This window comes from Mastigoproctus giganteus, chromosome 8 (assembly GCF_048544385.1).
Source record: "Mastigoproctus giganteus isolate SK-2022 chromosome 8, ASM4854438v1, whole genome shotgun sequence".
Lineage (NCBI taxonomy): Eukaryota > Metazoa > Arthropoda > Arachnida > Uropygi > Thelyphonidae > Mastigoproctus > Mastigoproctus giganteus.
In genome coordinates this window covers 156,395,301-156,456,248 of record NC_143582.1, presented here as the reverse complement: position 1 = coordinate 156,456,248, position 60,948 = coordinate 156,395,301, and the positions used below count along the sequence as shown (strand labels likewise).

The 60,948-nt window shown below is 36.2% G+C and overlaps 1 protein-coding gene across 1 annotated transcript; it reads right to left on the bottom strand.

The window, feature by feature from the left end:
- Positions 1-3,141: 3,141 nt before the first annotated feature.
- Positions 3,142-52,676, bottom strand: mRpS25 (mitochondrial ribosomal protein S25). Its single transcript, XM_090379840.1, has 4 exons — positions 52,375-52,676; positions 32,291-32,397; positions 7,535-7,622; positions 3,142-3,378 (listed from the first exon to the last, which is right to left on the bottom strand). The coding sequence occupies exons 1-4, from the start codon at positions 52,509-52,511 to the stop codon at positions 3,207-3,209; spliced, it is 504 nt and encodes a 167-aa protein (XP_090235966.1). The 5' UTR covers positions 52,512-52,676; the 3' UTR covers positions 3,142-3,206.
- Positions 52,677-60,948: the final 8,272 nt, after the last annotated feature.

Below are 60,948 nucleotides of genomic sequence, written 5' to 3'. Positions count from 1 at the left end.
CTCCTGTCTAGATCGTTCAGCAATTACTTCATTAACCAATTTTCTATTTTCCCTGAAATAGAAGTTAAGCTAACAGGTCTGTAATTACTCATGTCATCCTTTGATCACCCATTATGAAGTGGGAATACATTCACACATCACAAGTCCACAGGAACCTCACCTGAATCTAATGATACCTTCATAATTATGGCAAAGGGTTTGCTTACCCTGTTTCCTTCCTTGATTTCTTTTCTCTCAGTTACCACAAAATCTTTCAGCTCCCTATTAAAGTTTGATAAACCTCTGGCTTCTCCTCCCTAAAGAATTCCCTAAGTGTGAATGTAGATGCAAAATACCTATTCAGTCTGTCAGCAACCTGAGCAGGATCATCAACAGTTTAACAATCGACATCAAGTGGACTAATATGATTAAATCTCTTCCATCTACTGTTAATATAAGTATACCGGTCCTTCATGCTTTTCTTGGCATTCTCTGCCAAGAGACTTCTTATAATCTGCCTTGGCTTGCCTAACAACTTATGTGACTTGATTGTGGACTAGTTTACATGTACCATAGACTCTGTATCACCTGAAAAATTACATGCATCCCATGCATTTTTTTCTGTGCCATGTGCCTCAACACCTCATCTGACATCCATTTAGATAATCATAGTAGCTTCTATGATTATTTCTCTGAAGACTTCCAATTTAGAATTTGTTGTTGGTAACATCATTAGTTGGTCCAATGTATAGAATTTAAAAACAGTCTGAGACAACTACAGTCTCCTTTATGAAAGCAAAAACTCATCCCTTTACCCTTGATAATAGTTACCAACTTTAAGTAAATACCACATCAATCACTGTCACCTAGTAGTTCTTTTATCTGCAGATTCTTAATGTATGAAGAATCTGCTGATAATCAGATTAAGAGTATTGCTCTCTCTTTTCCCTTCTCTAACGTACTGCTGTATAAAACATCACCAATAAATTCACAAGTCTTGCTATTATGTGAGAGACCAACCCACAAGTTCCAGCCAATATCTAGAAAGATAAGTTGCCAATAAATCACAAATTCTGATTTATTGGCCAAGTCTATTTCTCTGTACATTTTTCTGTTGTACTCATCATAGTCATACAGTCATACACGCCTAGTCTCAATTTTGTTTTTCCAGTGCTTATGTCACACTAAACTGACTCAACATTGCACTGGCCACCAATGTCAACCAGATGCATTGCATTACATTTTATGTTTTTCTTAACTAGAGCATAACCCCTCCTCCTTCCTGTCTTGTCTGCCATTTCTGTATAAACTGCACTCCATATATTCAAATCCTGCATCCCTTATAACTGAGCAACACTATATCTCTGATATCCCCACAATGTCTGCATTAGATGACTTGACCAGCACTTCAAATTCATGAAATTTATTTACGATGCATGCTCCTAGCATCAATCTACATGCAAGTATTCACGCACCTATTTTTAATCTTATTTACCCTTACACAGCCTATGTACTTCTTTGATGACCCATACCAGGCCTTAAAACCCTAGTACTTTGCTTTCCAGGCTGCTGCATGTTGCAATAGAAGCAGTGAAAGAATCACTTTTCACTTCTTCCGGCAACTATTGTTAATCTATTAGTCTGTATATCACCCCAGGCTAGCAGTTTTCTGAACCCAACTGACACTGCCTCGATAGCATAATCTCTTGTTAACAAGCACTCTCACTGAGAAAAATTGTACTCCATGAGTTTTACACAATCTCGCCATTGACAAAACTCTCATCATTTACTCTCTCCTATCATGTCTGTGCAGAATTGCAGATACTTCAAAATTTAACTCTAACTATAAACTTTTTTCAATATCTCTTGTAGTTATTGAGTAAGTTCTCATATTTCCTGCTGTTAATATCATTAGTGCCAACATACAACAATATTACCTTTTTTGCATTTAAAGTCTACATTTTATCAACTTTTGTCCCTGACAGTCATACCCTAGTACTATTCCACCTATCTTTTTTTGTACAATATATTTCTCATTTCCCTGACAATAGAGTTTCCGACAATAGCTACCTCATGTGGACCAGCACAATTCTGCCTTCGGGGTTGCCTGATGCACAATTGCAATTATATATATTGCACTTAAATATATTATTTTCCAACAGATAGATCTGTTCCAGGAAATTGTCACTATCTTCCATAAGCTGAAAAATTTCTGGTTTTTGATTTGCATGGTTGCATTCTTATAAGGCAATGTAACACATCACACACTGTTGACACATGTAAGCACAAAACTGGAATGTTGTATGTATCCCCCCCCCGGGTTTTGTGTAAAACTTCACTGAACCAGTTCCGCTGTGCATTCACTGACTTTTCTTCAGCCACCATCTTAGCTGGGATGATTATACAAAACAGTTATCCTTTATGATCTGCCATACCATTACAGTAATGCAAGTCTTCTCAGTGGTGGTTTCTTTTAAAACCATGTCTGAAATTTATGCATAATAATGGTGATGGCAGACTGCAGCTTGTTGAACTATGCACTGCACTTTCTCAGGGTTAGTAAATTCTGCCATAATTACAGTTTTCTGATTATGCTACCATATACTGCAGTGTACACATTTTCTGGGTGGTGAATAAAAACTTGAAGATATCTTCTATTGCCTGGATGTGGTTTCAGGTTTTTATCATATGCCCTATTCACATAATAACATTTTAGTTTTGCAAAGGAGGTTTGCAGTCACCCTGTAAGATTTACAATTATATATTAATTTTCATATGGTTTAGTCATCTGACATATGAGGATATATAACACTTATATTGATCTTTCATTAAAAGCGTTTGTTACTTTTAAAATTTGCTACTTTTAAAACATTACTTTTAGCAGCATTTAGAAAATGCTGATTTTGTTTTTTGGTTAAATCAGTTCTGTTTCAATCAAGTTAACCTTCTTAACTTTCTTAACTTGATTGAAAAGATATGGCATGTAGACTTGGTTTACATTAATGATGAGACAATTTTTACCTGATTGATTTTTATTAATTGCATAAAATTTGTGTTATAAGAAAAATGCTGAAATATGTCCAAATAATTATCTTTTTAAATGAAAAGACAAGTATTATGATTAATCCTAGACAGACAGAAAATTAAAAAAGTCAAGCCTCCTTATGAACTTAATTTCTATTAACTATTTATTCAGTGAACACAAGACATGATGAAAAATAAAATATTTAATTAGAATCATTGGCATTTCTATACTTTCCTCTCATGTGCTTTGGCAGTGTAACAAGAGAAGAGCAAGGAACCTGACCAGGAATCTCACATATACAGTGCCTTTCACAACCTACACCAAAATTTGCTAAATTAACCATTTGCTGCTGCTTTTCTTCTGCAAGTCTTTTCCTTTAATGAAAAAAAGAGAGAGAGAGAGAGAAACGTTAACATTTTTCCTTTAATGAATATTTATGAATAGGGTACTATTAATCAATAAGCAAAGCTACACAGTGGAGTGAACTAAGAAAATTCCACACACACACACACACACACACTAGAACCTCATAAATCTAGTAACAATGACACTTAGTTCTTGCTGGGTTTTTGAAACCCAACTATGCGGACAGAAAGTGTAGAAATAGTAATGTAAATCACAACATTCATACAGAATTCAGCAAAGCAAGGGTGCCATTGCTGCAATTATAGCATATTGCTCATTCCAGGAAGTCTTCCCCAGCATCACCTACTAAACTGTATGTTTAAAAAAAAAAAAAAACTGCAGTAGTTCCAACAGTAAATTAAATATGGCCACAGGAAATTTTGCTATAGTTTCACAAAGTAGCACATTTCACGATATTAAATTCAAAATGTGATAAGACTAGGATGGCTGTGATAATTAAACTTTGATGTCTCCCAATGGCTGCTCCAAATCATGATTAAGGTATTTTTATTGAAGCTGTACATCCTCCTTTCTGGGTGCCAAGAATGCTCACAGCTCTTCAGAAACAGTACAGGACACAAATTTGTGAATGTACATGCATGATGCACATCCACAAGGACTCGTATAAGAATTGTAACTGGTGATGAAATGTGAATTCATCACTGGGATCCAGAAACAAAAAAGGAGTCTATACAATGGAAACACCAAGGGTCACTACTACCCAAAAAATTCAGCATTCAACCATCCGATGGAAAGATCGTGACCAACAGTTTTTGAAATGTGGAGGGAATAAACACATATATCGGGGGGGGGGGGATAAAGAAATGGAGAAGAGGGAAACTGACACAAAGTGTCATACTTCTTTCATAATAATGCTATGTTCCTGTACATATAAAACAATTGTACTCTGAGAGATTGCAGATTCCAAGAGTTAAACCACATGCTCTCCAGTCCGGACCTCACCCTTGGTAAGTATTTTCTCTTCAGAAATCTGAAGAAACACCTGTGTGGGCAGTGATTTTGAAGGGATGATGTTGATCTCAAGGAAGCTGTAAATAGCATCATTAGAAGTTATAATAATATACAGGTAGCCCTTGTATAACACGGTAATTTGGTTCCTACAAAATCTCATGTAATGCGAAACCATGTTATCCGGGACTAAGAAACCAGTACAAAAGGGGGGGGGGGGGGTTACATTCCAAAAGCTAACTAAAATATGCCATTTTTTTTTTTATAACTATCAGAAACTTAATATTTTAACTTTATTTTTATAATAGTAGTAACTTAAATAGTAGTAAATGAACAAATGCCTTACCTTCCAAACTGTGGTACTTATAAGTGAGATAATGTACATTCATTTAATTTTCTCTCTTTATCGCTGCTAAGCACAATCACTTCTGCAGCATCTAGATTTCGTGTAGCTTCTGCTCTCTTTAAAAGTCATGAACTGCACTCTTCAAAGTCAATTATTTTTTATGGTCTCGAACAAGCACAAGTTCAATAGTACAGAACTTAACCTAGGGATCTCCAAACTAAATACAGTGGACTACCCGCTTTAAATGATACGTGAAAATCGGTATAAAAGAAATGATATTGAAGAACAATTTATTCAAAATATTAATAATTTTGGGCGACTGTTTGCATTGCAAGTAGATAATTCTACAGATATTAGCGGGAAAGCCTCATTAATAGCATTGGTCAGGTTTATCGAAAACGATACAATTATTAATATATTTTTTTTGTTGTCGTTGTTGTAGAGAACTCATTGAAACAACAACTGGCTGAGATATTTTCGAATTAATGAATAATTATTTATAAAAGTCTGGTGTATTAAGGAATTCGTGCATTGGCATTTGTGCCGAGCCGCCCGGGCTAGCCAGGTGGGCAAAGTGCCTGCCTGGCAACCCAAAGGTTGCCGTTTCGAATCCCGCCTCAGGCTTGGATCAGAGTAAAGATGCAAAACCTTTGGGAGGTGCATTATGGCCACAGAAGCCGATGCGCCAACAAACAAAAAAAAAACAAAAAACAAATTTGTGCCGAAGGTGCTCCCGTGATGACAGGAGCACTAAAAGGATTTGTAAACTTAGTAAAATGACACATTTCAAATATTATTACAACACACTGTTTTAGACACAGAGAATTTCCAGTAGCGAAGGCAGTCTTACCTGATTTAAAACTTGTACTTGATCGATCGGTTAAAATAGTCAATTATATCAAAACTAGACCACAAAAAATACATATTTTCAGAAAATTATGCGAGGAACTGGAGTCTGATCATTTTTCTTTAATAATGCATACTGAGGTTCGGTGGAGATCGAAAGGAAATGTACTCGTGCATATGGACGAGTTGGGTGATGAAATATTTTTTTCACTGGAGAAATCAGAATTTTGTGATTATTTAAGGGTGAAATTTGGTACTGTAAATGAGCTTTTCTAGCAAATTTATTTGCGCAGCTTAATAAATTAAATATCAGTATGCAAGGACCACAGGAAAATTTACTCACTTCTATTGACAAGTTGTTCACCTTTAAAGAAAAGTTGAGTATATGGAAAAAATATGTAAATGAAAAAAAATTTAGAAATGTTTATACTAAAATAATTAATGTAATAAACGAAACATTAGAGCTGATAAAGACAAAAATTTAGCATTACTTCCCATCCTTTGATACAAAAAAAAAAAAAAAATACTTGTGGGTAAGATTTGCAAAAATAAACCTTCCGACGTTAGGACTTAATCTGCAAGAGGAAGAATTGGCTGAGATCCATAGCAACCAGTCACTGGAAATTCACTTTAATAATGCTAATATTAGCAAATTTGGATCAAAATTCAAAATGAATTTCCACGAATTTCAGAAAAGGCAATTAGAATTTTATTGCCATTTTGCACTTCCTACTTGTGCAAAACAGGGTTTTCTGCTTTAAACGAGATTAAACAAAAAAATAAGAGAGACAGACTAAAGTCGGTAGAAGAGAAGTGAGAGTAAGCCTATCCACAATAAATCCTCATATTTAAAAACTGTGTGCCTCCCATCAAACTCAACCACTGATTAAAATGTTATATTTGTATATTTGTTTGTTTTTATATAATTATGTTAATTTTCTTTTAAATTTAATGCAATTCATATATGTTTAAAAAAGAGACATTATAAACAAATAATAATAATAATAATATATATATAAATTATAATATATATTATATATAGGTATATATAATATAAATGAGTATAATAGTGATTGTAGTGTGCTGCAAAATTTTAGCATCTTTAAAAGTGTGCTGCAGAATTTTAGCGTCTTTAAAAGTGTGCCGCAACAACGAAAAGGTTGAGAAACACTGGTTTAACCCTTTCACGAGCGAGTGTGACAAACGTGAGCTTGTAGCAATCAGTTTTCCATGAGGAGCCAGACTTTCATTAGTATTTTAAAGATTTGTAAAAAATAAATTATTAAAAATGTTGATCAATTCCTAGATCTGATTTAAAAGTCCAAATAGACCAACTGAGGCTAACAGGTATGCAATTTCCTCTGATTTTTGAAGTTATTTTTGTGTTGTTATTGTTATTTGGTTTTTAGGAGCATTAGCAACTAAGGCCATATTGCTCCGGGATATGCGGTGGTCATTCCCTGACCTTTCCGCATCCTCTGTATTTGGTGGTGACGGACTCGAACCCCGGTCTAATCAAGAAGCGTATACTACGCACTGCTGCTCCTTCCCACCTGGCTACGGAGGCGCCATTTTTGTGTTACCATCTATTATAAATACAAATAAGGAAATGCAGATACATGATGCAGCATCAACTAAATTCAAGACATAAAAGTATGAATCCATTATTTCAAGCACACTTGAAACAACCTTGAAAAAGACAAACACATATACACATTCCTGAACACATGCTCCCACCTAATTTTGGTAACTGCGGCGTAACCAAATTCTTGCATAAATTTTGCTGACATACAAAAAAAATTCATTGCGTTAACATATCCAGTCCTCTTATAGAAGTCTTATTACTTTATCTTCACACCCTGTACTTTATTAAGCATAACTAAAAATGCCAATTTCAGTATTCCTAAATCTTCTCTACAGTTATGCATAATAAAAGAATATGACTATAAATACAGTTTACTCACTGAGATTTCCCTAAAATTCTTATCAAGTGATCAAGGATTTCATCTTTTGTCTTCCCAAAAACATCCATTAAAACATCATCTCCATTATCTGTAAATAAAAATACACATTAGGAGTTTTCTTTATGGCACAGAAACATGCACACATATGTGCATGTATGTGCCCACATGTGAGTGTGTGTGTGCATGCGTATATGTGTGTGTGTGTGTGTGTGTAGAAGACTTCACAAATCCCAACAAGACAGTCTTGCTGGCATTTGCACAGTTAAAAATCTATCATTTGCTCTCACTAGCTCTTTAATCCTATCCCTTACTGGCAAGTTATCACAAAACCAAATAACCAAATGCACTTCTGGGAGACCTTCAAAGCAACTTGTAAATACAAGATTTGAAAAGGGATATTAGGAAAATAATATTCAGTTGCTATGGTCAATACAGCCTGATAGAATTTCACACTGAGGAAGCAAATTAGAAACTACAGCTGTGAATATTTGTACATTCAACTTATTTCACCTTTCTATACCCAGAGGAATAATTTCAAATAAGTAAATAAAATGCTTTTCAATGAGAAAAACTGTTTATTAAAGTGTTACTATATAATATCGGTGTAGATACACCATAGTTTACCCATAAATTTGAACTACGTGTGTAGTGTAAAGGCATCATTTTAATTGTATCTCATATTGCAGGTGTCTTCACAACGAGATAGCTGGTATTGCACTACTTCGAATAAATAATGCTTCTCTAATAGAGAAGACTACTGTTATTTATTTTTAGTGGATACCACCACCACCACCACCCAGATGATCGTTTCGAAGCTAGTTGGCTTCATCATAGGTGGGTGGGCAGGTACCCTGGTAATGCAACATGCCATCACAGTTGCGAAGTTATTTCCACAATATGAGAGATGCCAAATGGTGAATAAATAATAATGTATTAGAAGACGAAATGCACAAGGCATAATTTCTAATGGGTTTAGATAATTAACTATATAATATCGGTGTAGATACACCATGTTTACCCATAAATTTGAACTACATGTGTAGTGTAAAGGCATCGTTTTAATTTTATCTCATATCAGGGTACCTGTCCACCCACCGATGATGAAGCCAACTAGCTTTGAAACGATCTTGAAGACGAAATGCCTTGTGCATTTCTTCTTCTAATACATTAAAGTGTTAGAGACAGAAATTACAAAATTCTGACCATAAACAGCCCCAACAACATCAAGTTGTTGGGGCTGTTTATGGTCAGGGTTCTGTCACTGGGCTAGGGTGGGGTACCTCAAAGTTGACGTACGCTCTAACTGCTGCAGTTAGAAATTACAAATAAGCCTGGGCCGAGGGATGACAGCTATTACATTGCCTAGAAGTCTGGTTAGCCACTGAAAATTTTCTATAGCAAATGGCTCTTCCCACTGATGGTGGGTCATATCTTCTTTGTAGACTTTCACAATATAAGCCCAGTTATCTGGCATTCATGGGAACTGGAGGCAGTTACATAAGCATTATTCTTAAGATTTGTTCATATGGTGTACCTTTTTGTACTGTGGAGTGGATTGTTTGTTATTTGGTTTTTAGGAGCATTAGCAACTAAGGCCATATTGCTCCGGGATATGCGGTGGTCATTCCTTGACCTTTCCGCATACTCCGTATTTGGTGGTGACGGGCTCGAACCCCGGTCTAATCAAGAAGCATGTGCTACGCACTGCTGCTCCTTCCCACCTGGCTACGGAGGCGCCTGTGGAGTGGAGTAAAAGTAAATTCAGTAAACATAGCACATGTCAATCTAATGTCCCCAACTTGCCAGGTATGTTCAATATGTTGGTGGATCCCTTTTTTTTACAGGAGCTTGTGTCTCATATTTATTTAGTACAACAGAGGCAGAAGAAAAAGAAGCACAGAAATTGTGGAATAAAAAATATTTTAAATGGAAGAAAAATACAATGTTGCTTGATTAGAAGATGGGGGGTGGGGGGTGGAACCACCATCTCATAATTGATATTTGGTGATATTCTAGTGAAATTCCTTATTTATGAATTTCACTAGAATGTCACCAAAAGATTGTTACTTAAAGACTTCTGATTTTCTTTAAGGTCGAATATTTTTGATTATATTTCTCTGTTTTGATATCAACTCTGTATTTTGACTGTTCTTACAGTGCATTTGACTGAAGTTGAGGGTTAAAAAACAAACAAAAAATATATCGGTTAATGCACACAGTACATTAAATTTCAGGTACAATGGCAAATGGTAATGATTCATGATTTATAAAAAAAAAAAAAAGAAAAGAAAAGCAACGACTTTTATGCACAAATTGAAAACATTTTGTTTCTGTGCATCCACTATACTGTCTAGTCATTCCTCAAATCAACACACATGGCAACAAACATCATATCTAGTACTTCAGCTACAATATACAGTCTGATATTGTAATATGAACAGCCTGTCTACAATATGGACAGGCTATATGATCTGTGAATAAAGAAATAGTAATTGCTGGATTTCTATCAGTCTGATTTTAAATTAAATTTGGGCTGCTCAACATCTCTCTAAAAGAACTAAATATAAAATTTCATCAAAATCCACTCACTGGGAGTTCAGTAATTACATATGGATGGACGGACAAAGAAGCAATAATTCTGGATTTCCACTGATTTTTGATTTTAATAAAATTTTGGGATGGCTCAACAAACCTTTATAAAAGAACCAAATATAAAATTTTATGAAAATCCATCAACTAGAAGTCAATAACTTGACTTACATGAGAATGGAATAAATGGATGGATGGACATGAAAACAATATGCACTTTATGCATATTGTTTTCATATGCATATTATGCATATATGCTAATGTGTCTGAGAGAGAGAGAGAGAGAAAGACAAACTTGTTAATGCACATGCAGTGTCTCAAATGAGGTTGACGTTGTGAATGGGTGGCAAGTTAATTTTACCAGATGTAGGGGTTCAGGTTAATAAGAGTATAAACTCCCAAATCTAACTGGTAAATCATTCAATTTAATTATATTTTCATTGTGGTAAAGAATTACCCAGTTTCACAATAAAGAAAAATCCATATTAAATGAAAAGAGCAAAAAGTGTTGCTTTTAAATACTTATAAATTTTCAAAAACTCACGTGTGAAAACGTGAGAAGATAACTAAAAAAATGTGAAAAAAATTTTATTTATATTGTGAATAAATTGGGAATACAATTTACATTGTTGTAAAATAATGAATACTGTATAAGGTTTCTCACTGAACTACTGTATTAGTTCTTCACACTAAAAAATTGTCACCCTTGTGGTTGAAGTGACCACCACTATGATTTGTGAATTACAATTTTCAACAAAATAGTGATGAGCATGATGCATTACCGCTGTGCATGTCCAGTTGCAGGGCCAGATTTAAGGATGAAATAAGCCCCCAGCCATATTTAAATTTGAGGCCCCTTTAATATTTACAGCAATACTTCGCTTAGCACGGCTTCAAACAGCATGGGTTTCACTATAACACAGTTTTCAATTAAGTTTAAGTCAAAATTTACTGTATATATTAAAAACTCATTCAAGCCTAGACACATACTGTACATATATGCTGCGTTGTCATAGCTTAGGTAAGCGTACATATATGCTGCAGTGCCAACTCTGTCTCACATGCACGTGCCAATAACTCCCCTCAGATAGTCAGTGGCAACAGTGTTCAGTATTCTTAATTCTATCCTGACAAGACAACATGATAGCTTTTCAAACTTTTCATTTCAGAATTTATTTATTTATTTTTTTTTTACCCCTTTAAATACAATCAAAAATATATTTGCATCTTGGCTAGAAATCTCTGCCAAACAATATGCATTCTGTTTGGCAGCATGTTCTGCCCCATTTGGCAAATGATTTCACTGGTTTTGAATCGCAAATTCAGACAACTGCCAAAGACACTGTGAAGATTGGAAAAGTCTTGGGATTCAAAACTTTGGACACTGCTAATGTACGTGACTACATTGACTCACATGCAAATGCTTAGATGATGCAACTCTCCTTGATTTGATGAGCAAACTGCATATGAAGGGGACGAAAAAACAATTTGTGGATAACACTGAAGTGGCACTAAAAGAATTTTCAACAGAAGAATTGGAGAAAGTTTTTTTTTTGGGGGGGGGGGGGTTGATATGGCCTGCAAGGTGATTGTGAATGGAGATCTGGATGTTGAATAGCATCCAGCAAATTTTACAAGATGGGATTCAATGTTACAAAGACTTGTATGCTGAGAAAAAGAAGACTACTCCACCAGATTATTATTGAAATACCTAAATAAACAATAAAGCTTTTTCTTATCTCTTATGATGTTTCCTTTTCATTAATAAAATTTTTGCAATATTTTTTATTTCAAATCCTTTTAATCAGCTATTAAGTGCAAATTATTTATAGATTTATTATAATTTTTTTATAGACTGTTTCTCTGGTATGCATTCAGTTAAACCCATTATAATTAATCCACAATTATCATGGTTTCACATAACACGGAACAGTTTCAGCACCAATTATCAGTGCTATGCGGGTATTGCTGTATTATACATATAAATAAAAATACTACATAGGTTTAATATTTATATATTGTGAATAATAATTCCATGATTAAAAATGTAAACTAAAAGGTCAAAAATTTTTTGCTTTTTTGACTTGAAAAATTAATTTTCAAAAATTAAAAAATCAAAAATTATTTTTGACTTTAAAAATAATTGTTTTCTGACTTGAAAAACAATTTTAATAGAAACTTTGAACTTTATTGTACAGTAAAAATGTATAAGAATAAAATTTAAACACTTAACAAGTAAGTTTAAGAATGCTTTTATATTACGTTGTATACTTGGTTCAAGGTTTCATATGTTTTTTGCTTATGCTGAAGTTACTTCATCTAGTTTAGTATTTTCCACAAGAAAAAAAATGCAAAATTTTTGAAGATTATGCTTGCCAAATTTTAATTCTTTAGTACAGGTAAAACAAAACACATCATCCTTTGTGTGTGGTTATTGATAAAATTTTGTGTAAAAAGTGTTATCCTATAAAGTTTTGCCCTAAAGGGTTTTAAAATGGAGCCACAGCCTGGGACATGCGGACTGAAAAGGAACAGGAAAGGTTATGTCAAAGCTGATGACACTGCGTCAGCTTATAATATGTTATCTGATATAGAACAGAATTCTGTTCAAGTGATGCAGATTCTGAATCTCATTCAGCTACATCTATTGATGTTAGAATGCTACAAACAGCAGATGCTGGCATTACCTGGAATGATTATTCTTCACAGATGAAATCCATTTACTAAAAAGCAGTGCCTATTTGTTCCAGTGCCCCAAGGCACAAATAAAGGACTCTCGCAAATATAAGTTGGCAGCAATGGTGTTAGTAGGAGTCGACACAAAGGTACGTGACCGCAGCATTCAAGCTACCCCAACCTTCTCTTTCTTGGTGATTTCTCTCTCTCTCTCTCTCTCTCTCTCTCTCTCTCTAAGGGTAACTCAGAAGTTTTTTTTTTGGCTGGTGCAGCAAAAGCCTCAGACTTCCTTGCACCATATGCTAATTGTAATAATAATAATAACTCTAATAATTAAAATGCATTTCAATAAACAGAGTTCTTTAGTATAGCACAATTTTATCTCTCCTATGATTAAGCTATAGACTTCTCTTAAACCAAAAATCCAGGCCTGAATACAAATTTCAACATAGGAATTTAGAACTTAACAAAATTTATTTAGTTATTGGGACTTTTGGGGTTTAATTGTATAATTTTGCTTTACATATCAAAAAATATTAAATATTCCACTTGATAAAGGGTATTTTATCATAATTTTTTTTCTGAAAACTCCCATATTGGCAATCATTGATCAGATGGAAGGTTTCTAGATAGGTTATGTGTTTTTGGTTAATGGATTTCTCCATTATTTTAGAAAGAGTAGAAGTAAATGCAATGGGACAATAATTGGATGGGAGGGTTGTGCCACCTTTTTTAAGCAACTAGTTGGATATGAGCAAATTTTCAAGCAGAAAGAAACACAACAGTGGAATAATAAAGTGTAAAAAGGTGACAGAGAACAGAAGTAAGCTCAGGAACATAGGATTTGAGACAAAGTGGAGAAATACCAACAGAACCTGGCACTTTCTTGGTATCAAGATTGTTCACAATTCTTCTGACATCCTTTTGACGTAAGGCTACAGGAGGAATTGAATGAGTTTACTGGGAATGGTAGGTGATGATTTACCAAGATTGTCAGTACAGGAGTAGAAGAAAAGTAGGAAGCTAGAAGGTTGCCTTTATCTTTAGCTGAGGTGGCAGCAGAATAATCGGGTTTTAACAAAAATGGAAGCAGAAATTGATAAAAGTTACAGAACAATGGTTGTTGTTGTTATTTGGTTTTTAGGAGCATTAGCAACTAAGGCCATATTGCTCCGGGGATATGCGGTGGTCATTCCCTAACCTTTCCGCATCCTCCGTATTTGGTGGTGACGGACTCGAACCGCGGTCTAATCAAGAAGTGTGTGTGCTACGCACTGCTGCTCCTTCCCACCTGGCTACGGAGGTGTCCAGAACAATGGCTTTGACAAAATATCACAATATTCTACTACCATTCGGACAAGAAGCAAGTTTTCCACTCCTAACCTGTTAAAAATCTAGACTTTGGCCTGATTAATAACTGTTTTACAATTGTTCTGAGCTTTGGTTTTGACAAAATGAACCTGGAGATTAGAAGCAAGTCATTTGTGATATGCAACATTATTATCTTGAACAACCTTAGCACATTTATTAGAAAACCATGGTTTAGATAAAGGATGAGATTTTATAGGAAAATGTGGAATAAAAGATTTCATCTCTTTAAGAATAATTTCACTGACACGATCTGAATAAACGCTGACATCAGAAGATTTAAAATGGTAATCTAACAAGGAAAAGAAGAATAGAAGTGTCACAGATAATCCCATTTTGCAGTCTTGTAATTCCAAATAACACAAGGTTGAGAACGGCCACGAGAGAAAGCCTCCATTCAGAAGAGATGAGATCATTTCTTCTCCATGATTTTTTTCACCCCTGTTGAGAACCCCTGATCTACTACATCACTCCACCTGTTCGTGTGCTCTCTCTCAGCTTTTAAATACAGTGGATTCTGGTTATTTGGGGCAGCCATTTATTTGGGACAAATCTTAAAGAACAGAACCTAATCAAGAAAATAGCCAGGGTTTTCTTCATTTAATTGTGACAACACACCATTTAATCAGGGCAGGAGACTACAGCATTTGAGATCAACCCCCGATTATCTCCGATCGGACCACATGGAGACAGTTTTGAATGCTTTTGTGATATTTTTCTAAACCACATTTCTGGAGGTCACAATCATAAAACAATTTGCAGTTTCTGGTTTATTGCTGTTTTCTGTTAGTGCAATCTATTATAATCATCATCTATCATCGTTCCCACGGATCGACGTATGAAGCCTCCTCACCATGCCCTGTCCGTGTACTTCTCTCCGTCGTTGATTTCACTCCAATTTCCTCCTCTCTTAATGACATCGGTCTTTATCATGTCCTGCCATCTCATTCTTAGTCTCCCCCTTGGTCTTTTGTCCCTTAATTGTAAATCAAACATTCTTCTTGGCAAATGCCTCTCGTTCATCTTCTTGACATGTCCAGACCATTTCAAACAGGACCTTTCTGGTCCTGTTCTGGAGTTTTTCAACCTGAATTCTTTCCCTAATCACATCATTCCTGATTTTGTCACATCTTGTCTTTCCGGCTATGCTCCTCACAAATCTTATCCCCCCCCCCGAATTCTGCTTCCTTTTTCCTCATAGTCCAAGTTTCAGATGCATATGTCAGAATTGGTACGTAATAGGCCTGATATATAGCCTTCTTACACTTCAGTGGTATGTTCCTGTTCCAGATCAGATCTCTTGTCTGCCTTCATCTATTACTCCAGTCTTTGTAATGGTGCTTTCTAGATACCTGAAGTTATTAACCATTTTTAGCTGTTTCCCTTCCATTGTAATATATTTGTCAAACTCGCCACTCCTCTTTAGAACCATTACTTCACTCTTCTCCTGACTGAAACAAGTCCAAATTCACTGGCCATACTAGCCCATATATCAACTTGCTGTTGCACTTGTTCCCTGCTCTCTCCCCATATGCAGAGGTCTTCTGTGAAGAGCATGACTTTCATCTGGTCCTGTTCAAGTTGTTCCACCACTCTACATTGCACGTCATTCATGACAGCTATGAACAGTAGTGGTGACAGGATGCTTCCTTGCCTCAAACCTAATGTAATTTTGAAGCTCTCCGTCAACCCCATCACTGTTCTTACTTTGCTCACTGTATTGGTGCACATTTCTCAATTCTCTCCACAAGATGTTCCTCTATCCCCAAGTTTCTCAAAACCTCCCACACTTTCTCTCTCTTTAGGGCATCAAACGCTTTCTTTATATCCAAAAATGGCATCCATAATTCTTTATAATGTTCGTAACACTTTTCCATCAGTTGCCTGATGCAGAAAATTAGATCCACTGTTGATCTGCCAGGCCTAAAGCCGTACTTTTCCTTGGCTATCCTATTTTCAATCGTTCCTCTTATCTTCCGATCTAACACTCTCTCATACAGCTTACTCACATGTGATGTCAGTGTGATGCCTCTATAATTGGAACACTTTTTTCCTGTTTCCATTCTTGAACAACGGGATGATCAAATCTTCTTTCCAGTCCTTCGGCACCTATCTCTCATCCTAGATCTTACAGAACAGTCTGTATATCCAAGCTGTCCCTGCCTCACCTGTAGCCTTCAGCATTTCTCCATTTATCTCATCCATACCAGCAGACTGTTATTATAATCTATTATAAATATTATATTAAAATCTATTATAATCTATTATAAATAGTTAATCTATTATAATCTATTATTTATAGTAGATTATCTATTATAATCTATTATTTATAATAGATTATCTATTATAAATAAAAGTAAACTTGATCTTATTGCATTTGCAATAAAACTGATAGCTGGAATTCTGTAGGTTTTAACGTTATTAGGGTGAAATGTGTTTCCCCATCACTGAAATCTTCAATCATATAAAAAACAAATACATTTTCAGAATCTTCTCTTCCTTCCTATTTTTAAGCTTCGTAAACTTGTTACTCTGTGTCTCACATGTGCATATCATGTTAGTTGCAATTTGTGTGTCGTGTTCTTTGTTATCAATTGTTTATCTTTGTTTTAAATTTTACAACCCAAAACAAATTCAGTGAACAGAAATATCAATTAGTTAGTATGTGCACATTACAGTATTAATTAAACTATGTATGTAAGCATAAATTTATTTTTATTTTGCTAACCTGTGGAAAATATTCTTCCAATTTTCACGTATCATTTAATTTTGTTAATTGGTAAGGTAATAAAAGTGTAAATTTGTGCTTAATATATCTTTACTTTTATATCCTTCTATTTTTGCTTATTAGAATAGAATTAAAATTCAATTCACAAACATGATCACAATGACTGGCACTCACTACATATCGTATAGAACAGTATTTTATTGTGAAAAGTCCATCATAATGTGATTTGATCATACAGTGAACCAATTATAGAGCAGGGATCCACTGTATTTTTAACTATTCACATGAAACTTTGCAAAATTGGGGCAGCTGCTTAATCAGGCCAAAGTGCACTAGTCCCAATGTGTCCCAAATAACCAGAATCCACTGAAAATAATACAATACTTTTCTTTCGGGCAATGTTAGCTGACAGTTATATGCTACCGAGTATAAATTTCTTGTTTTAGTTTGCAGCTGATTGAACATTCAATCTAGAAGTGTGAGAGTTTTCCTTTATTTCAGTATTTTTCAACCTTTCATGTTAACTATTTGTTAAATGTAACAAACATCATGTTTAACAAAGAGTTAAACATAATATAAGTTGCACTCCCACTCCTAATGACTCGATAGTCGAGTAGTCAAGAGCAGGAGTAAAATAGCACCTGCACTTTGAGTAGACAAAAGCACAAGCTCCTGACTGCTAAATACAGTCAATCTGCCAACCCACACTGGACCAGTGTGGCAGATTATGGTCCATTTCCCTCAATATGATGACTTGTTGAGGAGGCCTCCATCTTGTAGTGGACTGATAATGGCTGCAGATTCTTATATTATTTTTATTAAAACATAACAAATTTGTTCTTTTGTTTGTTTTATTTCATTAAAAACACACACACACACACACAAAAAAAAAATAAAAAAATACTGATTGCTTATCTCTTAAATATTGAGAATGCATTTCTTGGTATACAAAATTGACTATTTAAGTTACTGAACTGTTCCTTTGAACATGGCATAAAAAGGGAAACAATTTACCTTACACATGGTGTTTCCTTTTCTAGTGGCTCTGGGGGGTTTCTCCCAACTATGCAATGTAGCTGTGTGGCACAGTACAATCTCTATAAAGGTCATTATAGAGATAGTACTGATAGGGTGGTCCCAATTCAGTAGTCACAATGTATATATAGCAGGCTAAGGCAACAATTCAGACATACCATTACCTTAGACACCATGATCAACTTATGGTGATATCCAAAAGGTGTTCAAGTGAAAAAAAATATTCAGGAATTGAAATCTATTCCTGATAGATTTCAATTCCTGAAATAACACTGCATTGTGTTGAAACAGAAAATACACATTGCTTGCTGAGATGAACTTGCAGAATGTGCTTTTGATTTCTGAGCATTATGTAATATTCATGTAATATATTCAGTAATATGTAATGTAATATGAAATATATTCAGTAACTTATTGATTTTCTTTGCGGTTTATATTAGATATAATGTAACTCACCATGGCACAGATCTATTATTGACATAAAATTAATAAAACATCAAATAAATATTATAGGAATATATAATATTATTATAATAACATATTTTTACTTCCTTTTGTTTATCATTAGAGAATGTTTATAGCTAATATTTATAATTATATTGTAAATGCATACATTAATCAGAAAAATCAAATAACTTTCATAATTATATGAACAACTATCAGTATAAATTGTAGAAGGAAGGGGATGAATCAGGTTGATCCACTTGATATTGATGGTTCGACTGTTGATGATCCTGCTCAGATAGCTGACAAACTGAATGAGTATTTTGCATCTACATTCACACAAGGAATGTATGAAAGTGGAGGATAGAAGCTTATTATAACTCTAACAGGGAACTAAATGATTTTGTAATAACTGAGAGCAAAGTGGAGGAGAAATTGTTGAAGTTAAACATAAAAAAGGCACCTGGCGTGGAATTGGATCTATCCAGCTATATTAAAGGAGGCAACAAAGGAAGTACACAAACCCTTAGCCATAATTAGGAGAGCATCCTTGGAATCAGCAGAGGTCCCTGCAGACTGGAGATGTTCAAATGTATCTCCAATTCACAAAGGGAGATCAAGGGGTGACACGAGTAATTACAGGCCTGTTAGTTTAACCTCTGTTCAGGGGGAAAATAATGGAGTCACTGGTTAAAAAAGCATTGCAGGATCATCCAGACAAAAATACAGTAATAATTCAGACACAGCATGGGTTTGTTAAGGGGAAGTCATGTCTGACCAATTTGATTGAATACTATGACGTGGTCACAAAGGAACTGGATACAAAAAATAATTTTGATATCATATACTTGGATTTCAGGAAATCTTTTGATACTGTTGTACATGGAAGACAACTGAATGAATTGGAGCAGTATGGCATTACGGGCAAGTTACTACAATGGATAAAAGGATGGTTGAGTGGGAGAAGACAGAGAGTGGTAATCAATAGTGAAGTATCCCAGGGTTCAGCTTGGGCCTATTGTTGTTTTGTATAGAGGTAGTTCCCGACTTTATGAACTAATTCATTCCTAGCGGGTGCTCGTAAAGCAAAAACTCTTAAAGCAGGAATTTTTTTTCCCATAGACAATGTTAAAAACAGGGGTTATGTTCTCAAAATTAAATTAGTTAGCTAAATAGTTTATGTTTAAACAATGATTGATTTATCTAAAGAAATGAAAATGTAGCCTGTAAAATCAAGCAAATTATAATAATAAAGAAATTATTTATGACCTACAAATGTTAAAAAATGTTTATTCTTCATCATTGACTAAATGTACACTTGTTGATCACTCATTGCTGGGCCGGTACTTGTTGGTTTGTTGCACAAGGAGGAATATTCTTCAGAAACACTTCAAGAAGGCATTTGTTTCCAAGATAATCTCTTCTCTTCTCTTGATAAATTTTACAATAGCACGCATAAGCATTTTTCATGCACAAATTGCAACTAACTAACATGACACGTGCAAGTGAGATTGAAACTAACACAATTCGTACAAAGTAACAAGTTTATGAAGCTTAAAAAAAAAAAGGAATGAAGAGAAGATTCTGAAAATTTATTTATGTTTTTTATATGATTGAAGATTTCAGTGAAGGAGAACTCATTTCACCATAATACTGTAACGTAAAAACCCACACAATTTCAGCTATCGGTGTTTTTGCAAATGCAAGATCAAGTTTACTACCCGTTTATAAAAGATCACTTTTATAACGGAAATCGCACAAAAAAAAAAAAAAAAATTGATTGCGTTAACAGAAAAGCCCAATAAAGCAAATTGTTTTTGTTGTTTTATGGTAGTGACCTCCAGAAATGTGTTTTAGAAAAATATCAAAGGCATTCAAAATTGATTCTTATAATGGGAATATATGATAACGATGGAAGCGTAGTGCAATTTCCATTATAAAAATGATCTTTTAGAGAGATAAATAGCTTAGTAATATAGCGAAAATTTCAACTTCCGAGGACTTGGAACGAATTACCAAAAAAAAAAAAAAAAAAAAAAGTGTTATTGGGTTCACATTACGATATTTTCATGACACCATGGTGTCTCTGCAACAGAATATCATAAAGCGAGGTGCATGATATTGTACAGCTACATGCGTGGTTTGAAATGCGGTATTTATGAAAGTTTAAACATTCATTTTTTGCAATTAATGTTCATATTTTCGATTTTGTTGATACTTGATACTTGGGGGAAAAAAAAAAAAAAACTCGTAAACCCAGGAACCTATAAAACGGGAACTGCCTGCATTTATCAATGATATCGAGGAAGGTATATCAAGCTTAATGTCCAAGTTTGCAGATGATACAAAGGTTACAAGGGTTGTTAATGATAGTAATGAGTGTAGCTACTGCAACAGGATCTAGAAAATTTGGGAAGCTGGGCTGAGAAATGGCAACTGAAGTGCCACTTCTCAGCCTCTAACATTGAAAAATGCAAAGTACTGCATATAGGTAGCAGTAACCCAAGAGAAACGTACTAACTGTGCATTACTACACTCATGGTGACAGATAATGAAAAAGAGCTAAGGTTAATTGTACAGTCAGATATGAAGTTTTCTGAGCAGTGCAGACAGGCTGCCAGAGCAGACAATGAGGTCTTCTGATATAAAGGATATTTGCTAATAGGAAAAGGGGGTGGTTTCCCCTTTGTATAAACCAATGGTCAGGCTTCACCTTGAGAGGCAACCAGAGAGGGTAATACTCTTGATCTGGTTATCAGGTGATCATTCGTGTATTAAGAATTTGCAGATAAAGGAACCACTAGATGGCAGTGATCACAGTATACTGATGTGGGATTTACTTAAAGATATAATTACCATCAGGGGTAAAGGAAAGGGTTTTTGCTTCCGTAAAGGTGAGTACAGTGGTCTCAGACAGTTTTTAAATTCTGTACAGTGGGATCAACTGACAATGTTACCAACAGTAAATTCTAAGTTGGAAGCATTCAAGGAATTAATCGTGGATGCTACTAAAAGTTTAATACCTGTTAAGAAATATTATTAAGGTTTAGGACTAAATGGTTATCAAATGAACTAATGAGACTCGTGACAGAGAAGAAAAATGCATGGGATGCATATAAATTATCAAGCGACTCAGAAGCCTATGGCAGGTATAAGCTAGTCTGTAATCAGGTCACAAAGGAGGTTAGGCAGGCAAAGGCAGATTATGAGAAATCTTTGGAAAAAAATGCTAAGAAAAACAGCAAGGATTTCTTTACTTATATAAACTCTAAAAGGAAGGGGATGAATCTGATTGGTCCACTTGATATCGATGGTTCGACTGTTGATGATCCTGCTCAGATAGCAAACAAACTGAATGAATATTTTGCATCTACATTTATACATGAGGAGTTATTAAGGTTTGAAAATGGCAGAAGGTTATTAAATTGTAGCAGGGTGCTTAATGATTTTGTAATAAATGAGAGCTAAGTGGAGGAGAAATTGTTGAAGTTAAACATAAGAAAGGCACCTGGGGTGGATGGGATCTATCCAGTTATATTAGAGGAGGCAACAAAGCAACTAAGCAAACCCTTAGCCATAATTATGAGAACATCCTTGGACTCAGGGGAGGTCCCCACAGACTGGAGATGTGCAAATGTATCCCCAATTCACAAAAGGGGATCAAAGGGTGACACAAGTAATTACAGACCAGTTAGTTTAACTTCTGTTCCAGGTAAAATAATGGAGTCACTGGTTAAAGATGCATTGCAGGATCATCTAGAAAAGACTGTAGCAATAATTCAGACACAGCATGGGTTTGTTAAGGGAAAGTCTTGTCTGACAAATTTGATAGGATATTATGATGTGGTTACAAAGGATGCAAAAAATAATTTTGATATCATATATTTGGATATCAGGAAGGCTTTTGACACTGTTGTGCATGGAAGACTATTGTACAAATTGGAGCAGAATGGTATTAAGGGTAAGTTGCTACAATGGATAAAAGGATGGTTGAGTGGGAGAAGACAGAGGGTGGTAATTAATGGGTGCTGCTCTTTGTGGACTAATGTTATTAGTGGAGTCCCACAGGGTTTGGTGTTGGGTTCTCTGTTGTTTTGTATATTTATCAATGATACTGATGAAGGTATATCAGGCTTAGTGTCGAAGTTTTCAGATGATACAAAGGTTGGCAGGGTTGTTAATGACAGTAATGGCAGTGTGATACTGCAACAGGATCTAGATAATTTGGGCAGATGGGCTAAGAAGTGGCAACTGAAGTTTAACCTTGACAAATGCAAAGTACTGCATATGGGTAGAAATAACCCCAAAGAAATGTATCAACTGTGTGGTACTACACTTAAGGTGGTAGAAAATGAAAAAGACCTGGGAGTTTGTTTGTTCGTTTGTTTCGGGATTTATTGGGCACATCGGCAACTATAGCCATAGTGCGCCATACATATGGTAAGACCGGAGTAATTGTGCAGTCAGATATGAAGTTTTCTGAGCAATGCAGACAGGCTGCCAGGGCAGGTCATGGGGTTTTGTCAATGATATATAGGAATTTTGCTAGCAGGGAAAAGGAGGTGATTGTCCCTCTGTATAAGGCAATGGTCAGGCCACGCCTTGAGTACTGCGTACAGGTCTAGAGGCCTCATTTTAGGAAGGATGTAGATTTGCTTGAGCGTGTACAGAGAAGGGCAACAAGGTTGGTGAGGGGAATGAAGGATCCTCTTACCAAGAGATTTAAGTTCTGCAAATTGCAGCAGCTGGAGACTAGGCACCTGCACGGTGATCTCATTGAGGTGTATAAAGCCTTAAATGGATTGAGCATGCTGAATTCTGATGGGATCCTTCCACTTGTTCAGATTACGAACCTAAGGGGGCATAAATTCAAATTAAGAAAAGACAGATGTAGAATAGATGTGCGGAAATTTGCCTTTAGCCAGCGGGTGGTTAATTGCTGGAACAAACTTCCATCTGTCGTTGTGGAAGTTGATAGGTTAAATAAATTTCAGGAGGAACTGGACAGGCATTTAGAGGGAATGGTTGTGTGATTTTTTTTTTTTTTTTGCTGATGCTGCATAAGCTCATACATTTGCTTTCTTTCATCACATGCCACTACTACTGTGTACAGGTCTGGAGGCCTCATTTTAGGAAGGATGGAGAGTTGCTTGAATTAGAATTTGGTGAGGGGAACAAAGGGTTGCTCTTACAAAGAAAGGCTTAAGTTCTGCAAATTGCAACATCCGCAGACTAGGTGCCTGCAAGGTGATGTGATTGAGGTGTATAAGGCCTCAAATGGTTTCAGCAGGCTCAATGCTGATGGGATTCTTCCTCTTTCTCAAATTGGGCATAAATTCAAATTGAAGAAACACAGTTGTAGAATAGATGTGTGGAAATTTGCCTTTAGCCAGCAGGTAGTTGATTGTTGGAGCAAACTTTCATCTGTTGTTGTGGAAGTTGATAGCTTAAATAAATTCAAGAAAGAACTAGACAAACCTTTAAAGTGAATGGATGGGTGAAATGGGAAGATTTTTTTTTTTTTTTGGCTGATGCTGTATAAGCTTACTTTCTTGAATCATATGCCACTGCTAATGTTACTCCCACTGGGATGAATGCTGTTTGGTTTCGGAATCATACCTATAACCCCACGTTTCATCTCCAGTTATGATACATTAACCATTAGTCATATTCTCAAACAAATCAGAAGTAAATTTCTCAAAATGTGTTCAAAATGCTTAAGGGTTCTCAAGCCAGAAGACACTTTTGGTTTTCATGAAGGATGAGGGTTAAAAGGGTGTTTATTTTTTTCGCCAAACAGCTAAGCCTTGATTTGATTTTGGATTTTATTGTGGATTTTATGGTGCAAGGGCAACTAAGGCAATAATGTGCCAAGTCCAACCAAACTGCTAAGGCCATGAAGCATGTGTATATAATGGATGTATATATTATCCACAATACAATATATGCAATATATTGCATATATTATACTGTCAATTTGCCTGTTTTATAAGAAATGAGTTACCCAATCAAAGGGGGACCATGCACCTACCCTTAATAATTCCTGCTGACATGATGGGATTCAATGCAACAAATGTAGGCCCAACGGAAAAGGAGCCCACAAAGTATTTCTTAAATGGTATAACAGCTATGACAAAAGAAAGTGGGGGGAGAATCAACTATGCACAGTCCTGGATTAGCAGCATGGGTTGGGTATGTGGCTATTATCTTCAGCATGACTGTACATCTATATTGTAAAGTTGTTACAATATGGATGAACAAAATGTGCAGATAATAAGTGCATACCTATTTTTCAATCTGCCCATAAGTAGGATCAGCTTGAACACTTTAACACAAAATAAATTGATAAAAAAATAAATATATTCTTTTCTTTTCCCTATTATTTTTTAAATTTCTGTAGTCCTGTCTAAATGACCGAAATTTCTGTTATTTTCCCAATTTTACTTCGTTGATTTCCTTAATTTCTGGTCTGTGATACAGCAAATTGTTGTTATTTGGTTTTTAGGAGCATTAGCAACTAAGGCCATACTGCTCCGGGGATATGCGGTGGTCATTCTCTGACCTTTCCGCATCCTCCGTATTTGGTGGCTCATGGGCTCGAACCCCGGTCTAATCAAGAAGCATGTGCTACGCACTGCTGCTCCTGCCCACCTGGCTACGGAGGCGCCACAGCAAATTGTTGTAGCCACCAACTGTCTTTCACCAAATTGTCGTAGCCATCAAGTGCTTTTCATCAAATTGTCTTATACTGTATAATGAACTGTTGTGCACCAAATTGTCTTGGACACTGAACTGTCATACTATGAAGTTGTTGCATACATTAAATTGTTGTGTACCAAACTGTCCTACAACCAATTAATGTAATCCCCCGTGCCCATATGCTATTTTAAGATCAACTGTTTTACTTGTGGTTTTTCTGCCCACTCACACACACACACACACACACACACACACACACACACACACACACACACACACACACACACACACACACACACACACACACACACACACACACAGGCTTTGTTCAGAGAACTCTGACATTTTAAAATAAAAAAACATGTGAAACGTATCTTTGTTATCAGGTGACAATAAGTCTTCCATAAGTGAGCAAACATTTTGTTACTATTTACTATGTCAAAGGAAGGAAGAGACATTTTTAAACATATTATACTTTGAGGAGTGTACCTTGTTTTCTCAACTTTTAACAATGAGCAAAATCAGATACATTTTGAACAGACCTCATATTTAGCCTCTGCCTTTCCCAAGTAAGTTTCTGAGGAATCTAAAAGTTTGTAAAAATTGAAAAAACTATATGCATAAATACTATAAATATTAATTTTTTTCCTATTTTGACTTTGTAGAACATTGGGATTATTATCAAAAATAAAATAAAAATCAAAATTCTGTGGGGGAAAAAAAATAAAAAAAAATTAATTGAAAACATCCCAAAAATATTTTAAAAATTACTTAAGTTTTTTCTTTGCTTGGTTTGGTTTGTTTGGATTTTATTGGCGCATTAGCAACTAAGGCTATAATGCGCCAAGACCACATAATATATAAAAATTTAACCTCTCAGTGAGCTAATTAGTTAGGCCACCATGTCCAGATATATAATAAAAAATATATCAATAAAAGAAACAACGATAACATATAAATTTTAAATACGAGTAAAAACCTTTATTGATTTAAAAAAGCTAAAAACAGCAGACACATTGTCATTGTCGGATAAAATCTGACTGAGTGTATATGGCTCAGTCAGATGACTAAAACCGGTAAAACGGATATTGCTAAAATCTGGACAGTCAACAAAAATGTGTCTGATTGTTAAAATTGTGCCACAGGACTCACACACAGGAGGGTCAACAGCCCTCAGCAAAAACGAATGAGTCAGATGACTATGTCCTATGCGGGTCCGGGCAAGAACAACTTCCTCCTTACGATTCCTGCGCAGACTAGACTGCCACGGTTCAATTACAGGCTTTATACGATATAGTTTATTCCCAGTCTGTCTGTCTATTCCACAAATCCTGCCATTGGGAATGTATCTTTTGGTGTATTATTTGCCTGTAGTCTGTATAGGGGACTGACAGGCACCGATTATTATTGGGAATTGCTGATTTGGCTGCGGTGTCAGCCAAATCATTTCCCCTAATCCCAATGTGGCTGGGAATCCAGCAGAAGTGGATAGTGGATATCATATTCACGTTCACGGAGGAAGTGAATCTTCTGCTGAATGCTAGACAGAACTGGATGAGAGTTACATCTCACGGTTATTAAAGCCTGTAACACGCTGAGAGAGTCACGATATAAAATGAACCGTTGGTATTGGCATTCACTAATGTGATCCAAGGCTAACTCTATAGCTTGCAGCTCTGCAGTAAAAATGCTGCATTCAGAGGGAATCTGCTCCGATGCAGTGCTGTCTGTAAAGACAGCAGCAGATCCCACATATGATTCTGACTTCGAGCCGTCTGTGTAAACTGGCACGAAGTCGGTATGTTCAGCTCGGTGTGCTGAATAAAGCTGCAGGTAGACAGACGATGGAGTGTCCGACTTACCCCAATTTCTAAGAGACAAGTCACATGCTGGGACATGAGCATGCCAGGGTGGAAGGGATTGCTTTGGTGTTTGGGCAACCTTGTCTACCTTGATATTAAGTTCTTTGAGTAGCTCTTGGAGACGAATACCAAAAGGTCGGTTGGCAGTCTTACGGGTGTTGTACAAATTTTCCCATCGTGGCTCAAAAACGGATGGCCACATAGGATGGTCTGGCAGGGATTTCAGTTTTAAAGCGTAGTTCAGAGACAACTGCTTACGGCGAAGCGATAACGGCGGTTCGTTTCCTTCGACGTATAAGCTCTGGACTGGAGATGTTCGATATGCTCCAATAGCGGTACGGAGAACCAGATGATGGACAGGATCCAGCCAACGAAGTACACTGTCTCTGGCCGAACTGTATACCAGGGACCCGTAATCTAGTCTGGATCGTACAAGTGCACAGTAGATGCGTAGTAGGGTGCACTGATCCGCACCCCAAAATGTAGAGGAAAGAGAGCGCAGAATATTCAGCCCTCTTGTGAACTTTGTGCGGAGTTGACGGATGTGATCCAGAAAGGTCAACTTTTTATCAAATACGAGTCTCAAAAATTTTGTGTTCGCCGCTACTGGAATAGCATTTTGTCCGAGCCTTAGTTCAGGTTCAGGATGAAGATTACACTTACGACAAAAGCGTACGCAAATGGTCTTCTCCGGCGAGAACCTGAAGCCATTAGCAAGTGCCCAGGAATTAAGGCGATCAATGGCTTTTTGCAGTTGTCTTTCAATAAACCTCATGTTGCATGACTGACAAAATATGCTAAAGTCATCAACATAGAGGACACTGTTTACGGTTGGAGGAAGTTGTTCTGTGATGGAATTTACTTTGATGCGAAAAGCGTGACACTTAAAACTGATCCCTGTGGTACTCCCTCCTCTTGGCTAAAGGAACGAGAGAGTGAGGATCCCACACGAACTTGGAAAGATTGATTGGCCAAAAAGTTTTTAATAAAAATGGGGAGTTTCCCCCTAAGGCCAAGGCTATGCAGATCTTTTAAGATGCCAAATCTCCAAGTTGTGTCATACACTTTCTCCATGTCAAAGACCACTGACACCAAGTGTTCGCGTTTTAGGAAAGCATCCCGGATGGATATTTCCAGTCTAATAAGATGGTCCAAAGTGGACCGGTTCCTTTGGAAGCCGCACTGGAGGTTGGAGAGAAGGTCATTTGATTCTAAATACCAGATTAAACGAGAATTAACCATTCTCTCCAGGATTTTGCACAAACAGCTAGTCAGAGCAATAGGACGATAGTTTCTAGTGACTTTTGGATCCTTTCCTGGCTTAGCAAAGGCAAGAATGGTTGACTTGCGCCAGGAATCCGGAAACTGCCCTTCTATAAAGATTCTGTTATATAGAAGGAGCAGATAATCCATAGATTTTGTTGAAAGATGCTTAATCATTTCATAATGGATGCCATCTGGTCTAACAGCACTTGCTTTGGAAAGAGTGAGGGCTCTTTTCAGTTTCTGTATAGTAAATGCCTCGATGTAGGGATAAAGACTTAAAATGAAGTGCCTGTTTTTCGATTTGATTTTTCAGGACCAGGAACTCTGAGGAATACGATGGTGTTGCAGAGATGTTAGAGAATGTTTCCCCAAGAGAATTGGCTATTGCAGTTGGATCTGCAATAGTGCATCCATTATAATCTAGGATTGAAGAAGGGTGGGATGTATATTTTCCCTTCATTTACCGGATTTTATCCCAGACTACCTTAGAGTTGGTAGACTGGTTAATAGATGATGTAAAACGGATCCACGATTCCTTTTGTCTCTGATGGCGGATGTAGCGTGCTTTGGCTAGTGTGCGTTTAAAGGCTATAAGGTTGGTCATGGTAGGATATCGGCGAAATATCCCCCATGCTTTGTTTTGAGCCTTTTTTTGCTGCTGTGCATTGTGAATTCCACCAAGGTTTGGGAAATGGTGGAAACCGGGCAGATGTTTTTGGAACAGCATTCGCAGCTGCTTGGACGATAATTTCTGTGATGTACGTTACTGCATCATTGATAGGCTCTTGACTGACGGTGCTGAGATCAAAATTTGCCTGATGTTGGAAGGCAGACCAGTCAGCCTGATCAATCTTCCACCGTAGTAACCTGGAGGGAAGACATGGTCTCCCACTGTGTAACAAGGTTATCACAGGGAAGTGATCACTTCCGTATGGATTCTCCTCCACTTCCCAAGTGAGTGAAGGAAGTAGAGAAGGGGAGCAGATAGAGAGATCAATGGCAGAAAAAGTACGGGTAGGCATGTGGAAGAAGGTGTTTGTTCCAATATTTAGAAGGAAAGGTCATTGTCATTTAGCATACCCTCTATGACTCGTCCCCTTCCATTGATGTTAGCACTACCCCACTGGGTGTTATGTCCATTAAAATCCCTGAGAAGTAAGAAAGGGGAAGGCAACTGCATTACCAGATCATCAAGGTCTTCCTGGGAGATGTCAGTTCCAGGTGGCAAATAAATAGAGCACACGGTTAATAAAAATCCCACTGAAAGGCGAATTGCAACAGCCTCTATGCTGGTTGTAGCTAGCAAGGGTTGAACTGGGGTCTGGTTGCCCACAAGGATAGCCACTCCTCCATGAGCAGGACCATCCGCAATTCTATCCTTTCGAAAAAATGTGATGTTATGCATGGTGGGATCATCATTTGCTTTTAGATAAGTCTCCTGCAAGCAAAAGCAAACTGGCTCGTGCTTTTGCAGGAGGTCTTGATGTCATCAGTATTTCGCCAGAATCCACGACAATTCCATTGCAGGAATTTAGTCATTATTTTGACTTGGTGGGTCCATCAGGCGGCTTCCGAGGTGCTGAGGGCTTTATTTTGTCAGTCTTGGATTTATCTTTTTTGGGGAAGAAAGGACGCTGTCCGGTGTCCATTTCTTCCTCCGCAAAGAGTTCCAAGACTGATTCATCCGGTACCTCCTTGTTCTCTACATCCATTGTTTCTGGTATCATGGATGACTCTTCTGAAGTTTTTGGCTTTTCTTTACCACTTGGTTTTGGTAGTGGTGCAGCACTAGGAGGTACGGATATAGGAGTGGCAACTGATTGTGTTTTTTTGGTGGGATTTTGTGAACTCAATAAATAGCGTGCAATCGGGGTAAATGACTCTCTTGGTGGTATAGTCATCTCAGTTTGTGTCCCGATAGTGCACTTTGCAGAAACCTTCTGGGCATGTGAAGCTTTCCCGCTTTTTATTGGTTGGATACGTCTTCTGGCCTCTGGGTAGGAGATATTCAGCTCTGTTTTCAGTTTTTGGATTTCTTTTTTCATCCTTCCACCGCTGGCATGCTCTAGAGTAGGCGGGGTGCTCTCCTTGGCAATTGACACAGATCGGTTTTGGAGCTGAACATTCCTTGCTCTCGTGGTCTTTAACACCACATCGAGCACAGGCAAGGTTACCACGACAAGATGTTTGTGAGTGGCTGTATTTTTGGCATCTAAAACACCGCAGTGGGTTTGGGATATAAAGCCTCACTGGGCAGTTTAGATAGCCTGCCTTTATGGAACTTGGAGGCCGTGGGGTGTTAAATGTGAGGATAAGAACTCGGGTAGGGACGAGATTCCTATCCTTGCGTATCGATATTCTCTTAACAGCTGTCACTCCTTGGTCTTTTAATTCAGAGCAGATCTCTTCTTCAGAAACATGAAGAAGGTCCCACTCTGAAATTACGCCTCTTGAAGAGTTCAAAGTTTTGTGGGGGGTTACAATGATAGGTATTCCCCCTATTGATGTGGCGTTCAGGATTTTTTCCGCCTGTTTAACATTTGTAGCTTCAAACAAAAGGTCGCCAGAACGCAGTCTTTTTACAGATTTAGGTGAACCTGCCAACCCCTCTAATCCTTTCTGGATGAAGAAGGGTGACATCTTTCCAATTGACTGCTCTCTGGTGGAATGGAGAATGAGGAAAAGCGCTGTCACTGATGGTGGTTGTGTTTCCTCAGTCCTGGCTCTTTTTGCAGAGGTGTTTTCTGCGTCATGATCTCGATTAGGTAGGGGCCTTGTTGGGGCCCCAGAAGAAATTGGATTTAAATTACTCATATGAGTAAAGAGAAAGTGTCTGATGCCTAAGTACTTCACACACCACGGAGCCCTACGAGGGGACGCCCACTCGTGAACTAGCAGGTACTGCGTACACGAATGGGACGCCGAGTTCGCTTAGGAGCACCATACCCACGTTACCAATAAGTCTTTATCCCGTCCCAGGACCATAGGGAGGGAGACTTATTGGAACGCAGTTGACCCTAGCAGTAAAAAACCACCCGCCGATTGATCCCAGTCGGGCCGGTCCGGGACCTCCCGTCTTGTCGAAGCAGGGGCCAAAGTGGTGTATTAAGGCTGGGCCCCTCAACCACCAGGATCCCCCTTTCTGAAATCCACGGGCACAGCGCACGGCTGCACACGCTGGATCCAATGATGTAACCTGGAACCAAAGTATGGGCGTTAGATCCCAGTGATGCTAATCTGGAAAACCAGCAGCATCACTGGGAGATCCCCTCACCACGTACAGGTGCCACGTCGAGGGGTTTTTTCTTTTCAGTAATACTCCTTACATTTATATGTATTATGTAATTCAGTTTCATCAACTTCTGGATCCAAATTCCAAAGAAGATTTTTGGCCCCTGGTTTGTGTAAGTCCATGTTTCAAAGCTTATTATATTTAATAAAGGTCACGCTTGCCTTTGCTGATTTTAAAAACTATTCTAAAATAAAAATCACTATTATTAATAAACAGTTGATGGATGACAGCATGTTTTGGTAGAGTTTTGTTGATACTGCATTGACAGAACCTTGAAAACATATGTGTGCATACTTGCAAATGTTTAATGTTTCATGTAGTCTCCAGTAAATTTAGCACAGAGATTGTACACTTCACAATAGTTAATTTTTAGTGAAGAAAATAAGGAAAACATTGAGAGGTGTTATGATTATTGCTAAGTGAAAAAGAGCACCTTTATGGCACAAAAAAGGCTAAAAGAAAAAGGGGGGATTCAAAATGACCTCCATGTACTTGCCAGTGAAGTATAATCAAGATAATTTGATATTTGGTTTTATTTTGTAATAAATATGAGATGAACAGAAAGGGCACTCAAATTTTGCCCAGAAGCAGCCTGATGTAACCAAAGTCGCACTTGGGGACAAAATACTACAACTGAAACATATGCATGATAATTATTTCTGCAAAAACTTTTGGTTGTGTCAGAGACCACTGTACAAAGGGAAGAGGGTTCTCTAGTATAAAAAATAATGTACAAGGGTTCTAGCATTCACAATTTTTGAAACTACTAATTAGACAATCTGACTGATCAAACTTACCCATCCAACACCTTATAAAAGGAGTAGGTGTTAAGTTTTCGAGGGTTACTACCTGGACATCGGGATTCTTGTACTGAATTTGTGGCAGATACCAAAACACGAAATCACTAAAATTTTAGAAATTTACAAAGTTTTAGAATAATAGTATATTTTAACATATTGAAAATGCTGAATTGAGGTTAAAAAATTAATAACACAAACCTTAATATATAAATTTCTACATATACTGCAGGAATACTTTCTACTTATTTGAGCATACATATTCTCAAGTAGAAAATTTATCATAATCATTTTCCTGAAAATAAATTAGGCATACTATATGTACCAATCAAGTGATTGGGATTCATAGATATTCTTTTATACCTGGGAATACTTTTTTCTGAAATTTCTCAGATCTCAATGTTTCTGAAATTTCTCAGATCTCAATGTTTCAGTTCTTCATTTTGTACCCTGACTTACTATGTAATCTGTGAAAAACAGTTAAGAAAATTAAGGAACTCTGAACAACATCACAGTAACTGATTTAATTCATTAAAATACAATTAATGTTTCAAAAAGTGACTTTTTAAAATTAAAATGCATCAACAGATTGTTGCTCAACTTTTGGTAACAAAATTAGTAGCACTGTAAAAAAACAAGCTCACTCTTGGTCAACGTTCTTTTATTGTTATTGTTTTCAGTGTACTACAGCAATAAATATTTGCCAGTTTTCTGTACTTTTACATAAGTACATTTAGTTCTTTAGTTAATGTTTCATAATCATTAAAAAGTTCAGATTTTAAGCACACTGAAATTTCATGTTTCAATTTTTCTTCTAGTAAGACTGAGCTGTCAAGATCCAATGCTTTATATTCTTAAGCCTTTGATAGAATAATGCAAAATTCAGTCCCTTCATTTTTTTTTTTTTTTTTTTTTTTCACTATTTTCCCCATAAATGTGGAACCAGAAACACTTCATAACATATTTTGCATATTTTGTCATTTCGTTTTTAGAGCTCATTTTGAAAGCCATTGGCCAAATTTGATGCAAAGTACTCTGTAAATATATTATCAATGACAAACTCTTTTCATCTTATTTCTCCCAAATAAACTTTGTCCTTCATATAATTACTTAATTTGGAGTTAATTTTATTAAGGACTTTAAGTAAAACTGAAGTGCACCTTCGCTAGTTAGTAAGTTGGAATCTTCACAACTTAGTGATTTGATTGTGTCTCAGATGAAAAATACATAATTTTCTAATACAGTAATAGATACATTATTTATGGTCCTCCCTATAATGTAAATAGTTCAAATGTGATAATGCATTTTTGATGCAACATTTTATTTTCAACTCTTAACCACAAATCACTTTTTTTTTTTTTTAATGCTCTCTCTTTATTGGCTAGTTCTTGAAAATTCTTGTAATCTGCCTTAGTTTGCCTAACCCACTACAAAACTTGATTACAAACTAGTTTATACTACTGTACACTAGTTTACAGACTAGATTATACCTACTGTCGTCTGATAATTTATATCCATCCCATGTATTTTTCTTTTCTGCCAGTGGTCTCATCAGTTCATCTGATATCCATTAAGTCTAAGTCTTGAATGGTATCTCTAAGGTGGCATAAAAAGCCTAGCTTCTACAAATACCATCCTGAATACTTCCAATTTAGAATTTTCTATTGGTAACATCATCAGTTGGTCCTACTGAATAGAATTTAAAAACTGTCTGAGACCACTGTAGTCACCTTATGAAAGTAAAAGCTCTTCCCTTTGCCACCAACAGTAGTTACATCTTTAATCCTCTGAAAGTGCCCCTGGATACAGTATGCCAGAGTCATTTTTTCAATTAAAAAAAAAATAATAAAATTTATAAGAGTGATATGAATGCCACTTTATGAATTCCTCAATTATTATTTCAAATTCATCTGCATCATTAATTGTTTTGAAGAAGTTTGTCCATAAAAAAATAAAAACCAAGCATTTTCTTAAGCCTATCTATGCATATTAATTATCTCATGTTGAAAAACAAGAATTTAAAATTAGCCTCATCTTTCCCATTCAATTAACGAAACATGTTATCATCACCTTTGATCCATGCATCTCCCAATGGACACACTGACTCAAATCAGGTGCTGTCTATGTTTCTCAATGACAGACCACTAAATGCTGTGGGCAGGATTAACATTAGTTTCTTTTAAGTCTCGCTTGCAGGAAATAAAGACAGTGACCAAATGCAGACGCTGTTTAATAAGTGAAAAAAAAAAGACATGCCTAAAGTATTGAAATTGGATTTTATTTTAAAAAAGTATTTTAAAACATATGTTTTTTATTTTAAAAAAAGTAATTTAAAACATATTTTAAAACAATTTTAAAAAATGGATTATTTACAATTTTGTTCATAAGAGACTGAAAATAAAGAGTGGTAGCAGAAAGTTAGCAATTTTAAATGTTTTCATTTTGATTTTGAGGTTATGAAGGGGCATACTTGATTCCAAGGAGCATCTGTCAGAAGAAAATTTGAGTGCACGTCAGAGGGTGGCATGCATGGCCAGTGAGACCTCACACAATATTTCAGCAACTTGTACTCTTTGTTCTCCCTCCACACAGCTGAAACTCCTAACAACTGTTTTTAAAATTTTTTTCTTTGATTTCTCCAGTGAAAATTCCAGAAATCTATGTTATTATTGCACAATTATGAAAATTTCAAGTATTAAGTTAAATCTAATTATGCATGTGTTGAGTGGCATCTATCATATACAATTATTAATAGCCAGCTGGCTTTACTGACATGAACCTTTCTCCAATTGATAATACTCTTTGGATTAATGACACTGAAGTGTTGTTTGGAATTAAACTGTTCACATACATGTGAACAGTTTAATTGTTCATGTGTCATGTTTAATGCAGCAGTCTTTTCTGTTATTGACAGGCTAGCATCCAATTGCATGCACTTGCTGAAGCACATGGTTTTTTGATTTGCATTTTGCTTGCTGACAGGTCTAAAGGGCATTTTAATTTCAAAAATTAATTGAATATATGTTTTAATGTTTATATTAAAAAAATAATAAATATATAAAAATATTTTTAACATAAAAATGGACTTTTCACAGTTGTGTTCAGAAACAGATTAAAAATAAAGGTGGCATCAAAAAAGGACAAATTTGATTTATTTGTTTCTGATATTTCAACGTCATTATGCACTGATGACTGTCACTAGTTCTTTTATCTGCAGATTCTTAATGCTTAGAGTCACCGCAGATAATGATATCAAGAGTATTGCTTTCTCACGTTGCCTTGCTAGTGTAGAAAACAGTCATTCAATAAAATACATGGAAAAATCATGCTGATGTGTGAGTAACCAATCCACAAGTTCCAGTTAATATCTGGAAAGTTAACTGATTGAAATTTGCAGACTGGTTTTGATTTTTTGATTTGGTAGTTGTTGGCGCATCGGCTTCTGTGGCCATATTGCACCTCCCAAGGTTTTTGCAGTACTTTGATCCAAGCCCGAGGCGGGAATCGAACCCGCGACCTTTGGGTTGCCGGGCAGGTACTTTACCCACTCGGCTAGCCCGGTCGGCTTGCAGACTGGTCATTGAACATCCTTCAGTTCATTACTAGACGGTCTAATTCACAAGAATTCAATGCAAACCAACTGATGTGCGTGTGTAAAGAAAATACACAATTTTAGCAGTGTGTGGGGGGAGAAGCAGATATCTTTCAAGCAACAAAATATTGGCAATTATTTTAAAGCTGCATAAGCAATTACAGTATATAATGTGTAAATAATAAATATAAATTACTATATCTCTCATTATGTTTTTTCCTGCTTATCTTTTATACTCTACAGATTTCACTGAAAATTAATTATCCAAAAAAACCCAACTACCATAATACAAACGCCATACTTTCTGGCATATAAGTGAGCTTCTAATTTTTATGTTAAATTTCTATTTAGTCCTGTATTGACCATATGAGTTGAACTAGTTTTGTACAGTAATCTTTTGCATTTCTTGTAGCGGTGTATTAGAGTCTAGATTAAGAATTAATGTCTACTTTTTAATTCTTAATCCAGCGGAATTACTTAACAAGTACAGGTCACTGTTGAAAAAAAGCCGTGAAGTAGGGTTAAATTTGAAAGTGTCTGCAATTCTGCCCAGACACGATAGCAGGGAGTATATGATGAGAGCCTTGTCGATCAATTCGGCCCTGGAAAGATTGTGCAAGGCTCAAGGGGTCAAATTTTTTTCAGCCTGGAATGTACTTGTTAACAGGAGAGATTGCTTCTACAGGGATGGGATACACTTAAATAGAAAGGGTGCAAGAATATTTGCTGATGCTATCGAGGCAGTGTTAGGTGGGTCGGAAAACTGCTAACTTGGGGGGAGACAAAGACTAATGGATTAACAGTAGCCACTGGCAGAGGTGAAAGAGATTCTTGCACTGCTTCTATTGGAATGAGCAGAAGCCTGAAAAACAAGATGCAGGATATTTCAGAGACTGCTGGAAGTCATTGTGATACAAGTAAACACATGGGTTGTGTTAGGGTAGCTAAGAATAGAAACAAGTGCAGGTATACTTGCGTGTACACCAATGCTAGGAGTTTAGTAAATAAATTTGATGAATTTGAGGTATTGCTCAAAACATCAAAGGCAGATATTGTTGGGATATCAGAGACGTGGTGTCACACAGATATAAGGAATGCAGAACTGGAATTTGGGGAGTACAATGTGTATAGAAAGGATAGACAGGACAGGAGGGGAGGAGGGGTTATGCTATTAGTTAAAAAACACATAAAATCCAAGGAAGTGAAGCCAGTCGACATTGATGGACAGGGCAGTGTCGAGTCAGTTTGGTGTGACATAAACATAGGTAAATCAAAATTGAGAGTAGGAGTGTGCTATAGGCCTAATGACTCTGATGAGTATAATAAGATACTGTACAGGGAAATAGAATGGGCCAGTAAATCAGAGAGTCTTATAATGGGGGATTTTAATTTCCCAGATATTGACTGGAATTTGTGGTTTGGTCACTCACACACTAGCAGGGCTTTTGTGGATTTATTGGATGATTGTTTTCTACACCAGCATGTTCGGGAGGCAACTAGAGGGAGTAATACTCTTGATCTGATTATCAGTAGTGATTCTTCATGCATTAGGAATCTGCAGATAAAGGAACCACTGGGTGGCAGTGATCACAGTGTGCTGAAGTGGGATTTACTCAAGGAGGTAACTACCATCAGAGGCAAAGGGAGGGGTTTTTGCTTTCGTAAAGGCGACTATGATGGTCTGAGACAGTATTTAAATTCTATACAGTGGGACCAACTGATGATGTTACCAACAGCAAATTCAAAATGGGAAGCATTCAAGGAACTAATCTTGGAAGCTACCAGGCTTTACATACCAACCAAGAAATATTGTTCAAGGTTCAGGCCTAAATGGTTGTCAGATGAACTAATGAGACATATGGCAGAGAAGAAAAATGCATGGGATACATACAAATTAATGGGTGACATGGAAGCCTATGATAGATATAAGTTGGTCTGTAACCAAGTCACAAAGGAGATTAGGCAGGCAAAGGCAGACTACGAAAAATCCTTGGCAAAGGATGCAAAGAAAAACAGAAAAGAGTTCTTTACCTATTTAAACTCAAGAAGGAAAGGGATGAATCAGATTGCTCCACTGGATGTTGATGGTTCAACAGTTGAGGATCCTGCTCAGGTGGCTAACAATCTAAATGAGTATTTTGCATCTACATTCACACATGAGGAGTTATTCAGGAAGGGGAATGTCGTAGGTGAAGTAAACATTGGCAGTGAGCTAGATTATTTTCTAATAACTGAGAGGAAAGTGGAGGAGAAATTGCTGAGGATAAACATAAAAAAGGCACCAGGGGTGGATGGGATCTATCCAGTTATATTAAAGGAGGCAGCAAAGGAAGTAAGCAAACCCCTAGCCATAATTATGAGAGCTTCTTTGGACTCAGGGGAGGTACCCATGGACTGGAGATGTGCAAATGTAATCCCAATTCACAAAGGAGGATCAAAGGCTGACACAAGTAATTATAGACCTGTTAGTTTAACTTCGGTTCCAGGAAAATTAATGGAGGCACTGGTTAAAGAAGCACTGCAGGATCATCTGGACAAGAATTCAATTATAGCTCAGACACAGCATGGTTTTGTTAAGGGCAGGTCTTGTCTGACCAATTTGATTGGATACTATGATGTAGTCACAAAAGAACTGGATGCAGGGAATAACTTTGATATTATATATTTGGATCTTAGAAAGGCTTTTGATACTGTTGCGCATGGAAGACTGCTGCACAAATTGGAGAAGTGTGGCATTGGAGGTAAATTGCTGCTATGGATAAAGGGATGGTTGAGTGGCAGAAGACAGAGAGTGGTAATCAATGGACACTGAACAACGTGGACTAATGTTATTAGTGGAGTTCCTCAGGGTTCAGTGTTGGGTCCATTGTTGTTTTCAGTATTTATAAATGATATTGATGATGGTGTATCAGGCTTAATGTCCAAGTTTGCAGACGATACCAAGGTTGGCAGGGTTGTTAAGGACACTATTGATACTATGCTACTGCAACAGGATCTGGAAAGGTTGAGCAGATGGGCTGAGAGGTGGCAAATGAAGTTTAACATTGACAAATGTAAAGTACTACATATGGGAAACAGTAACCCCAGATCAACGTATCAACTCTGTGGTACTACGCTGACAGTGGTAGAGAATGAAAAGGACCTGGGGGTAATTGTGCAGGCAGATATGAAGTTCTCTGAGCAGTGCAGACGAGCTGCAAGAGTAGCTCATGGTGTCTTGTCAATGATATACAGGAATTTTTCTAGCAGGGATAAGGATGTGATTATTCCCTTGTATAAGGCATTGGTCAGGCCACACCTTGAGTACTGTATACAGGTCTGGAGGCCTCATTTCAAGAAGGATGTAGAGCTGCTCGTACGAGTACAGAGAAGGGCAACAAGATTAGTGAATGGAACAAAGGGTTGCTCTTACGAAGAAAGGCTTAAGTTTTGCAAATTACAGAGCCTGGAGACTAGGCATCGGCGAGGTGATCTGATAGAGGTGTATAAGGCTTTGAATGGCTTGAGCATGCTCAATGCCGATGGGATTCTTCCTCTTGCTCAGAATAATCACCTGAGAGGGCATAAATTCAAATTGAGGAAGGACGGATGTCGGATAGATGTGCGGAAATTTGCCTTTAGCCAGCGGGCAGTTGGTTTGTGGAATAGACTCCCATCGCTTGTTGTTGAAGTTGATAGCCTAAATAAATTTAAGGCTCAGCTGGACAGGTATTTCGAACGAACGGAGGGGTGAAATGGGAGTAGTGGTTGTTTTTTTTTTTTGGCTGATGCTGAATAAGCTTGCTTTCTTGCATCATATGCCTCTACTAATGCTAATGCTAATTCCATTATCTTATATGTTCTTTTAGCGGCATGGCGTGCAGGTATATCCAGAAATGGAAATTGGTGAAATAATGAGCACTTCAACCTGCCTTTAATTTCTTAAAGAATTATAGATTATTCTCAGACATTTTGTGATACTTCCTGTACCACGTCTTCGACTGTAAAGACAGTAGAACTGGTAAACTATGGCGACTTCATTTATATAGAGTTGTTAATTTGATTAGTTATTTCTCATTAATATTTAGTCTTTAATACTTATATGCATAACAGAACATAAGTTAAGTCAACAGAAAGCTATTAATAAACATCTGGTGAAGATTAATTTTAGCAGTTTAAATAACTTTTAAATCAGTTAATAATTTAGTTAAGATTAATATTTAATAAAATTAAAATCAAGTAAATAAACAGCCACGAATACTTTCATTCCTCTAATACTGTTCTTATGACACCATTAGCCTCACATACCAAGACAGTGGTTTACAACTAATTATATTTATATGCTCTATACTATACTCTCAAACTAAGAATTTTTAAATCAAAACTAGTTAAGGTCTCATGGAGCCAACAGTTTGTACCTGAGAGTGAGGATATTCAGAGAGAGAGAGAGAGATTTGGATGTTGTGGGATATCTGTTTGATGGCTAATCTTTATGAGCATCTTAATTGTATAGGTGTGTTCAAGATTGCTTTAGAAGGGGGAATAAGGGTTCTTTTTTTCGAGGTATAATTATTAATATTTCTATTTTTGTTTTTTATCTGTTCTAATACTCTGCTTTTAAAAATATGCATGTGGTTAATGTCTGTGTGCAGTGGTTAGAACAGATATTTTCTTGAAATCCTACTGTGATCCTCAAACCAGGTGTGGAATGCAGGAGCCGATTTTGTTAATAGGCTGTAGACTATGCCATATTTATGTTCTTTAATTCTTCTGAATAATCTTCTACCAGTTTTCCCAATATACGATTTTTGGCAATCTCTGCATTGTAGATTATACACTGGTTGTTTAGAGGCAAGGATCTTCATCAGAGGTACAGGGAGGAAGGGGGTTTTTAACATATTGTTAATGGTATTAGTTCTTGTAAATCTGGTGTACAACCCATATTCTTTGGATGTGTTTTTGATCTGTTCGCTAATTTGGTGTACACAAGGGAATGGTAATGTACTCTTTTTATTTTTCTGTTTTTTTTTTTTTTTTTTTTTTTTATATTAGATGAGTGTATGTTGAAATCTCTCTTTTGTTGTTTTGTTTTCATTATGAGTTTGTGGATATCCATTGTTTCTAAATATTTGAGAAATTTGATTTGTTTTTTTGAGTGCTTGATCTCTTCATAGCTGGAAAGCTCTAAGAACAAAACTTTTTTAAGGATGCCTATTTTTGTGTTCATGGGGGCAATTATTAGAGTTCAATTTATAACAGCACCCGTGTCTGTTGGTTTCCTGTATTTTTATTAGGAGAGAGTTAAAGAAACACCTAAGAGTTTCGGGAATGGTGTTCTACCATCTCTCTCTATTTCTATTTTAGTGTAGTAGTAGTTGTAGCAGCAAATGATTTTTTTTTGGCTGATGCTAGGTAAACTTGCTTATGCTAGATAAGCTTAGCTAGATAAGCAAGATAAGCAAGCTTATCTAGCATCAGTTAAAAAAAAAAAATTACACACTTCATCCATCTATACCCTCCAAGAATTTGTCTAGGTCTTTCTTGAATTTATTCAACCCATCTACTTTCACTTAGTATTGTGCCACAATCTGATTTCTCTGTAAACAGTACCTCAGCATTAATGCATGTTTGCAATAAGAAAATGACAATCTCAGATATCTACTTTGAGAGCTCAAAAGAAAATCAGAAAAAATAACTTCCAACGAATTCCATGAACTTTCTGTTTAACAAAGATGAAGAAATTCTTGGCTTTAAAAAAAATGAGCAACAATATATATTTGTATAAAAATATGTATGGACTAAACTGCAAATACAGTGGTATTAATTCATGTCTTTCTAACCTTGAGTACTTGCCTTTAACACTAGAACTGCACAATGGTCAATTTGACCATTTGCCTACTTTAAATTGTTTCAGTTTTGCAGCCCTTTTAACTACAGAAGTGTGAATCCGTGACATTTCCTAACTTTCCATTAACTAACAGCATGTACAACTGCAAATAATTTTGCACACATTTTTATTTAAAATTTTAGTTCTATACCTATAACCACCAAAGCAGTCAATTTGACTGTTTGTAAAATTTCAATAAAATTAGCTAATTTTTATAGTTAATCAAGTTTTTGCATTTATTTACCCTGTGACAAACATTTGTAATTCAAATCACCCTATGGTTTGTGCAAGTACATGCCCAGGTGCATATGTCTACATGTCTGTGCATGCCACTTCAGGCCTGAGCATGTGTAGGAGTCACTACTATATATTGCTGTGGCATGCCATTTTAATTTAGTCTGAGCAAAACTTTATACATGGTAAGGTATTTCAACAATTTTTACAGTGCTAGTTTTATTGCATTACTAAAATGTGGCAATCTCAAGAGAAGATTCAAAAATGTCTAGAGGAATTAGAAAAGCTTTCTGAAAATGAAATATCTGCACTCTGATGAATTATCAGGCCAAAGCAAATAAAAATGTCATAAGTTCAATAACACAGAAAGTAACACTGGGATTTCCCAACACAATTTAAGTCATCAAACGTTGAAGTTATGTTCCTACCACCACAGTTGTACTAGGTTAATACAACTTCTTTCATTCAGCCATTCGATCAAGGCATTATATCCACCTTTAAAACTCATTACATCAGAAAATCATTACAATGGATTTCGGAAAAAATGATTCCAAATCTATTGAAATAATGGAGGCATGGAAACATTTCTCAACAGTGGACTGTATCAGAATCATAGTTTTAACGCTGAAAGAAGTAAAACCATCAATGTTAATGCGTGTGGGAAAAACGTATGGCCAGAGTCAGTTCATTCAGGAAATACAGTCGAACTGGCAGAAAACGGAATCAGTGCGATGGTAGAACTTTGCTACATTGGTGGGGGGAAGGTTTTGATATGACTACTGAAGCCCTTGTGGGTAGCACAGTTGATAGAATCACCCTCCTCCCCACAACGGGTGGAAAAGACCCAAGTTTGAATCCCATTGATGATGGGAGGAAGTTTTATTGATCTTTTCCATGTGGCTGAGTTAGTTGGGCTCGAGCGAGGGTAGGATGGTTTTTTTTCCTCCCAGAAACTTCGGGTTTTCGTACAGCAAAACAGAAAATTGACCTCAGGACACATGCAATTTATAAACAATATACACAGAGTAACATGGCCTTAGTCACCGATGCTCCTAAAAAAATAAAAAAAAAGATATGATTACTGAAGACGTCCAAGAATTACTGGTAGAAAAAGTGGCTAGCAAAGCGGATTTGGTGGAAGTGGCATCGGAGGTAAAACCAAATCAATTTAGAGGATGATAGCAGAGATGAAAATTCTAAACGTCCAAATTTTATGCTAAAAAGCATACGGGAAGGGGAAAAAGTTAGCCGAGCAATTAGAATCTTATTTTCTGAATGCAAATTCTTGAATGATAGGAGCCCAAAGTTCAAAAGGGAGATCCAAAAATGCCTAGTTCCATACGATGAAATTCACAAAGATTTATCAAGCAAAAGCAAACAAACCCAGATTACTGATTTTTTAAAGAGAGCAGAAGATAATGAAATCTAGAATGGTGTATTTTTGTTAGCTTTTGGAATGTAACCCCTTTTTGTGCTTTTTCTTAGTCCCATATAACATGGTTTCGCACAACATGACATTTTATACGAACCTAACTACCATATTATACGAGGGTTCAAGGGTTACATGTATACAGATTCATAGAAAACAGTGGCTCAAACCAGTAACAACAGTGGGCCATGGCAAACTTCTCAAAAGGCATCAATGCCAAATTAGGCGATGCAAGACAAACAAAACTACAGGAACATGCCCTGTGTATAAAAAAGTATATATGCAGAAAGTGTACAGGAACTGTTGAAAAACTGTCATTTGTTTAAATTGTGCAAATTAATTTTTAAACTTCGGTTTATTTCCTAGACAAAAAAGTTGTGTTCAAATTTTGCTATCAGAAATGTTACTTTTATGTATATTGCCATATGCATAACACTATGTACTATTGCCAGTTACTTTATATCAATATTTATAATAAAATGTTGAAAACACAACTTAAGGGCAAATTTTCTGCACACTGGTTAAAATGAACAGCAACTTTGGTTTCAGGTATTTTTGCTAGCTGGCAGTTCTAGTGTCAATTCAAGATTAAGATTTTGTACTAAGTATATGGACTAATGTTATTAGTGGAGTCCCACAGGGTTCGGTGTTGGGTCCACTGTTGTTTTGTATATTTATCAATGATATTGATGAAGGTATATCAGGCTTAGTGTCAAAGTTCATTGTGGAAGTTGGTAGGTTAAATAAATTTAAGGAGGAACTGGACAAACATTTAGTGGGAATGGTTGTGTGAATTTTTTTTTTTTTTTTTTTTGGCTGATGCTATATAAGCTCATATGCTTGCTTTCTTGCATCACATGCCATGATTACTATTACTATATAAGTCAACCTCAAAATTTCAAATAATTTTTTTGTGCTTCAAATGTTAACATAAGCCAAAATATATGGTTCTGTGAAAAAATAAAACATAAAAATAAACGAACCTATAAATTTATAATAGATATTTCAGCAAGACCAGCTTGGCTAAAACATTTAAACTGAAATAAATTTTCAGATAAAAAAAATATATACCTGAAAATTAAAATAATCCAATACACTGTAAATATATTCTGCAAAAACAACTATGAAACATCGACATTCCCTTGAACCACATGGCTAGGAAATTTGGAACTGTAAAAAATAATCCTTAATCGAAGTTATATAATGTTACCACTATTCAATGTCGGCCTGCATAATTTAAGATTTCTACATAAAAGAAAACTGAAATGTCAAATATATAATAATTCTGATATTTAAAAAAATTAAATTAATTTTATTACTCTCTTCAGTATTGTTAATTGTTTATATTCATGAAATAACAATAATATGAAAACCTTTAAAAGCTTCCTAAAATTTTTCACTTACTTTAGTAACAATACTCTGTAAAAAAAACAATGCCACTTATTTCAGGTACAGTATTTCCAAAATTTCTAGATACTGCAGCATTCTATCAAAACAGGGTAAAACATAATGAGTTGCTCCTTCAGGTAACAGAAAATGTCTTGAACCAGTTTTCTGGGCAAAATTATTTAGATAATTGTGAAAGCTGTTTAATTCTTCTAATCCACGTGACCAATTGGTTAGAATGTCACTGACATATAATAGTTTTAGAGGGAAATTGGCAAACGTGCTTATGGATTTCTTGGGGCTGCTTTACAGTCAGTGAAGAAGTGGTACAGGAAATACCAAAAAATGTCTGAACATAATCTGTAATTCTTTAAGAAATTAAAGTTAGATTACGCTACATGCTGATTAAAGTGCTCACTATTTCACTAATTTCCATTAATTTGATTATTTCTGCTCATTCTTTTAAAAGTTTACATTGTGACATTTTATTATATTGCATGATTAAATGTAAAAAAACCAGTAAGCATATACAGTGCTCCCTATTTACAATAATACAAAATAACAGGCACAGGTAATGATGATGATGATGATGATACACTGATGACACAAACCCAGTAACTAGTTTTGTTTTGTGATTTGCAGACAGAGTAATAATTATTTTTACACTGGGTATGTATAATATTAATTTTCAATATTTACATTAACAAATTTTTAAAATTTTATTTAATAGAGGTCAGTGAGAAAATGTCTACAAAATGAGTGTATCTTTCTAGAACAAAAAAGAGAGGAATGAAGAAAAATGTAGATGAAGAAAAACAAAAGTGCCAGGGTAGTATGTCAAGTTGGTTATTTTCCACACAAGAAGATGAAGGACAATGATTATCCACATTATCAATGCTCTTTGACAAAGAGCAAAAGACTGAAGTATTTGATGATGATATGTCAAAAGAAAATAAAAAAGAACAATGTGAAAAAATAATAAAAGAAAATGAAGTACAAGAGAGTTTGGTTGGTTGTTTGGGTTTTAATGGTGCATCAGCAACTAGGGCTATAATGCACCAAAACCACATCCCATACAAGATAACAGTAAAAATTGTAGTGACGTAATTGCTTAGATCACTATGTCAATATATATAAAAACATAAATATGTACAAGGTAAACTAATATAAAGATATATTTAAATACAAGCAAAAAAGTTTACTGATTTTAAAAACCTAAAAACAGCTGACACGTTGTCGTTGTCAGATAAAATCTGACTGAGTGTATAAGGCTCAGTCAGATGGTTAAAAACGTTAAAATGCATAAAACATTGCTGTCTATATCATGGACATTCAGTTAAAATATTATGAACGGTTAAAAAGGCATCGTAATCCTCACACACAGGAAAGTCATCTGCTCTCAGCAAGAATGCATGCGTAAGATGACTATATCCTATGCGGAGGCGAGCTAGAACAACTTCCTCTCTATGGTTTCTGTGTGTGTGTGTGTGTTATGGAGGTTTAATGGCGCATAAGCTGCTGGGGCTATAGTGTGCCTTCTACGGTTTCTGCACGGACTCAACTACCAATGTTGGATGACAGGCTTTATCTGATATAACTTGTTAGTGACCTGCTCATGCCAAGATTGTTGCCAATGGCAGAGTAATGCAGAGTGTATTAGCTGTCTGTAGTCTGTATAAGGGACTAACAGGCTGCTGCTGTTGTTGTGGGGCTGCGGTGATCAGGCAGCGGTGTTAGCCGATTCATTACCCTTGATCCCAATGTGGCTTGGGATTCAGCAGAAATGGATGTCAAAGGAATGCTCAAAAAGAGAATGTAACCTTTGCTGGATACGGGTCAGGAATGGGTGAGGATTGTACCCAATCCCTGATAAAGCCTGTAGTATACTTAATGAGTCAGTATACACCATGCACCTTTGGTAATTGTGAGTTTCAATATGGCCCAAGGCTAACTCTATAGCATACAACTCAGCTATATATATATATATATATGCTGCATTCTAAGGGAATCTTTCCAGATATAGTACTATCTGGAAAGACAGCAGCAGATCTGACAGAAAACTCTGACTTCAAGCCATCAGTAAACACAGGCAAGTAATCAGAGTATTCGGCTCAGTGAGCAGTATAGAGTTGCTGGTAAATAGAAGATAGTGTGGTGGACTTACTCCAATTTTTGATGGAGAAATCACATGATGGAAGGCAAGCATGCCAGGGTGGAAGTCGTTGCTTTCGTGATTCAGCAACATTGTTTACTGTGATGTTCAGCTCTTGGACCCAGATAGAACAAGAGAGTAATTCAACAACTTTTAATTTCTATAACAAATGTCATTGAACATCATCAACAGGTATCAAATAATTTTTGTAATGGTGACTTGATAAAACATTCAGGAGATTAAGGTGCTCCGTAGCCAGGTGGGCAGGAGCAGCAGCGCGTAACACACGCTTCTTGATTAGACCGGGGTTCGAGCCAGTCATCACCAAATACGGAGGATGCGGAAAGGTCAGGGAATGACCACCGCATATCCCCGGAGAAACTAATTGCTAATGCTCCTAAAAACCAAATAACAAACAAACAAACAGAAGATTAAAGATATAATTAGTTGTGGTGATCCAGCCACATGGCCAAAAATAATTAATAATGATTTGAGAGTTAAGTTTGTAAATCTAGGTTCCAAACAGGTAATTGATGTAATTTTTCCATACAACTCAATTGATAATAGAAAATTTAACTAATTATAAAGTAACTTTAAAAAAACAGGGAAGTAATTAATCGCAGTTGGTTAATGTATTCATTAAGTACTGGCTCTGCATACTGCTTTTATTGTTTATTATTTCACAAATTAAATCCAAATAAATTTGTAAATGGTTAAAATAATTGGAGGAAACTTAGTGTTTTGCTTACAGATCATGCAGTAAGAAAAATTTTATAAATTGTTTTTGTCAATGGCAAGAATTATACTTAAGACTAAATGCAGGCCAAACGATAGATAAGTCAACACAACAATTATAATTATAACATCAAAGAAAAAAATAATCTGAAAATGTTATATGAAAGAATTGTTTCAGTAATATTACTTTTATGTAGTAGAAATTTGCCACTAAGAGGATCTAATTAGCATTAGTAGAGGCACATGATGCAAGAAAGCAAGCTTATACAGCATTACACAAAAAAAAAAAAAAAACTTCAATTTCACCCATTTACTCATTTCAAATGCTTGTCTAGTTCTGCCTTGAATTTATTTAAGCTATCAACTTCCACGACAGATGGAAGTTTGTTCCGGCAATCAACTACCCGCTGGCTAAAGGCAAATTTCCACACATCCATTTGACAACTGTCTTTCCTTAATTTCATTTTATACTCCCTCAGGTTTATAATCTCAGCAAGAGGAAGAATCCTATCAGCATTGTATAAGGCCTGCTCAATCCATTCAAGGCCTTATACACCTCAATCAAATCGCCTTGCAGGTGCCTAGTCTCCAGATGCTGCAATTTGCAGAACTTAAGCCTTTCTTCGTAAGAGCACCCCTTTGTTCCCCTCATCAGTCTTGTTGCCCTTCTCTATACTCATTCTAGCAACTTTACATCCTTCCTAAAATAAAGCTTCCAGGCCTGTATGCAGTACTCAAGGTATGGCCTCACCATTGAACAAGAGAATAATCACCTCCTTATCCCTGCTCACAAAATTCCTATATATCATGACAAAACCCCATGACCTGGCAGCCTGTCTGCACTGCTCAGAAAACTTCATATCTGACTGCACAATTACTCCCAGGTCTCTTTGATTCTCCACCACCCTGAGTGTATCACCATCCAGTTAGTATATTACTCTGGGGTTACTGCTACACATATGCAGTACTTTGCATTGGTCAATGTTAAACTTCAGTTGCCACTTCTCAACCAATCTACCCAGCTTTTCAAGATCCTGTTGCAGCAGCATACTGTCATTTCTGTTATTAACAACCCTGCCAACCTTTGTATCATCTGCAAACTTTGACATTAAGCTTGATATACCTTCATCAATATCATTGATAAATATAAAAAACAACACTGGGCCCAACACTAAACCCCAAGGGACACCACTAATAACACTAGTCCACAAAGAGCTGTGTCCATTGATTACCACTCTGTCTTCTCTCCACTCAACTATACTTTTATCCATTGTAGCAACTTGCCCTTAATGCCATACTGCTCCAATTTGTACAGTAGTCTTCCGTGTGCAACAGTATCAAAAGCTTTCCTGATGTCCAAATATATGATATCAAAATTACTTTCTGCATCCAGTTCCTTTGTGACCACATCATAGTATCCAATCAAATTGGTCAGACAAGCCTTCCCCCGTTAACAAACCCATGCTGTGTATTACTGTATTACTGCAGTCTTGTCTAGATGATCCTGCAATGCTTCTTTAACCAGTGTCTCCATTATTTTCCCTGGAACAGATGTCAAACTAACAGATTTGTAATTACTCGTGTCACCCTTTGATCCCCCCCCCCTTTGTAAATTAGAGATACATTTGCTCATTTCCAGTCCATGGGGACTTCCCCTGAGTCCAAGGATGCTCTCATAATTATGGCTAAGGGTTCATTTACTTCCTTTGCCACCTCCTTTAATATAACTGGTTAATGAAGACTGGTTAAAATGGAAATGGAAATTTTTGGGCTTGATACAATTATTATCAAAATATGATGTGTTTCTGTCAGAATATCTAAAATCCATTAAAAATAAAAACACAAGGATTAACTGTCACCTGTTGAACAGATCTCAAAATAAATTTTTAGGTGAAGAATTTTTAAAACAAATTTTAAATGGAGTAAAACAACTAAATACTATAGCATTCAAATGGATTCTACCCAGCTATTTCACAAAAGGAGCACATCTCAGTTATATTACATTGACAAAAATAAAAATGAATTCGAAATATGAGGCCATTCCATTGGATATTTTGAAGCAAATGATCACAATGGAGAAGGCTTAAAAAATTTGTTATTAAAAATATTAGGAAAATTTCATATTGACATAAAATATTGCAGCAGTCAGTGTTATGATAATGGCAGAAACATGAAAGGCCAATATGAAGGGTTCAAGCCAGAATTTCATGCATTGTTCCAAGCACTGTGTATATCCCATGCCATTCATTAAATCTTATTATTTTTGATGTGGATTCAAACAATTTAGAATGTAAAATATTTTTTTGGAATAATACAAATAATATATAATAATGTACACAATAGTTGCCTCCTTAAATATATTTGTTGGAATATTTTGTGTAAGCATTTAAACACTACTTTAAAACCTCTTAGTGATACAAGATGGGAAGCAAGAATTTAATCGGTGAAGACAATTAGATTTTAATTAAGAAAATTATTGGATGCCTTAGAACTTAACATTAGTCACTGATAATGCTGTTGCTTCAGAGGCCAGTAGTTTGCCGAAACAAATTCAAAAATTACCTTTCATTGTATTCATTATTGCATGGTATGATTTATTGAGTGAAGTGAGCAAAATAAGCAAATATATACAGTCCCCTGATTGGACTATAGATTGTGCAGAATTGTTAATAAAAGCCCAAAAAGAAAGATTAAATGAGAAAAGAGAAAAATTTAAAGAAATATTACTAGTTGCCAAGGATGTGGCTAGAAAATTACAGATGAATACAGATTTTCCTGAAAGTAGAAAAAGAAAAAAAGAACAATTTTATGATGAAAATTATGAAGATGAAATAATAACAGATTTAGACAAAAAAATTTTATTTTAACTTAACTGACATTGCTAAACAATTACATGACCATTTTGATAGATTACCACATGACAGAAAAAAAACAGAAATTGATTTTCTCATAAACATTAAAAAAGCATCAAAATCATATATGGGGGAAGAGCCTCAAAGATTTTTATGCAGACTAATCAAACAACATCTTGAATAGTATTTGTTCAGAAATTACATATTTAAAGGAGCTGATACAAAACAAAGATAATATTATGAATCCGAAAGACATTTTATTATTTATCACTGAAAATAATTTAGAAGAAATATTTCCTAATATATTTGTTGCTTTAAAAATTTTTTTGACTATCCCTGTAACAGTAGCACCAGCTGAGAGATATTTCAGTAAATTGAAGTTAATAAAAACATACTTATGGTCATCAATGCTTCAAGAACCTAAGGGGCTCACTTCTGGTGAGTATGGGCCTTGGCATACCCAGGGTCCTGAGCTGAATATCATCATTCTTCTCTTTCTTGGTGATTCCTTTCTACTTTTCTCTCTCTCTCTCAGGGTAACTCGGGAATTTTTTTTTTTTTTGGGCTGGTGTAGCATATGTCTCAGGATTCCTTGCACCATATAGCTAATAATAATAATAAGAAAGATGAAATGTTTGTGCAATATTATCAACTGAATGGTAAATAGTTTGTGAATGTTCTTTTAAGGATAATTAATAACTGGGTGGAAAAGACTTCTAAAAAAAATACATAAAATATATTTGTGTGAATTCCCTCTGTATCAAATTGATAACATTTAATATGTCTGTTAAAGGTGATTATTTTGTTATGACTATTTAATTATAGGTGGTTATTGTGACTATTTAATAATACTGTAATAATCAATATATTGTAATACAGAAAACATTTCTGTAAATTCCCTTTTTGAGTTGATGAAAACATTTAATGTCTATAATAGGTGATTGTTTTGACTATTTTACCAAAACATAACAATATTGTAATAATTAATACTTAATAAATATATAGTCCATTTAATAGTTTTTGTCTCAACATAAATACACAAGGCCCCTTAACCCCTTTTGCATCCGGGCATCCAAGTACCTTTGCACGGTCCTCAATAGAGAAATGTGTATTGCATGTTTTGTTAAAATATGTCAGTACAATTTAAAAACTTATAAAGCTATTGCTAATTTTCATTTTTATACTGTGATTAGTCTATCAAAATTCGGCAATTAGCATTAGTTTTAAAAATTAGTCTTATTGTGGCTCGTGTATCACATGTTTTACATTTCAGTATTGGGTATTGCCAACTAATTATTATTATTATTAGCTATATGGTGCAAGGAAGCATGTGGCTTATGCTGCACCAGCCAAAAAAAAAAAAAAAAAAAAAAATTCCCCAATTACCCTAGGAGAGATTCATAAGTAGAAGGAAATCACCAAGAAAGAGAATAATGATGATATCCAGCTCAGGACCCTGGGTGTGCCAAGCTCATACTCACCAGATGTGAGCCCCTGGGGTTAAATGCCAGCTGCCAGCGTTATACTATAAAACTGGCTGATGCTATTCTGATTTATGGATGATAAATATAGGCTTGGAAAGGGGATTTTTGAAATGCAGTGTTTCCAAATAACTGCTGCATCATACTAAAGAAAACAATTTCACATTAAAATTTGTATATCGACCATGTAATGTTTAATTGCACTAGGATCGCCAATCAACACATAACTAAATTCAATTTCTTTATTAATTATATATTTTTTTATTCAAAAATCAAAGATTTTGGAAGACGACATGAAGCGTTTCTGAAACAACTTGTTTTGAACAGAAACTGGAATATCAAGCATTCCTAACGTACCGTGTCCCTTGGTGATAGTCACCATGGTCATTACTATGTATAGTCATTATTCTAACTCCAGGTTTAAAAATCAGTCGTCCACTCTGTAAATAGCGCAAAGTTCTTCTAATTGGTGCAGGACCTCTCATGAAAGGCATGACTACGGCTGCGTTCACACTAGCGGCAGAATTTATTGTACTATAAACTAATGAAACTTTTTCTGTTCTAACACCCGAAATGAAAGATCGCTGGAAATCCTTCAGTATAGCGTCACGGTCACCGTCAGCTCCAATCTTTCGTCAATCGTATTCTGATGGCACAGTTCCGACTTGTCACCGAACCTGTAATTCTGACGGAGCATGCGCGGCGATCGCTGATTTAAAAATACTGTAATGAAAAATAAGATTCATATACAGTTCATATATGAAAACAGATTCGGTCGAGATTCAGTATCGGGTACAGCCAATGAGAACGAAGTGAAAGAAGGCAGCCGGCTCTACCCAGTGGGCGGAGTCAATGACGTCAGACGATCACAACTGACACGCAGTGCGTGTCACCTTGTGCCGCGCCGTGTTAGTTGTGTGTGTAGCTTGTGCCGCACGTGTTAGTGTTTTGATGTCACGTGGTTGCGGTATAATAATCGGTCTTAATTTCATTCGTAAATTAAAGGTAAAGTTAAAAAATCCGGGGGTGTGGGGGTACAGCCAATGAGCCCCCACATAGACGGAGGTCTGGGGGCAGAGCCCCCAGAAAAAAAAAATTAAATTAATTTTTTTTTCTGAAAAATAAAGTAATTTCGAAATGTCGACTGAGGAAAGTGACGTGCCACTTTCCTCCTCTTCTGAGCCTTCTCATTGGCTGATTAGTAATTCCTAATTACATTCTTAATTACATTCGTAGTTTAAAAAAATCACTTATCGGAATTTCAATGTGCAATAAAAAATAAAAGTAGCGTGAGAGCGACCCGAAAATCCGCTGAAACGGGGGTCTGGGGGCAGAGCCCCCAGAAAAAAAAATTAAATTAATTTTTAAATGTCGACTGATGAAAGTGACATGGCCACTTTCCTCCTCTTCTGAGCCTTCTCATTACTGTGTTTTTTTTTGCAATTCCCGGTCGAATTTTACGTTGTGCTGTATACCTGCGGTCGAGAAAAAGGTTAGTTTTTTAAATTGTTCAGTTTATTTGCCTTTCATTTTAGCGAAATTTCGGTTTAAATTACCTTTTCCCCTTTCCTTTTTCATCTTATTTTTAGCTCAATCAGACTTATTCAAATGTCACGTGACATTTCGCGAAACCGTAGAAACGTGTATTTTGGTATTTGTATTTTTCTGATTATCGGGTTTATTCTTTGTTTTCAGCCGCCACATTCGTTGCTGTGCCATCTGCGTGTCACTTCGCATCCGCCGGGCGAGGAGACGAGGGGGAACGCAGTGAGTGGGTGGAGTCACAACCCGTCAATCACTGCTTTCCCCCTTCCTCTCCTCGCCTCCATTTTTGGTGGCCGTACCCCATATTGAATCTTTACCACAGATTCATATCTGTTTTCAAAAAAATTTGGTAATTTTCTACAATTCCTAAGTGCTTCTGCCGTATTCCTTTGTTTTAGGTATGTATTCTAATTTTTTTGTTCTGTGTTTAACCTATTTTTATTGCGCAATTTTCAATTTCGTGGTGTTTCTTCGTGGTTAATTGATGTTTGTGAAATAGTCTTTTTTGCAATTCCCGGTCGAATTTTACGTTGTGCTGTATTACCTGCGGTCGAGAAAAGGGTTAGTTTTTTAATTTTAGTTTAAAGGGTTAGTTTTTTAAAGGAAGTAAAGGCGAACTACAAAATAAATAAAATTCTAATTTTTTTTGTTCTGTGTTTAACCTATTTTTATTGCGCAATTTTCAATTTCGTGGTGTTTCTTCGTGGTTAATTGATGTGTGCGAAATAGTCTTTTTTGCAATTCTCGGTCGAATTTTACGTTGTGCTGTATACCTGCGGTCGAGAAAAAGGTTAGTTTTTTAAATTGTTCAGTTTATTTGCCTTTCATTTTAGCGAAATTTCGGTTTAAATTACCTTTTCCCCTTTCCTTTTTCATCTTATTTTTAGCTCAATCAGACTTATTCAAATGTCACGTGACATTTCGCGAAACCGTAGAAACGTGTATTTTGGTATTTGTATTTTTCTGATTATCGGGTTTATTCTTTGTTTTCAGCCGCCACATTCGTTGCTGTGCCATCTGCGTGTCACTTCGCATCTGCCGGGCGAGGAGACGAGGGGGAACGCAGTGAGTGGGTGGAGTCACAACCCGTCAATCACTGCTTTCCCCCTTCCTCTCCTCGCCGCCATTTTTGGTGGCCGTACCCCATATTCAATCTTTACCACAGATTCATATCTGTTTTCAAAAAAATTTGGTAATTTTCTACATTTTCAATAATTATTATATACTGTTATTTTCAATAATTGTTATATCTGTTCCGGATAAAATAATGGAGTCACTGGTTAAAGTGCATTGCAGGCTCATCTAGACAAGACTGCAGCAATAATTCAGACACAGCATGGGTTGTTAAGGGAAAGTCCTGTCTGACAAATTTGATAGGATATTATGATGTGGTTACAAAGGAACTGGATGCAAAAAATAATTTTGATATCATATATTTGGATTTCAGGAAAGCTTTTGACACTGTTGCGCATGAAAGACTATTGTACAAATTGCAGCAGAATGGTATTAAGTGTAAGTTGCTACAATGGATAAAAGGATGGTCAAGTGGGAGAAGACAGAGGGTGGTAATTAATGGGTGCTGCTCGTTGTGGACTAATGTTATTTGTTGTTTTGTATATTTATCAATGATATTGATGAAGATATATCAGGCTTAGTGTCGAAGTTTGCAGATGATACAAAGGTTGGCAGGATTGTTAATGACAGTAATGGCAGTGTGCTACTGCAACGGGATCTAGAAAATTTGGGCAGATGGGCTAAGAAGTGGTAACTGAAGTTTAACCTTGACAATTGCTAAGTACTGCATATGGGCAGAAGTAACCCCAGAGAAACGTACCACCTGTGTGGTACTACACTTAAGGTGATAGAAAATGAAAAAGACCTGGGAGTAATTGTGTAGTCAGATATGAAGTTTTCTGAGCAATGCAGACAGGCTGCCAGGGCAGGTCATGGGGTTTTGTCAATGATATATAGGAATTTTGCTAGCAGGGAAAAGGAAGTGATTGTCCCTATGTATAAGGCAATGGTCAGGACACACCTTGAGTACTGCGTGCAGGTTAGGAGGCCTCATTTTAGGAAGCATGTAGATTTGCTTGAGCATGTGCAGAGAAGGGCAACAAGATTGGTGAGGGGAATGAAGTGATCCTCTTACTAAGAGAGGCTTAAGTTTTGCAAATTGCAGTGGCTGGAGACTAGGCACCTGTGCGGTGATCTGATTGCGGTGTATAAGGCCTTGAATGGGTTGAGCACGCTGAATTCTGATGGTATCCTTCCACTTGTTCAGATTACGAACCTAAGGGGCATAAATTCAAAATTAAGAAAAGACAGATGTAGAATAGATGTGCGGAAATTTGTCTTTAGCCAGCGGGTGGTTAATTGCTGGAATAAATTTCCATCTGTCGTTGTGGAAGTTGATAAGTTAAATAAATTTAAGGAGGAACTGGACAGGCATTTGGAGGGAATGGTGCGATTTTTTTATTATTTTTTTTTTTTTTTTTGGCTGCTGCTGCATAAGCTCACACACTTTCTTGCATCACATGCCACTTCTACTAATCTATCACGCTGGGCCAGTGCGGGTTGGCAGAGCAACCATATTAGCAGGCAGGGGCTTGAATTCCGGTTTATTCAAAGAACGTGTGCTACTGCATTACCACATGACCTAAGTGTTTATGGTTTTTTTTTTTTCTGTGTCTCGGATCTGAAACAAATAAATCACTATTCTGTCAGACTGACAAATATGTAACCAGACGTGTCGCATTGGCACTTCCGGATGTGGCCCCACCAACGCCATCTAAATAATATATTTTCTTGATGGTCTTGGTTAAACAGTGAAACGCTTAAAAAAATTTGTATCTCGATAGCTTATGGTAACTTACTATGTGACTCAGAGTGTTGTGTGAGATGTCGTGTATTTGATTGGTTGTCTTTGCACGAATGAATTCATTGAAATGTATCGCAAACAGTGGAATAACGAGATACTTTAATTCGATTATGGCAATCACTAATAAGCTGGAGCAGTCATAGGTTCGTCACCTTTTGGAAATATTAGGAAGAATGCTGGGATTTTGCGAGATAAACTATAGTATTACCTAATCAGAATAGATATTTAAGAACATAGATAAGGTAAGTCATTTTATACACAATTACAATATGGATCTATTATGCAACTTGCTTGCATAATCTATGCATGCTAGCTAGAAATTGCAGTTAACTGTGTCAAGTTGTCATGCTGACAGCGGTTACGCTTGCAACGCCGTCCCCCCCAAAAAAAGCTTTTTAAAATCAATAATTCATTATTGATTTAAAAAAAAAAACGTGTTGAGTAACAACTTCAAACTGTAAGAATTCTTTAAAAAAAATTAAAGCGTGTACATAAAAGATATTCTAAGCAAATAATTTAATTCCTGGAAAAACTCCAGATTCGGGTACCCCGTCCAACATGGTGGTTAGCAAAACGCTGGGAAAGCAGTTCTTGACAAGTTGTGACTCCGTCCACACTGCCTTCCTAGGTTGATATGCCTAGGGTGTTTATCCCCCCACTTGTCGCCGTTTCCAGATTGCGAACTCATTTTCCGATTTAAAAACAGCCGGATGGGGCGAGGGATAAAAATTCTAACTATGCTAAGCACCCCGCTTCTCAACGACACAAAACAACCAGAAAGAAAACCCCTCCACAATAATCAGCCAATCACAGAAGTGAGTGGGAGCAGATTTCACCTATCAATCACTTCTTCCCTCACCATGTTGAGTTACCATAATATGGAGTTCAGTTGAGTTCCTGTATAGTTCTTTATAGTGTCTTCATGTTATAGTATGTCTGTTAGGTGAATACAGTAGGCAACAGTGATGGATGATTTTAAGTTCCATTGGCAAGAGAACTGCAAAATTGGATGTAATTTTATTATAGTCAGAGTTAACTACTTGGTTTAAATCTGAGAGGAAACTCCAAACACCACATTGATTTAATATGAAACTATTTTAATCTGCCTTGTATTATTACAGTTAATTTGTTTTTCACTGCTTGTTTAGTATTCTGTTACTTTTTCTTTATAGCAGTATGAGTTCTTGCAACTCAAGAACAGTGATTATGTCTAAGTTCAGTTCTAATAACCTTTGATTGGTATGTGTGTGAGTTTTAGAATGCTCACGACTGTGTAATTGTTTTAGGGATTTTTATTCACTCTGTCTCTTGAGGACCCATAGGTATTCTTTGAATTTTGGATCCATTATGGATATTGTTCACTTTCTTTGACATGTAGGTAGCACATTTTGAGGGTAAAAAGGGGGTTAGTTTCTATGCTTTTAGCCTAAGCAATTGTTGCATTTTGTTGTTGAAACAACATCTCTACACTTGAACAATGACCACTCTAGGGATATTCTGGCCTGTTAATCCAGTTTTGCTCCACTTCTAGGGAAGCTGAATAATCCAATTTTTGCCTGACTTCATTTATTCAACCTGCTGGAGAGAGAACCTTGATTTCATTCCTCATTTCTTTCAGAGTGATTTCACACTCTTCCAGATTCTGATAATACAAATCTTCCAAAGTTCTTCTTGTGTAAGATCTGTGGCTTTTAAATTGTATAAACATGATTGGGGTGGGGAGTAGTTATGATCTTTGTTAAGAAGCACATAGACTCAAAGGCAGTGCTCCCATTTTTGCAGGTTGTAAATGTAATGTTGAATTAGTCTGGTGTGACATAAGCACTAGGAAAATAAAAAAGATAGCTTATATAGTATCAGCTAAAAAAAAAAAAAAATGTCCACATTAATTGTCTTTCTCTGATCATTTGTCTAATCTCCCCCTTACATTTATTCAAACTGCAAATGGAAGTTTGTTCCAACAATCAATTTACCCCTTGGCTGAAAGCAAATTTTTGCACCTTTGTTCTGCAACCTTATTTTTTTTCGATATAAATTTATCTCCTTATGTGTATCATCCAAGAAAAAGTAAAAATGACATCAGAATTTAGTTTATTTAAAAAGCCTTAAACACTTCATTCAAATTTCTTCATAGATTCTTAGTTTAGAGATGTTACAATTTCCATAATGGAATCTTTTTTTTTGGTATGAGTACTCTTGTTCTTGTGCCTCACTAAACTTGTTGCTCTTCTCTTACCTGTTCCACCAGATCTTGAATCTTTTTTGGTATGAGTACTCTTGTGCCTCACTAAACTTGTTGCTCTTCTCTTACCTGTTCCACCAGATCTATAACCTTCCTAAAGTGAGGTTTCTAGACTTGTATACAATACTCAAGGTGCAGCTCAACTATTGTTCCATAAATTGGATAATCATCTCATTGCTGCTACAGTATTCTTGTATATCATTGACAAAACCCTATGAGTTGCCCAGGCATCTCAGGGAACCGAATGTTGATTGTAAGATTATCCCCCAAGTCTTTTTTGTTTTCTACTATTTTACTGTGGTACCACCCAATTGCTATCAGAGTGAAATCCTGTAACCTCAGAGGGAACGCTGCTGCCCATTTGCAGCACCTTTCATTTGTCTTAATTTAAACTTAATTGCCACAGTAGAATACTTTGGCTGCATTAACCACTCTGTCAACCTTTGTATGGGTAGCAAATTTAGACATTGAACTTGAAATGTGTTCATCAGTAATGGTATTGATGAATTCAAGCACTGAACACTGCGGGACTCCACTAATAACAATAGTCCAAGAAGGCCCATTAATAACCACTTTGTCTTCTGTCACTCGGCCAACCCTTTATCCAGCAGTAATCTACTCCTGATGTTGCACTGCCCCAATTTTTATAGCAGTCTTTCACGTGGAACAGTATCAAAAGTTTACTGAAATCTTTGTATATGAACTGGATGCAAAATAATTTTTTCAATTTTTTTTTTTTTTGTTATATTATAGTAGCTAATCAGGCTGGTTAGACAGTATTATCTCCCCACCTAAAAAAAAACTCATGTATTTGCTTTATAACTTAATTCCTCTCAAGATGTCACACTGATGTGGGATTTACTTAAAAACATAAGTACTGTCAAGGGTAAAGGGAAGAACTTTTGCTATTGTAAGGGAAACTACAGTGGTTTCAGAGTTTTTCGATTCTATGCAGGGAATAAACTGATGACATTACCAACAGCAAATTCTATTTGGGGATCATTCATGGATGTTATCATAGATGTTGCTAGTCTTTTTTATACCAAATAAGAGATACAGATCATGGCATAGACCTAAATGAATGTCAGATGAACTGGTGACACTCATGTCATGTCATTTTAAATGTGGAGAAGAAAAATGCATGAGATGCATATAAAGTATCAGGTGATAGAGAAGCCTGTGGTAGATACAAACTGATGCAAAGGAAGATAGGCTGCTTAAAGCAGATTGTGAGAAGCCTCTGGTGAAGAATGCAAAGAAAAATAGCAAGGACTTTGCTTATATTAACAGTAGAAGGAAGGGGTTGAATGACATTAGTCCATTTGATGTTGATAGTTTGACTATTGATTCTGCTCAGGTTGCTGACAAACTGAATAAGTAACTTGCATCTGTGTTCACACACGAAGAATTCTTTAGGGAAGAGGATGCCAGAAGTTTATCAGACTCCAGGGAGCTAAATGATTCGGTGATAACTAAGAGGTAAGTGGATGAGAAATTGTTGAATCTGAACATAAAAAAAAGGTGTAGTAGATGGGATCAAACCAGTTATATTAAGAGAGGCAGCAAAGGAGGAAAGCAAACCATTAACCATAATTATGAGCACATCTTTGGATTCAGGGGAGGTTCCTGTGGATTGGAGATGTGGGAATGTATTCCCAGTTCACAAAGGGGATTAAATGGTGACATGAGTAATTAGACTTGTTAGCTTAACTTCTGTTCCAGGGAAAACAATGGTTTTACTGGTTAATGAAGTAATGTAGGAACATCTAAACAGAAATGCAATTATACTGCAGTCACAGCATGGATTTGTTAAGGGGGGGGGGGATCTTTTCTGACCAATTTGATCAGATGCTGTGGTGCAGTACCAAAGGAACTGGATGCAAAAAATAATTATACACCTCTACTTTGGAAAGCCTTTGATACTGTTGCACATAAAAGACTTTGTTTAAACTGTTTTTCATATAACTTTATAAAGAAACATTTATCTACTTCATTTATACTGTTATAGGCATGTACATACAGTATTTCATGTTATATACAAAAATTTTATTTTTTAGCCATCAAAAATGGAATTTCCCCAAAAAAGAAGAGGTTTTGTTCTTATAACAAAAATTGGAAGCAAGAATACGAATGGCTAGCTTCAACAAATGATCCTCATGAGGCATGAAGTCTCCTATGCAGAAATGTTTTTATTATATGGAAATCTTAGCAGTTACTCAGCATAAAGACATTAATGCCCAAATTAAAAATCTCAAGTCAATTATGT

Excerpts from the sequence above, each read along its gene's own strand:
- mRpS25 (XM_090379840.1), bottom strand. The coding sequence starts at position 52,511 with ATGCCTTTCATGAGAGGTCCTGCACCAATTAGAAGAACTTTGCGCTAT. Across the intron at positions 7,623-32,290 it reads TTTTATAAGGTGTTGGATGG|ATAATGGAGATGATGTTTTA; the intron begins GTAAGTTTGATC and ends TTTTATTTACAG. Across the intron at positions 3,379-7,534 it reads AGAATTTTAGGGAAATCTCA|GAAAAGACTTGCAGAAGAAA; the intron begins GTGAGTAAACTG and ends TTTTCATTAAAG.